The sequence below is a fragment of the Salvelinus alpinus genome, chromosome 26, assembly GCF_045679555.1.
Source record: "Salvelinus alpinus chromosome 26, SLU_Salpinus.1, whole genome shotgun sequence".
NCBI lineage: Eukaryota > Metazoa > Chordata > Actinopteri > Salmoniformes > Salmonidae > Salvelinus > Salvelinus alpinus.
Genome location: NC_092111.1, coordinates 29,849,977 through 29,912,283, shown reverse-complemented (window position 1 = coordinate 29,912,283; position 62,307 = coordinate 29,849,977). Strand labels below are relative to the sequence as shown.

The following is a 62,307-nucleotide window of genomic DNA, read 5'->3' as shown; positions in this document are numbered from 1 at the left end:
TTTCTACATTTGCACACACTGTACATAGATTGTTCTATTGTGTTATTGACTGTATGTTTGTTTGTGTAACTCTGTTGTTTTTGTCGCACTTCTTTGCTTTATCTTAGCCAGGTCGCAGTTGTAAATGAGAACTTGTTATCATCTGGCCTACCTGGTTAAAAAAAAAAATATATATATATATATATATATATAATTTGGGTTCCAGTCAACTTGCCATTGTCTTGGGTGAAGTTGCTGCTGAACGCTGATCTTGGGTCAGTTTTGCATTTCCAAACCAATCCTTAAACCCTTCAATCAAACTTATTGATTCTCTAGCACAGATCTAACAGCATGTGCTTCATCCTAATTCTCCACCCTTCTCCCAAAAGTGTGCACTTGCACACTTACTATAGCAATGTTGGACTGTATAAGGAGGGTTTGACTGGTTCAGTGTTCAAAGTGCCACCATGGCACATCGATAAGAAAGCAGATGAAATTAGATGAAGCGGAAATCCAAATAGTGGGGTTTTATTGCGAACGCAGCAGTACATGGGGAAAGGTTGCAGGATAATGTTATGGTTTACTAGGGAAATATAAGCGGGATATACAGTGCCGTTGGAAAGTATTCAGACCCCTTTTCCACATTTTGTTAGGTTACAGTCTTATTCTAAAATTGACGAGGGGGAAAAAATTATTTAATCAATCTACACACAATAATCCACAACGACAAAGCAAAAAGAGTTTTTTACAAATTTTTGCTAATTTATGAATTTTCTATTTTTTGAAATATCACATTTACATAAGTATTCAGACCTTTCACTCCGTACTTTGTTGAAGCACGTTTGGCAGTGATTACAGCCTCAAGTCTTCTTGGGTATGACGCTACAAGCTTGGCACAACTATTTGGGGAGTTTCTCTGCAGATCCTCTCAAGCTCTGCCAGGTTGGATGGGGAGCGTTGCTGCACAGCTATTTTCAGGTCTTTCCAGAGATGTTCGATCGGGTTCAAGTATGGGCTCTGACTGAGCCACTCAAAGACATTCAGAGACTTGTCCCAAAGCCACACCTGCGTTGTCTTGGCTGTGTGCTTAGGGTCACTGTCCTGTTGGAAGGTGAACCGCCGCCCCAGTCTGAGGTCCTGAGCGCTCTGGAGCAGATTTTCATCAAGGATCCCGCTGCTCCGTTCATCTTTGCCTCGATCCTAACTAGTCTCCCAGTCCCTGCCACTGAAAAACATCCCCACAGCATGATGCTGCCACCACCATGCTTCACCATAGGGATGGTGCCAGGTTTCCTCCAGACATGATGCTTGGCATTCAGGCCAAAGAGTTCAATCTTGGTTTCATCTGACCAGAGAATCTTGTTTCTTTAGGTGCCTTTCGGGCAAACTGCAAGCGGGCTGTGAGTTTGAAGAGTGGCTTCCGTCTGGCCACACTACCATAAAGGCCTGATTGGTGGAGTGCTGCAGAGATGGGTGTCCTTCTGGAAGGTTCCCCTATCTCCACAGAGGAGCTCTAGTGCTCTGTCAGAGTGACCATCAGGTTCTTGGTCACCTCCCTGACCAAGACCCTTCTCCCCCAATTGCTCAGTTTGAGTCTTGGTGGTTCCAAATTTCTTCCATTTAAGAAAGATGGAGGCCACTGTGTTATTGGGGACGTTCAATGTTGCAGAAATGTTTGTGTACCCTTCCCCAGATCTGTGCCTCGACACAATCCTGTCTCAGAGCTCTAACGACAATTCCTTCGACCTCATGACTTGTTTTTTTGCTCTCTCATGCACGGTCAACTGTGGTACCTTTATATAGACAGGTTTGTGCCTTTCCAAATCATTTGCAATCAATTTAATTTACCACAGGTGAACTCCAATCAAGTTGTAGAAACATCTCAAGGATGGTCAATGGACACAGGATGCACCGGAGCTCAATTTTGAGTCTCATAGCAAAGGGTCTGAATACTTATCGTGCCTTGCAAAAGTATTCACCCCCTTGGCATTTTTCCTATTTCGTTGCATTACAACCTGTAATTTAAATCGATTTTTATTTGGATTTCATGTAATGGACATACACAAAATAGTCCAGATTGGTGAAGTGAAAAAAATAACTTGTTACAAAATTATTATTTTTTTAAGCGGAAAAGTGGTGCGTGCATACAGTGGGGAGAACAAGTATTTGATACACTGCCGATTTCGCAGGTTTTCCTACTTACAAAGCATGTAGAGGTCTGTAATTTTTTATCATAGGTACACTTCAACTGTGAGAGACGGAATCTAAAACAAAAATCCAGAAAATCACATTGTATGATTTTTAAGTAATTAATTTGCATTTTATTGCATGACATAAGTATTTGATACATCAGAAAAGCAGAACTTAATATTTGGTACAGAAACCTTTGTTTGCAATTACAGAGATCACACGTTTCCTGTAGTTCTTGACCAGGTTTGCACACACTGCAGCAGGGATTTTGACCCACTCCTCCATACAGACCTTCTCCAGATCCTTCAGGTTTCGGGGCTGTCGTTGGGCAATACAGACTTTCAGCTCCCTCCAAAGATTTTCTATTGGGTTCAGGTCTGGAGACTGGCCAGGCCACTCCAGGACCTTGAGATGCTTCTTACGGAGCCACTCAGTTGCCCTGGCTGTGTGTTTCGGGTCGTTGTCATGCTGGAAGACCCAGCCACGACCCATCTTCAATGCTCTTACTGAGGGAAGGAGGTTGTTGGCCAAGATCTCGCGATACATGGCCCCATCCATCCTCCCCTCAATACGGTGCAGTCGTCCTGTCCCCTTTGCAGAAAAGCATCCCCAAAGAATGATGTTTCCACCTCCATGCTTCACGGTTGGGATGGTGTCCTTGGGGTTGTACTCATCCTTCTTCTTCCTCCAAACACGGCAAGTGGAGTTTAGACCAAATTGCGCCAACCAATTGCGCCAACAGTTGTTGCCTTCTCACCAAGCTGCTTGCCTATTGTCCTGTAGCCCATCCCAGCCTCGTGCAGGTCTACAATTTTAGCCCTGATGTCCTTACACAGCTCTCTGGTCTTGGCCATTGTGGAGAGGTTGGAGTCTGTTTGATTGAGTGTGTGGACAGGTGTCTTTTATACAGGTAACGAGTTCAAACAGGTGCAGTTAATACAGGTAATGAGTGGAGAACAGGAGGGCTTCTTAAAGAAAAACTAACAGGTCTGTGAGAGCCGGAATTCTTACTGGTTGGTAGGTGATCAAATACTTATGTCATGCAATAAAATGCAAATGAATTACTTAAAAATCATACAATGTGATTTTCTGGATTTTTGTTTTAGATTCCGTCTCTCACAGTTGAAGTGTACCTATGATAAAAATTACAGACCTCTACATGCTTTGTAAGTAGGAAAACCTGCAAAATCAGCAGTGTATCAAATACTTCTTCTCCCCACTGTATGTATTCACCCCCTTTGCTATGAAGCCCCTAAATAAGATCCGGTGCAACCACTTACCTTCAGAAGTCACATAATTAGTTAAATAAAGTCCACCTGTGTGCAATCTAAGTGTCACATGATCTCAGTATATATACACACCTGTTCTGAAAGGCCCCTGAGTCTGCAACACCACTGAGCAAGGGGCACCACCAAGCAGCACCATGAAGACCAAGAAGCTCTCCAAACAGGTCAGGGACAAAGTTGTGGAGAAGTACAGATCAGGGTTGGGTTATAAAAAAATATCAGAAACTTTGAACATCCCACGGAGCACAATTAAATACATTATTAAAAAATTGAAAGAATATGGCAACACAACAAACCTTCCAAGAGAGGGCCGTCCACCAAAACTCACAGACCAGGCAAAGAAGGCATTAATCAGAGGCAACAAAGAGACCAAAGATAACAATGAAGGAGCTGCAAAGCTCCACAGCGGAGATTGGAGTATCTGTCCATAGGACCACTTTAAGCAGTACACTCCACAGAGCTTTACGGAAGAGTGGCCAGAAAAAAGCCATTGCTTAAGAAAAAAATAAGCAAACACGTTTGTGTTCGCCAAAAGGCATGTGGGAGATTCCCTAAACATATGGAAGAAGATACTCTGGTTAGATAAGACTAAAATGTAGCTTTTTGGCCATCAAGGAATATGCTATGTCTGGCCCAAACCCAACACCTCTCATCGCCCCAAGAACACCATCCTCACAGTGAAGCATGCTGTGGGTATGTTTTTCATCGGCAGGGACTAGGAAACTGGTTAGAATTGAAGGAATGATAGATGCCGCTAAATACAGGGAAATTCTTGAGGGAAACTTGTTTCAATCTTAAAGAGATTTGAGACCGGGACAGAGGTTCACCTTCCAGCAGGACAATGACCCTAAGCATACTGCTAAAGCAACACTTGAGTGGTTTAAGAGGACACATTTAAATGTCTTGGAATGGCCTAGTCAAAGCCCAGACCTCAATCCAATTGAGACTCTGTGGTATGACTTAAAGATTGCTGTACACCAGTGGAACCCATCCAATTTGAAGGAGTTGGAGCAGTTTTGCCTTGAAGAATGGGAAAAATCCCAGTGGCTAGATGTGCCAAGCTTGTCGAGACATACCCCAAGAGACTTGCAGCTGGAATTGCTGCAAAAGGTGGCTCTACAAAGTATTTACTTTGGGGGGGTGAAAAGCTATGCACACTCAAGTTATTTTTTGTGTGTCTTATTTCTTGTTTGTTTCACAATAAAAAATATTTTGCATCTTCAAAGTGGTAGGCAGGTTGTGTAAATCAAATGATTGGCATTTTTCCTAAGGGGGTGAATACTTTCGCAAGCCACTGTATGTAAATAAGGTATCTATTTTGTATGTGTGTAGATTGCTAAGGATTTAAAAAATATATATATTTTAGAATAAGGCTGTAATGTAACAAAATGTGGAAAAGTCAAGGGGTCTGAATACTTTCTGAAGGCACTGTACAAACATGTTAACATACAAGCATGACTGGGCTAAATAACTGAAATGCATCTCACATGCTGGACTGACAGGAAATTGCCAGTCATTTGGATGCAGCAAACTAACTTTAAAATCAACTAAAAGGGATCTTAAAACTAACATTTATACACAATGGAAAGTACTCACAATAATGGAAGTCAGTCACACACAACATGGAAAGGATAACATAAATTGGCCACCCCATGCATTCACCAACAGGAATAAGCAAGACTGGAGGGAGAAACTGCTGCTTAAATATTCAAGGGTGCGAGTGAGCAGAGTTGAGAAACTTGATGTGAGTGGCAAGGGAGGGCCGTGGCCAGAGGTTATGGGTGAGGACATGAGCCTTAACACTTAACAATTTAAATCTTGAATCCTTAGTTGCTACATCCATTTTGGGACTTATAAATTAATGATATATAGCCATTGATTCTTGAATAATATAACTTATAAATTACGCATGAGTTTAGGTCAACTGTCGTACCCTATCAGAACCCATAATATTAGCTTGTTTTACTCCAATGTTTGAAAACAATGTACATGTAAACAAACATGTATAGCCTCAAAACATGGTTCGGACTATACTTTTGATATCATGGATGGTCAGTCCTTGCATCCATACCTCGGTCTATGAATTTGAGAGTTGTTACATTTCGCCAGGCCCATCCTTCAGCGCTGTTACCAAAACAGGAGCAGAGACGGCTTGTTGTTTCAATTAAGGATTCTAGGTTTAACAATGGTGGAAACACCCTCCAGCCAATGCTTAAACCAATCAAATGCTTTTGAATGCATGCTGGTACGGGTAGGCAACAACACATCTGCCACGCTGATCCTCAACACGGGGGCCCCTCAGGGGTGTGTGCTTAGTCCCCTCCTGTACTCCGTATTCACCCACTACTGCGTTGACACGCACGACTCCAACATCATCATTAAGTTTGATGGACGACACAACAGTGGTATGCCTGATCACCAATGATGAGACAGCCTACAGGGAGGAGGTCAGAGACCTGGTAGTCTGGTGCTAGGACAACCTCTTCCTCACCGTGAGCAAGACAAAAGAGCTGATCGTGGACCACAGGAAAATGGGCGCCGAGAACGCCCCCATTCACATCAACGGGGTTGTAATGGAGCGGGTTGCGAGCTTCAAGTTCCTTGGCGTCCACATCACTAAGAAACTATCATGGTCCAAACACACCAAGACAGTCGTGAAGAGGGCACGACAATGTCTATTCCCCCTCAGGAGACTGAAAAGATTTGGCATGGGTCCTCAGATCCTCAAAAGGTTCTACAGCTGCACCATCGAGAACATCCTGACCGGTTGCATCACCACTTGGTATGGCAACTGCTCGGCGTCCGACCATAAGGTGCTACAGAGTGTATTGCGTATGGCCCAGTACATCACTGGGGCCAAGCTTCCTGCCATCCAGGACCTCTATACCAGGCGGTGTCAGAGGAAGGCCCTAAAAATTGTCAGACTCCAGCCACCCTAGTCATAGACTGTTCTCTCTGCTACCTACGGCAAGCAGTACAGGAGCACCAAGTCGCAGTCCATAAGGCTCCCTAACAGCTTCTAACCCCAAGCCATTAGACTGCTAAACAGTCCATCAAATGGCTAACCGGACTATTTGCATTGACCCCCTTTTTTATGCTGCTGCTACTCACTGTTTATTATCTATGCATAGTCACTTTACCCCTACCTACATGTACATTTTACCTCGACTAACCTGTACCCCCGCACATCCACTCGGTACCCCCTGTATATAGCCTCTTTATTGTTGTTGTGTTACTTTATTTTGTTTAAATATTTTCTTACTTAAAAAGATACATCAGCATTGTTGGTTAAGGGCTTGATAGTAAGCATTTCACAGTAAGGTCTATCAATACCTGTTGTATTCGGCGCATGTGACAAATAAACTTTGATTTGAAAGATCGTGTTTAAGTGCACATTTCTGTAAGGGTGGAGAATCAGGATGCAGCTAATGGTTTGTAGTAAAGGGGGTAAGGGTGTACCATAGACAGGCAGTCCCATAAGTTAAAAGTATAAACATTGGGTTAGCCCACTATTTTTAGGACAGCCCCCAACAATCGCTGTGTAATGTGAGCTCAGACTGATATGTGTAAGAAATAGACAAGCAACTTCATCAGAGGGCTAAACTGAGACAAAAAACAGGTTGTACATTGATTGGGATAGGAGTTTTTACTGGTCAGTCAGGAAAAAGTCCTGGCCCTAACCACTCGTATCTGCAAGGGGAATCAACAAGGACTAACAGTCCGAGTACTGACAAAGAGGATAGAGATGGAGTTGGAATTGATCAATTGTAACCACTTGGTAATCATCTGCTTATTGACAGTTACATTCAACTTGTTATACACCATCTAAAATCAAAGTAAAAATACATTTTTGAAGCCTTCAAGGAGAGTGCAAATAAAATTCTTTGGATTATCACTTTTATCCTTTAAAAAAGAAAGTCTACTGTACAACAGCTAAATAGTTTTTTATATCATATATATATAAAAAAGCTAAAAAGGGACTCTTCAAATCTACATATTAAGCACCAGGAGCTTCTGCAAACTCAACTACATCATTTCCAAAACTACCATGAGTGCATTGTTTAGTTCAGCAACTTCTGATATGGATGAGATTTAAAGAAGCAGTACAGAAAATTCATAGTCGGTCTCTCCAAGGGATAAAATATCGGGGTGGCTGTGCCATTCATATTCATCATCAGCTTTCTTGAAGACTCCACAGAGTACAGACATTTGTTCATTTCCTCTACTGTTGTTGATGCTTTGTTGCTGCCCACAGACATCCTCAGACACATCCGCAGTTTGTAGACCCTTTCATGAAAAAACAATTAGGGAATCTAAAACGTATGCCTAAGAGTCCATGACTGATAGTATTAAAAAAGATGCTCAAATGTCTATGTAAAAAAATGTCAATCAGCCAAGTAGTTATTGGAAAGGTACAGGCAGTCAGTCCTTTCTCAGGGTTAGGTTAGTTTTAAATGATCTAGAATACATCCTCACTCTTTTCTTCCTCCCATGAGCTAATCACTGATCTGTAAATGAATGGATAAGTGAAAGGAAAGTTACCACCTGACCATCCTTAATAGATCAGTGACTACCTAAAGAAGAAAAGATGCACTTTTTACTTGAACAGGGCCTCAATCACTACCCACACTACTATACCCCTGGGCGAGGTCTGTTGGGTGTGTGTGGAGGGAGGCGAGGCGTTTCCAGGCGGTGGTTGCCTGGCGTGTCCTGCTTGTGTAAGGCAACTGGAGCTGAGGCCAGGGAGCCTGGTGCAGGATGGGAGGAGTTAGTGGCTGAAGTGTTGGCGACCAGCTCCATCTTCCCCTCCAGCTTGACCAGGCGCGTCAGGATGTCGTCCAGCAACACTGCTATGGTCCTCTTCAGATCAGCTGTGTGTGTGTGAGAGAGAGAGCGAGAAAAAAAAAAAAATATCCATTTTTGTTCAAGTAGTAAATTAGCAGTTCCTTTCATTTCCAGAGCCATAACCAGAGAAAAGTGTAGCTTCAGGGTTTCTCTAAAACAGCCCTTACCATAACCGGCCATGGAGGGGCCCTGCGGTCCTCCCAGTGTGTTCTGGTTCTCCTCGTTGAGCACCTTGACATATCGCCGGCTCAGCTCCAGGATCTGTTGGCGTAACTCGCCACTGCTCTTGTGGCGCGGCTGCTGCACGGTGTAGCGCAGCAACATGAGCCCCCACGCCAGCCCCAAGATTATCAGCAGCCCACTCAGCTTCTGGGACATGTTTCTCCCCAGCATGGTACGGAGGCTGGACGTGGTCTGGAGATAGATGGTGGTGGGCCAGGAGAGAGGGGTAGGGGATAGAGAGTTGGGCTGGCGGATAGAGTGTGGGGCTGGGGGAACAGGGTTGGGAGTGGGGCTGGTGCTAGGTCTGGAAGTGGGTGATTTGAATGGGGAGGGGGCTGGTGTGAGGAAAGGAAGGAGAAGGATCTAGGGGCAAAGGGGCATGGGTTTGGAGCTGGGGCTAGGACTTAGACACGGGCTGGGGTTAGGACTGGGGGATATGGGGCTGGGGGATATGGGGCTGGAGGAGTACGGGGAATAAAAACACTACACACACCTGGCAGTCAACCATGGGGCCCAAACATATACATAGCTGCGTCACTCAGAGAAGGAGGATCTGAAGGAGAGAGACAGACACAGAGAGGCGAGTCATCCATGTCATATTTCACTCTGTGGGGAATCCATGACACAGACACAATTAATCAGGAACTTGGGCTGAGGTCAGACAGGCACAACAATGTTGTAGAACATACTTCTGTCTTCAGATAGAAAAGCATTGTGTAGAACTGACATTTCTCTCAAATGTAAAAATCATGAGTGAAGATGAATCATGTCAGCTCTATTCATGGCATTTCTATCTACAATGTGCAGTATTGCATCATTCAGAAGGCTGTTTAGAAAGAAAAGCATGGAGTAGAACTGAAATTATGCTCTGCTGTGCAGATTAAGAATTCATGAAAGCGGCTATATACATTATATTTAGCAAATATCCTATGTTTCTCTGCATTGCATAAATCCCTGGCATGGATTTGGCCTATGGATTATAAACAGGGCCAAATTGCCTATCCCAGTAGTAGGCCTATTTTCTATTTATAAAATAATATATTAAAAAAACATTTAATTTAACCTTTATTTAACTAGGCAAGTCAGTTAAGAATTTGTTCTTATTTACAATGACAGCCTACCCCAGCCAAACCCGGACGACACTGGGCCAATTGTGCGCTGGATGTGATCCAGCCTGGATTTGAACCAGGGACTGTAGTGACGGCTCTTGCTCTGAGATGCAGTGCCTTAGACCTCTGCGCCACTCAGGAGTAGTCAGTGCTATCCAGGATCCTTAGGACATCCCTACCCTAAACCATCATTTCAACTTCAATGGGGAAGTAGGGACGTCCCAAGGATTTCACAGACCATGTTCTAATACAGACAACAATATATAGGCTACCTTCATTTTTTAATCAAGACTGCGTAATACATGCAGGTAAAAAAACAGAAATCAAATGACCATATTTCGTTTTTCACAGCAGCTCTGTCAATGCTTTAATTCTTTCTCTGAGATCTCATGAGTGTGGGAGTGGCATACCCTATTGAGAGCAGATATGCATTGGAATAGCCATGTCATAGGCCTAGAAGCACAGAATGCTTGGAGACTAACTAGCATTTTGTGAATCTATGACATGGCTATTCGAATGCATGGCCATTCTTGACGACATTAGATAAGAGTGCAAAGGCTCTCATCTCTCTCTTACTGCTTTCATGGGAGGATGTAGTTTGCTGCATAAAAGCAGAAACTTGGTGTTTGACATCTAGGCCTAATTGTGTCATCATGAAAAGGTCTACTGAAGAAGTGAATGCAGAAACAAACACCTAGGCTATCCTACTTGCACAGGGCTGAGATGACAATGGAAAGGACCACTGTCCACCGGACTTTTGTGCTTATTCAGTGTATCATTGTTCTTTACAAAAGTACACTATCAACTTCGGACAATGACTTCCTGTTCTACGTATGTTCGTGTTCAAACAAAAAGGGCGTGTGCCGGGAATGATGTGATAAGATATGCTGTCCACTTCACCCAATCATCTGTCAAGCATTGTTATACACAGCACAAGTTGGGGCAACAAATCCATCAGTTAAACATTGACCTACACAGCTGCCATCTGGGGGTTTAGGTTTAAATGTATTTGCAAAAAAAGAAAATAAGTGATAAACAACAATACAGATCAAATACATACAATGGTGTGCAGGTATGGTTGGAAGCCCGAGGGTTAGTATAAAAAAAGCACCACAAGAAAACAATATAGAATACATAAGTACAAAAATAAAAAAGGGTAGTGTCATCACCTCAATCAACAACTAGGCAACGCAGCAAGGTTTGGCTCAGGTTTGTGGAAGGAAAAGTTAGCTAGCTAGTGCATGACAGAACAGTTAGTGGAAAAAACGAAGTAAGCTAGCCAAGAAGACATAACTAGCTTAGTTAGCAAATAAGTAATACTTTAATAGTTTCTTAAACACACATTTAAGCTTGATGGTAGCAGAGATGTTGCGAAACTGTTAGGTAGATTTCTAGAAAACTGGCTGACTATAGGCTCTTGCAGTGCTGAGTTTGCTAGCTAGCTGCTAGCCTAGCTTGTTGATAGCGTGCATGATGTAGAAATGCTAGCTAGTCTTTATAGCTTATTGAACATGATAACTTGGCCAGTCAGACATCCACAAAGTTGTCTCACACCTCGAACAGTACTTCATTGACTTTTATCAAACCCTTCTAAAAGTAAACTAACGTTATATTACCTGGATTTGTTCGTTTGAATCACTAAGCTGTTCGGAACATCAGTCTGCGATCCCATTCCAAGACGGAGAACACAGCACAAGGCAGAGACATAAATGTCACTGTCAGAAGATGCTTGATAGCTAGCTAGCTCACTGCTAACACGGAATCTAATAACTAAATAATATTAAGCATTACAACTGAAATAAATGGCCTGTTCTTAAATTAAGTAGCAATGCATAATTGTTCGCATGCCTAGGCGAAAGATTTGTTCATAATGCAATCGGTCTCGAGCACAGTCCGTTTCCTGAGCGACGAATAGCGTTCTTGTGTGTACTGCGTCACCGCTTTTTTTATGTATGGATTGAAGAGAAATTTATTGCGCATAAACACAGAATATCAGAGAGTAAAAGGAAGAGAGAGGACCAACTCGGCGGAAAATCTGTATCCCTCCAGTAGGTGGCGGGTTTTCGTTGTTTTGCACATGAAGCAAGGAGTTAGGGGATAAACAGAGGACAAACGGGTGGACAATCTCGAAGAAGAAATTCGTTTTTGTATGGAGGTCAGTGAGTGTCGAATTTGGTCAACGAAAAAAACATTCGCTACGTGAGATTTATATGATCGAATAGAAGTTTCACAAGGCTTAAGTTGTTACGAGTTACTGATATATGTAGGACACGTGACATCCCGGGCAACTTTTAGGGGGGAAAAAACACTTTATTTTGGAGTTAGTCTTGAGTTGGCTATGCATATTCATGTCATGAGGCCAGCATCTCTCTCCAATGATTACAGGCGGTTAACGTCAACAACCCTCATCGAATATTTACAATACAGAAGTTACCACCAATCCAAAGAAAGGATAGGCGGGTGCTAGACAGGCCGCCGTGCCGCTTTGTGAACAACGACTCCCTTGGGCGGAGAGACAGTTTATAATCTTTGATGAAATTGACCAGATACTATAGCGGCCGCTCTAACAATGAACATAATGTAAGACAGTTGGGAGGAGGCAAGATCAGGTGGGACCATTCTAGCCAATGAGAGGGCAGATACGCAGGACCACGACGGTTTCCACTAGTTACCACAGCCACAAAGTAGAAAAATGACTCGTTAAATTTCACGAAAACAAAAATGAGTTTTGTGGTCTTCTTATAAGGTTAGGGTCATGCATAACGTTAGCATTGTGTTTGAGGTTAGGTTTAAGATCACATTTTAAGAAAATAAATTGTAACAATAGGCGGGGATTATGATTTGTGTTTGTGGAAACTAGTGACGACCAGGCACAACTGCTTATATAGTGTTTTTTTCTCAGTTACCGGGATGTCGAGGTATGCTACCTATATCAGTACACTCGTAACAACCTAATCATTACGAAACTTATATTCGATCAACTACGCCACACGTATTAAATAAGCCATTACATGTTTTGTTAACCAAATTCGACAATCTCATTGACAAATTGATCTCCATGCAAACTGGACCTCCATGCAGTTATCCCTCACGTTTCGCCTCTTCCTATCTGGCATAAATAAACATGTGAGCGTGGAGGTCCAGTTTGCGAATTCATCCTCGTGGTAATATTGAAAAAAAAACAATAACTTACAAACATTATTTTTCTTTGCTGATTGTAATAATTTTGGAAAGGAATGAATGGATGGCATATGACCCACTGAAAGAATAAACCAAGGACATGGTTCCCGCCCACCAGCCTAAAGCAAGGGAGAGAGAAAGGAAAGGGGGAGAATGGTGCAGATCGCTTAGCAACGTGGACGCTTGGTGCTCAACCGGATACGAGCACAGGACTTCAGTCGAAGAGCTGAAGGATTTTACAACATCATCTAGCTAAAACAGTATCTCAAAACTTGAGCGATGGAGAGAATATGTCTTGACAAGACTGCATCTAAGGCAGTGGACGACTTTCTGGAGTACAGGAGGTTTGTCTTGCTTGCCAATGAAAATGTATTCTAGGATTATATTCAGTCTGGAGCACTGCTGAAATTTTCCTCTGTCACCTGACTGACTTTATAGGCCTATTTGCTTTGTTATGTTTGCCTTCAGACAATTTAGAAAGTGCACACATCCCTTGTATGTAGAATGTCACCAATGGCATTTTTTTGGAGTCCGTTTATTTTACACTAGCCTTCCTTTCCTTTCTCAGCAGATCAATCTAATGGGACTACATAGGTGGAACTGTAATGAAGTTGAAAGTATAAGCTTTGGAGCGTGAATGTCTAGTTCACCATACTACTTGTGTATCAGTGTTATATTTGAGGAGGAAATGGGAAATTAATAATTTGCAGAATCAGGCTACTCTATGATCAGAACTACTAATCATGAACACCGTTAACTTGGAAAAGATTTGTTGTAACTGTCACTGTTGCTCTATTCTTGTCCCATGTCTTGCTTAAGCAATACTTCATTTCATATGTCTGGCAGCTGTGTTTTTGTGTTATTTTTTTTGTGTGTTCTTGTTTTGTACTAAATTGCAAAAGAAAATCCTTAAAAAAAGATATACTTCTGATCATACCCCTGTGCTGTTGTTGTGTGTCAGGATCGTGGGTGAAGACGATGGCGGCAGACTATTCTCCCCAGAGGAATATGAAGAGTACAAGAGAACAGTGTTTCCCCAGAGACTACACAACAGGCTGTATGTGAGCTTTGGAGTGCCAGGGGGAATAGACTGTAAACTTATCGGCCCAGAGACACCTTGCTTCTGCACACACAGGTACGCTTTAGCAACATCCTCCATCGCTAATACAACACTGTGATTAGTTCATTAATTGTGTGCCCCCAAAATGGAAGTGCACTATGACCTCTGCAAAGTGGTCTGAACCTTTATGGCTGAGGAGGAAGCATGGTTTCCCAGGAACTGCATGGTCACTGATTCAAGCATCACTCCAGCTATCCTTCTTAATCTCTACACTTGTCTTGGGTTGAATCCCTCCAGGTACAAACAGCATCAGACAGACTTTGAGGAGGTTCCTTCGGAGCGCCCGATAGCACTACCATGCCGGGTTCAAGGGTGTCGGTGTTTGGCCTTTCAGTACGTGCACCTGAATGGGTCGCAGCCTGTACGCTGCAGGTGCAAACACTCTGCCTACGACCACAGTGAGACCTCAGAACACCTCTGTGGGAAATGTGAGTCTCAGTTGTCCCCTCGCTGAAGCACTGAGGCATTGTTATAATACTCCTTCTATACTCCCTGACTTCCAATTTGTTGTGTTGAAAGTAGTGTCAGTGTTGTATAGGGTGTGGTTGAGGCCACATTGACCTACCTCTCCTCTTCTCTCTCTGTCCTCAGGCTCATCCTGCTCTGGGTTCCGGAGCCCCTACAGCTGTGGGTGTGGCCAGCCTAGCTCCGCCCACCAGACGCGGGTGGAGACGAAGGCAGAACGGGAGGCCCGCGGTCGTCCGGTGGGCAGAGACGTTCCATACGCAGCCATGGGGGGTCTGACAGGGTTCAGCTCCCTGGCTGACGGGTACCTGAGACTGGACGATAGCGGGGCAGGTGAGACCTCCAGGCTCCATCACAGACTCATCACAGACTCACTGACAAGAGACAGCCACAAGATGAATTACAGCAAAGGCATCCCAGTCATTCTAATGAGTCTAATTTCAGCCTTAGATATGAGATATCTAATTGTTACCCGTGACCTTGTGCATGCGTGTGCCTGCGTAGGTGCCCCTCACCTGTCTGTTCTGTCGTCTCAACAACCAAGAGCTTTCCAGGAGCATGTGTTTGAGAAAGCCTCAGGACCAGCAGCAGCCTCAGGACAAGCAGCAGCCTCAGGACCTACAGGTCAGAACCCAACCAAGCTATAGGAGGCTTTGGGGGACATAATTATGACTGTGCTTTGAAATGTCTAGCCTGGGAAGCACATGCTTGTCACATACAATCTTTGGAAGGGTGGCCAGAAGAGACTATGAAATGCCTAATCTGAGTGTAACTGAGGATGCAAATTATCCTGTAGGTCAGCATTTCCCAAACTCGGTCCTGCCGAGTTTGGGAGTTGGCTATTTTAATCAGCTGTGTAGTGCTAGGGAAAAAACCTGGGGGAGGGGGGCAGGACCGAGTTAGGGAAACCCTGCTATGGCTCATATAGAAATCCTAAACAGAGATGATATTTGTCTCATAATAGATGTATTGCGTTAATTTAATAGTTTCCCTCTGATATGTAGAGGAGAGTTCAGTGACGTCCGTGACCAGGGCTCTGTCTGACATCAGCACCAGAGAGGAAGAAGACATGGCGTACTTGGAGAGACGCTACCAGGAGAGGGTGAGGAGGACAGTTCTCTAATGAAACACTGGAGGCCAGCAAAGAGCGGTAGAAACAGAATTGTACAGATGAAAAATAAGTGAGATCAAGGAAGCAGATCGACACATACTGTGCCTTCAGAAAGTATTCATACATCTTGACTTATTCCACATTTCGTTGTGTTACAGCTTGAATTCAAAATGGATTAAATAAAATAAACAATTCTGACCCATCTACAAACAATAGCCACGTAATGACAAAGTGAAAACATGTTTTTAGAAACTGTTGCAAATTTATTGAAAATGAAATACAGAAATACAGAAGTATTTTGTATTTATTAAGGATCCCCATTTAGTTGCTGCCAAGGCAGCAGCTACTCTTCATGGGGTCCAGCAACATTAAGACAGTTATATCCAATTTAAAATATTACATGACATTACATTTCATAACACTTTTCACAACACATTAAGTATGTTCCCTCAGGCCACTACTCTACTACCACATATCTACAATACAAAATCCATGTGTACGTGCAGGGGCGGACTGAAACAATAATTCAGGCTGGGAATTTGACTCCATCCCAGGCCACCCTGTTCACGCAAACCACCAGACCGCTAATTTTGTAGGCTAACCCTATTTGTTGATGTAACGGGTACCAAACGAGTTATACATTTGGCCACTACGTTCATCTGGGAAGAAAGTTATCCACATTACAAAATACAAACATTTGGGACTGACCAACAAGTAGCCTATCTGAACACAGAGTTTTCAAGGTATGCTATGGCTATGGGTGCACCCTCAAAAACTCACTAGAAATACACCAATCATAGCACATACAAATGTACAAGGCTAGACACACAAAACAATTAGCCTACACTTTTTAAAAAGAGAATGAGATATACAGTTAGCTCAAATGTTCAAATTATTATCTTTATATTCAAGCATCAAGCATATCAAACGTATCAAAAAACTTCACACATCCACTGAACTTGAACATAAGCTACAACAATGTAAGTAAGTATAATACAAAAGTCTAAAAAGCACTCCTAAAAAGCACTCAATTAATTTTGAGATTAATGTTCCCTCACTGGTGTCCATAAAGCAAACAGCACAAAAATAAAACACATCTATACACTGAGTCAATGAAAATGAAAATTGGCTACATAACTGTAAGTATAATACAAAAGTCCCAAAAATCTGCCTCTGTACAACAGCTTTAACTCACAGCACATTTTCTTTCACCCTTGTCAGCCTGTTAAGGAAGAGTCATAGCATAGTTACTTCAGAGTAACCTGTAAGTAATTACCACTAGTAAACCAGTAGGTGGCGAAATAACTCACTGCTCTCTGCCATCTTGTCAATGATGTCATCTTTGTCAAGTCCCATAAGAATCTCCTTCTCTGTTGCATTCAAAAGGAACGCTTCAAGGTTCTCTTGAGTGAGGGAGGTTCTTAGGCAGTTCTTCACCAATTTCAGGGTGGAGAAGGTCCTCTCACAAGCCACTTGAGTGATGGATAGGGTGAGGAGGGACTTGTAGCCCAAACCAATGATGTGATACGCATCCGTGAGCAGATTGTACTGAGACAGGAGAAGATAGCAGCATATCGGGCAGTTTTTACATGTGGAACAACTTCTGATCACCAACACCCACACTTTCATCAGGATCCTCAAAAGCTTCCCCTGATTCATCACTGGCGGCGTTGGCCGTTGTGTTGTACTCCTCCAATGCTGACTGTTTCAATATTTCCCACTGTTGTGCAAGGCTGGTCAGTTCAGCCTGCAATGCCTCAACAGTGACTCAATCAAATTCCAGTAAGCATTTGCTGAGCTCCTTCATAGCTGTCTTTGGAAGGCCCTTTTCTCTGATCTCAGGGAAATGACATCTGCACACAGCATTGCATTTGCGGCATAACGGCAGTGAATACTTTCAACAACAGTGTCCAGTACCACATTGTGGATCTTGATTTTGTAATCCATGTCTGCATTAGCAATGGGCTCATCTTCTGCCAACGCACCTGATTTTCTCTTCTTTTTTTTGTTGTTGTCTTCTCTGGGAGAGCAGTCTGAGCTTCGTTATCACAGTCCTGCTGCTCCTCCAGAATGCCATTGGCCCACTCAACAAAGTTGTCTGCTGCCCTCTTCACACCCTCAAAGTCTCGGGCACACTTTCTCAGGTTATCCTCCATTCCCGTCACCAAGTGCTGTGCTGTTACGATATCCATGCCACTTGTTTGCAAGTATTTAGAGCGAGGGGACGTCTTCTCAAAAATCCTGAGAAAAACCTCAGCTGTAAGTATGGTTTCATACTTTAGGAGAGCATCCTTGTACCCTTGGGCCTTGCTTCGGATGGTAGATTTTATGGTCACATCCTTTTCAATTCTTTCCATAGTGATGATGATGTAAAGTGCACGGTCAGGCTTTGCAAAGCTTCCAAATACTTTCCTCAAGGCCTCGTCTTTGGCCCACCAGCGTGTTTCACCAATTACATCAAGCCGTCTGTGTTTCCTGTCCTCACTGGTTTCCTCCCATAGCTTCATGCACTTGCATCTCGAACGAACACTGCAATGTCATTCAGTAGTGAGAAAAGGTATTCACTTGCCACAACAATCCCAGTGGTGTCAGTTAGCACAAGGTTGAGGACATCCAACTTCCGGGTTGGAGCGAGTGGTCGCATTTCGCACTTCGCTACGCAGGTAGTATTACTTTTCATTACATTTCATTATAGTACAACGGTTTGATTTGTCTGATCTTAGCAATTTCTTCTTAGCTAGCTACATAGCCGTCTTTGTATCAAAGATAATTGTGTAGTTTAGCGTAATTATCGTAATTCGTCGTCCTAACGTAGTCAACACTGCTATCTGGCCAGCAGCTAGCCAGCTAGCCAACGTCCACCGTCTACCGAATAGCAGCACTGTAGAAACTATTACATTCAACGGAACGACTTGATTAGTGTAGTGTTAGCTAGCTACATAGTTGTCCTTGCTGTCTTCGTATTCGTATCCAAGATAATTGTGTAGTTTAGATTGTCGAGGTTACCTAGCCAGTTACCGAGGCTACCTAGCCAGCTACACTTTCAAACTAAGTCAACAACGCAGCCACTGCTAGCTAGCCTACTTCAGCAGCACTGTATCATTTTAGTCAATAAGATTTCTTGCAACGTAAGTTTAACTTTCTGAACATTCGAGACGTGTAGTCCACTTGTCATTCCAATCTCCTTTGCATTAGCGTAGCCTCTTCTGTAGCCTGTCAACTATGTGTCTGTCTATCCCTCTTCTCTCCTCTCTGCACAGACCATACAAACGCTTCACACCGCGTGGCCGCTGCCTGGTGGTCCCAGCGCGCACGACCCACGTGGAGTTCCAGGTCTCCGGCAGCCTCTGGAACTGCCGATCTGCGGCCAACAAGGCAGAGTTCATCTCAGCCTATGCTTCCCTCCAGTCCCTCGACTTCTTGGCACTGACGGAAACATGGATTACCACAGATAACACTGCTACTCCTACTGCTCTCTCCTCGTCTGCCCACGTGTTCTCGCACACCCCGAGAGCTTCTGGTCAGCGGGGTGGTGGCACTGGGATCCTCATCTCTCCCAAGTGGACATTCTCTCTTTCTCCCCTGACCCATCTGTCTATCGCCTCCTTTGAATTCCATGCTGTCACAGTTACCAGCCCTTTCAAGCTTAACATCCTTATCATTTATCGCCCCCCAGGTTCCCTTGGAGAGTTCATCAATGAGCTTGACGCCTTGATAAGCTCCTTTCCTGAGGATGGCTCACCTCTCACAGTTCTGGGTGACTTTAACCTCCCCACGTCTACCTTTGACTCATTCCTCTCTGCCTCCTTCTTTCCACTCCTCTCCTCTTTTGACCTCACCCTCTCACCTTCCCCCCCTACTCACAAGGCAGGCAATACGCTTGACCTCATCTTTACTAGATGCTGTTCTTCCACTAATCTCATTGCAACTCCCCTCCAAGTCTCCGACCACTACCTTGTATCCTTTTCCCTCTCGCTCTCATCCAACACTTCCCACACTGCCCCTACTCGGATGGTATCGCACCGTCCCAACCTTCGCTCTCTCTCCCCCGCTACTCTCTCCTCTTCCATCCTATCATCTCTTCCCTCTGCTCAAACCTTCTCCAACCTATCTCCTGATTCTGCCTCCTCAACCCTCCTCTCCTCCCTTTCTGCATCCTTTGACTCTCTATGTCCCCTATCCTCCAGGCCGGCTCGGTCCTATCCCTCCTGCTCCGTGGCTCGACGACTCATTGCGAGCTCACAGAACAGGGCTCCGGGCAGCCGAGCGGAAATGGAGGAAAACTCGCCTCCCTGCGGACCTGGCATCCTTTCACTCCCTCCTCTCTACATTCTCCTCTTCTGTCTCTGCTGCTAAAGCCACTTTCTACCACTCTAAATTCCAAGCATCTGCCTCTAACCCTAGGAAGCTCTTTGCCACCTTCTCCTCCCTCCTGAATCCTCCTCCCCCCCCCCCCCCCCTCCCTCTCTGCGGATGACTTCGTCAACCATTTTGAAAAGAAGGTCGACGACATCCGATCCTCGTTTGCTAAGTCAAACGACACCGCTGGTTCTGCTCACACAGCCCTACCCTGTGCTTTGACCTCTTTCTCCTCTTTCTCCCCTCTCTCTCCAGATGAAATCTTGCGTCTTGTGACGGCCGGCCGCCCAACAACCTGCCCGCTTGACCCTATCCCCCTCCTCTCTTCTCCAGACCATTTCCGGAGACCTTCTCCCTTACCTCACCTCGCTCATCAACTCATCCTTGACCGCTGGCTACGTCCCTTCCGCCTTCAAGAGAGCGAGAGTTGCACCCCTTCTGAAAAAACCTACACTCGATCCCTCTGATGTCAACAACTACAGACCAGTATCCCTTCTTTCTTTTCTCTCCAAAACTCTTGAACGTGCCGTCCTTGGCCAGCTCTCCTGCTATCTCTCTCAGAATGACCTTCTTGATCCAAATCAGTCAGGTTTCAAGACTAGTCATTCAACTGAGACTGCTCTTCTCTGTGTCACGGAGGCGCTCCGCACTGCTAAAGCTAACTCTCTCTCCTCTGCTCTCATCCTTCTAGACCTATCGGCTGCCTTTGATACTGTGAACCATCAGATCCTTCTCTCCACCCTCTCCGAGTTGGGCATCTCCGGCGCGGCCCACGCTTGGATTGCGTCCTACCTGACAGGTCGCTCCTACCAGGTGGCGTGGCGAGAATCTGTCTCCGCACCACGTGCTCTCACCACTGGTGTCCCCCAGGGCTCTGTTCTAGGCCCTCTCCTATTCTCGCTATACACCAAGTCACTTGGCTCTGTCATATCCTCACATGGTCTCTCCTATCATTGCTATGCAGACGACACACAATTAATCTTCTCCTTTCCCCCTTCTAATAACCAGGTGGCGAATCGCATCTCTGCATGTCTGGCAGACATATCAGTGTGGATGACGGATCACCACCTCAAGCTGAACCTTGGCAAGACGGAGCTGCTCTTCCTCCCGGGGAAGGACTGCCCGTTCCATGATCTTGCCATCACGGTTGACAACTCCATTGTGTCCTCCTCCCAGAGCGCTAAGAACCTTGGCGTGATCCTGGACAACACCCTGTCGTTCTCAACCAACATCAAGGCGGTGACCCGTTCCTGTAGGTTCATGCTCTACAACATTCGCAGAGTACGACCCTGCCTCACACAGGAAGCGGCGCAGGTCCTAATCCAGGCACTTGTCATCTCCCGTCTGGATTACTGCAACTCGCTGTTGGCTGGGCTCCCTGCCTGTGCGATTAAACCCCTACAACTCATCCAGAACGCCGCAGCCCGTCTGGTGTTCAACCTTTCCTAAGTTCTCTCACGTCACCCCGCTCCTCCGCTCTCTCCACTGGCTTCCAGTTGAAGCTCGCATCCGCTACAAGACCATGGTGCTTGCCTACGGAGCTGTGAGGGGAACGGCACCTCCGTACCTTCAGGCTCTGATCAGGCCCTACACCCAAACAAGGGCACTGCGTTCATCCACCTCTGGCCTGCTCGCCTCCCTACCTCTGAGGAAGTACAGCTCCCGCTCAGCCCAGTCAAAACTGTTCGCTGCTCTGGCACCCCAATGGTGGAACAAACTCCCCCACGACGCCAGGTCAGCGGAATCAATCACCACCTTCCGGAGACACCTGAAACCCCACCTCTTTAAGGAATACCTAGGATAGGATAAAGTAATCCTTCTAACCCCCCCCCCCCCCCCCTTAGAGTTAGATGCACTATTGTAAAGTGGTTGTTCCACTGGACATCATAAGGTGAATGCACCAACTTGTAAGTCGCTCTGGATAAGAGCGTCTGCTAAATGACTTAAATGTAAATGTAAATGTGTACTTGGTTAGGAGACTCTCTTGTGAGATATGCAGAGAAGCCCCTGTATTGTCCCTGCATATTAGCTGCTCCGTCTTTTGCATTACCAACAAACACACTGTTTGATATCTATGTCCATCTTCTCAAGAGTCTGTTTCACAAGGTCCACAAAGTACTATCTAGTCGATGACTCACAGTCAATGACCTCAATGAGTCTCTGGTGGACAACATCAGTGACATATCGCAGAACTACTGCACACTGGTCTTTGATGTTAAATCCTGTGTTGTGTCCATTTGTATTGAGAACATCCCTACCTTTCTCACTTCAACAGCAATTGTCTGCTGAATCAACATTCTGATGACTTCAATTACTTTATTTGCTGTTGTTTTGGACGTCATAGTTACCAAGGACCCTCTTCCTTTACTTCCCATCTGCTTCTTGCTCTTCTCAATGCTCCACTAACATGCTCTTGTAGGCAGACATCATATTTGATTAGCAACAATATAAGCTCAAGAAACTTGCCATGATTGACAGCCATGTTTTCCAAGTTATATGCAGCTTTGTGTCTGTGTCCTCTGTAGCTCACATTTACCAATAACTTTAACTACATCAATCACACGTTCCATGACCTGCCTCCTCTTTCTGACCTGGTCTAGTTGAACTGACATTTGCTTATCACTCAGAAGGGTACAGATGTCTGTACTGAGCTTTGCTGGCTCTGAGGAAAAAGGCTTCTGCACTTTCTCTATTGGTCTTGCTTCTCTCATGTTCCTGTACTCTCTGATGGGCATGTTTCCAGGCCTGCATGCCTCCTTTGACAAATGCACTATCACTGGCTGAAGGTTTTGCGAATGCAAGACATACTGAGCAGAACAAGGAGTGAGTTACTTCATTGTATATCAGTCAATTTTCTGTTTGTGCCATCTTTGGAGTGGAATACATTGGGAATGACTCTTTGAGGGGTTTGTTTTGGGGTGGTACTGAAAAAATAAGTCAAAATCCTTGGACTGAGGACGGGCAAAATAATCAAATGGATTTTCAGTGCTTTCGCTGTCCCTTTCTATTTTCCCTGTACTGGGCTCTAAACCTTTCTCTCTCCACACATCTGGTTGCTCTGCAGAATGAGATTAACTTTGTAAATAACCTAAACTTAAATTTGTATTACTTGTGCAGTCATTGATTGTATGCCCCCGATTACAGTTCTACTAATAATCTCATAAATAAAGCACATATTAATCTAAAATCATAGCCTACATGTACGTTTAGGTTTGTGCTCTTAAGTTGTTCCTGCTCTGAGTCTGACTCTGAACTGACCACCATCTTCAGTTCTGAAGGAGCACCAGAAGCTCTAGTGCTGCTGCTGCTTCCTTCTCCACCTTTACAAAGAAAATACTCTATTATCATACTCACTATCATTAGTGTATCAGTAGGCTACATTAATACAGCTCTGGGAAAAATTAAGAGTGGTCTCTTAATTTGGAGTGGCCTCTTAATTTTTCTCAGAGCTGTATATTATTGTAGTAACTTGTAATGTTGGTACTAAGGGCGCTAATGAACTTTGCCATTGCCTGTGCTGTGTCACACAGGCTACTTACTGTGTTACGTCCATGGATGTATTATGGTTACGTTACTGTAGCCTGTTTCACTGTACAGTGTATGTGCACTTTCCCTAGTTTGTGGCATGAGTCATGACAGAATGCTGGCAAGTCCATAGTCTAGGTTTACAGTTTTTTACTAGTTGAAACATATTGCCTTCAATGTCATATTATGATCGCTATGCTGCAGTCATTACTATGATATTGTAATGAAACAGGCAGGGAGCAGGTCTCGAACCCTTGACCTTCTAGCCCGAAGTCCAGCGCGTTATCGACTGTGCCGCATGCTTGTGCGGCAGAGTCGATTTCCGCGCTTATAAACCCAGGGTCGTTACACTACTCCCTCCTTTCAAAGAGCGCGTCCTCGCGCTAGCTTGCGACTCTACGTCTTACAGTAACGCGCTCACCGGCCAAGCACACGCACTGTCGTGGATGCAAGGTCCTATCCCACGTTTGACACCAATGTAATGAAACAGGCAGGGAGCAGGTCTCGAACCCTTGACCTTCTAGCCCGAAGTCCAGCTCGTTATCGACTGTGCCGCAAAAGCATGCTCGTGCGGCAGAGTCGATTTCCGCGCTTATAAACCTATGGTCGTTACAATATAATTCCTCCACGAAGATGTAAAACGTGCAAACTGTTTAGCCTGCCGGCCGTTGTGTCACTATTATTAGCTAGGCTACTTAGCTAGCCATGCTGGGTGTCGTGTGTGTGTTTTAGCTAGTGTCGCTTATTTTGCAGCATTTAGCTGCGTCTGTGGCAAGGGCCTTTCTCTTTTTTATTCTCTCCCTCTCTGCTCCACATTTCCTTTTCAGACCGTCCATTTCGCCGTGCGACTTGCCTAAAATGTTTTCAGGAGAGAAGCAGGTAGACAGTTGCTATGTGCGTCGCGGAGAGACCTGGTGTCATTTTTGGTGCGAGAGGGGACACTGCAGCAAGAGACTGAGGGTCTGAGATTCTCAGTCAACTCATTCCTGCTTGCTATATTATCGCTGGTCAAGTTGACTATTCACGGCAGGAGTGAGTTACCTCAGGCCACCGGAAATGTCCCGGTACTCCCGACGGTCAGTCCGCCAATGTGTACGTGTATGTAGTGCTCGTGTCTTATCATGTGTATGTATAAGCGTGTCTGTACCTGTGTGTGTGTGTGTGTGTGTGTCTCTTCACAGTCCCCACTGTCACATAAGGTGTATTTGTATCTGTTTTTTAAAATCTGATGCTGCTGCTTGCATCAGTTACCTGATGTGGAATATAATTCCATGTAGTCATGACTCTATGTAGTACTGTGTGCCTCCCATAGTCTGTTCTTGACTTGGGGATTGTGAAGAGACCTCTGGTGGCATGTGTTGTGGTGTATATATGGGTTTCCGAGCTGTGTGCTAGTAGTTTAAACAGACACCTCCGTGCATTTAGCATGTCAATGTAACCAATGTGAAATGGCTAGCTAGTTAGCGGGGTCTGCACTAACAGCGTTTCAATTGGTGACGTCACTCGCTCTGAGACCTTGAAGTAGTTGTTCCCCTTGGATTTTGTGGAGCGATGGGTAACGATGCTTCGTGGGAGGCAGTTGTTGATGTGTGCCGAGGGTCCCTGGTTCGAGCCCAGGTAGGGGCGAGTAGAGGGACGGAAGCAAAACTGTTACATCAACACATCTTACAAAAACAAGTAGTGATGAAGTCAATCTCTCCTCTACTTTGAGCAATGGGAGATTTACATGCATATTATTAATGTTAGAGCTCCATGTACATATAAGGGCCTGCCGTGCTGCACTGTTCTGAGCCAATTGTCATTTTCAGAGGTCCCTTTTCATGGCACCTGATCACACGACTGAACAGTAGTCCAGGTGCAACAAACCTAGGGCCTGTAGAACCTGCTTTGTTGATAGTGTTGTTAAGAAGGCAGAGCAGTGCTTTATTATGGGCAGACTTCTACCCATCTTAGCTACTATTGTATCAACATGTTTTGACCATGACAGTTTACAATCCAGGGTTACTCCAAGCAGTTTAGTCACCTCAACATTCTCAATTTCATGCTAAATTGTTTTAATGCTTAACATGCTCAACATGCTCAATTTACTTAAAGCCAGTGGCATGTCATTAGTAAATATTTTTTTCAAGTAAGGGGCCTAGACAGCTGCCTTAAGGAATTCCTGATTCTACCTGGATTATGTTGGATAGGCTTACATTAAAGAACACCCTTTGTGTTCTGTTAGACAGGTAACTCTTTATCCACAATATAGTTTTATCCACAATATCCAGCAGCAGACTATGATCGATAATGTCAAAAGCCTCACTGAAGTCTAACAAAACAGCTCCCACAATCTTTGTATCATCAATTTCTCTCAGCCAATCATCAGTCATTTGTGTAAGTGCCGTGCTTTTTGAATGTCCTTCCCTATAAGTGTCCTGAAAGTCTGTTGTCAATTTGTTTACAGTAAAATAGCAATATAACATTTTTTCTGAAAGTTTACTAAGGGCAGGTAACAGGTTGATTGATTGGTCTGCTATTTGAGCCAGTAAAGGAGGCTTTACTATTCTTGGATGTGTAGTGTCAGCGTTTTGTTGCTGGCATGTCATGCTTAAATTTGCTAATCTTGTCAATGAAAAAACATTAAAGTAATTGGCAATATCAGTGGGTTTTGTGATGAATGAGCCATCTGATTCAATGAATGATGAAGCTGAGTTTGTCTTTTTCCCTAAAATGTCATTTAAAGTGCCCCAAAGCTTTTTACTATATTATTATTATTATTATTTATATAATTTATCTTTGTTTCATAGTATAGTTTGTACTACTTTTTACTCAGTCACCTGATTTCTTAATTTGCAGTACATTTTCAAAAATTGTGCAGCCAGACTTATTTGCAATTCTTTTTGCCTCATCCCTCTCAACCATACCATTTTTCAATTCCTCATCATCCATGAGGATTTAAGTTTTTACAGTCATTTTTTTAATGGGTGCATGCTTATTAGTAACTGGAATAAGCACTTTCATAAATGTGTCACGTGCAGTGTCTGGTTGCTTTACATCAACAACATAGGAATCACTACAAAACATATTGTATGACCTCTTATACACTATATAGGCCCAGCCTTTGGAACTTTGGTTTTCATATATATGGCTACTATATTGTGATCACTACATCCGATGGATTTGGATACTGCTTTAAAGGTAATTTCTGCTGCATTAGTAAAGATGTGATTAATACATGTTGATAATTTCATTCCTGTGCTGTTTGTAACTACCCTGGTAGGTTGACTGATAACCTGAACCAGGTTGCAGCCGCTGGTTACAGTTTGAAGCTTTTTCTTGAGTGGGCAGCTTGATGAAAGCAGGTCAATATTTAAATCACCCAGAAAATATAGCTCTCTGTTGATATCACATACATTATCAAGGATTTCACACGTTATCCAGATAGTGACTGTTAGCACTTGGTGGTTTATAGCAGTTTCCCACAAGAATGGGCTTTAGGTGAGGCAGATAAAGCTGTAGCCACATTACTTCAACAGTATTCAACTCTCTAAGCTTTACAGGAATGTGGTTCTGAATATAAACAGCAACACCTCCACCATTGGCATTTCTGTATTTTCTGTAGATGTTATAACCATGTATTGTTATCACTGTATCATAAAAAGTATTATCTAAGTGAGTTTGAGAGATTAGTCAGAATATGATTGTCATCTGTTACTAGCAAATTATTGATTTCATGAAATGTATTTATTAAGCTACATATGTTAATGTGGGCAATTTTTTTCTCGGATGCTTGATTGTTTTCATTGCTTTACTGGGAAGCTTAGCAGAAGATTAGATTATGATGCTGCCACCCCCGTGCTTCATGGTTGAGATGGTGTTCTTCAGCTTGCAAGCGTCCCCCTTTTCCCTCAAAACATAACTATGGTCATTATGGCCAAACAGTTCTATTTTTGTTTCATCAGACCAGAGGACTTTTCTCCAAAAAGTACGATCTTTGTCTCCATGTGCAGTTGCAAACCGTAGTCTGGCTTTTTTATGGCGGTTTTGGAGCAGTGGCTTCTTCCTTGCTGAGGGGCCTTTCAGGTTATGTCGATATAGAACTTGTTTTACTGTGGATAGAGATACTTTTGTACCTGTTTCCTCCAGCATCTTCACAAGGTCGTTTGCTGTTATCTGGGATTGATTTGCTCTTCTCGCACCAAAGTACGCTCATCTTTAGGAGACAGAACGCGTCTCATTCCTGAGCCGTATGATGGCTGCGTGGTCCCATGGTGTTTATACTTGCGTACTGTTGTTTGTACAAATGAACGTGGTACCTTCAGGCGTTTGGAAATTGCTCCCAAGGATGAACCAGACTTGTGGAGTTCTAAAAAATTTTTTTTTCCCATGATGTCAAGCAAAGAGGCACAGAGTTTGAAGGTAGGCCTTGAAATACATCCACAGATACACCTCCAATTGACTCAAATTATGTCAATTAGCCTATCAGAAGCTTCTAAAGCCATGACATCATTTTCTGGAATTTTCCAAGCTGTTTAAAGGCACAGTCAACTTAGTGTATGTAAACTTCTGACCCACTGGAATTGTGATACAGTGAATTATAAGTGAAATAATCTGTCTGTAAAGAATTGTTGGAACAATAAGTAGAAGTAGATGTCCTAACCGACTTGCCAAAACTATAGTTTGTTAACAAGAAATGTGTGGAGTGGTTGAAAAACTAGTTTTAATGACTCCAACCTAAGTGTATGTAAACTTCCGAGTTCAACTGTACATGTACAATTGAATGTCCTTAATCAGACTTTGCAAAGCAATGTCAGAGTTCAGTAGTACTGTGAAGAGTGCAAAGAGAGTAGTGAAACAAGGTCCCTGAGAGGCAGTACTAAGCGATGGGCTGGTGGATATGGCTTGTGCCGTGTCACAGAGTTCAGCAGGGTTATAGTAGCTGGAAAGAAACTGTTCTTGAGCCTGCTAGTGAGGGAACGTAGATACCTGTACCGCCTGCCTGATGGTAGGAGGGAAAACAGTTTGTAGCATGGATGTGAAGGGTCCCTGATGATGCCGCTCTCCCTACACAGACACAGCATGCGCTGGAGGTCTACGATGGCAGGGAGCTGGGCACCAGTGATGTACTAGGCTGTTTTCACCACCCGTTGCAGGGCCTTCCGGTCGGCCACGGAGTATCCACCAAACCACACTGTGGAGCAGTTATTCAGATAGCTCTCGACCGTACAGTGGTAAAAGTTCACCAGGATCTTGGGAGACAGGCGGGCCTTCTTCAGCCTCCTCAAAAAGTACAGGCGCTGCTGGGTTGAGGGTTGAGGTGTTGAGGGTTCAGGAGAGGTCCTCGGTCATGTAGACACCCAGGAATTTGAAGCTGGACACACGCTCCACCTCAGTGCTATCAATGAGAACTGGGGCGTGGCTGCAGCTTTTAGCTTCCTATAATCCACAATGAGCTCCTTGGTTTTCTTTGCATTGAGGGCCAGGTTGTTGTCAGTGCACCATGCAGCCAGGTGCTTGACCTCCTCCCTCTAGGCTGACTCCCTCTAGGAAGTCCAAAGTCCAGTTACAGAGAGAGGGGCTGATCCCTAGATAATGGAGTTTGGTGACCAGCCTAGAGGGAATGACTGTATTGAATGCTGAGCTAAAGTCTATGAACAGCATTCTCACATAGGTGTTGGTTTTGTACAGGTGGGTCAGGACAGTGTAAAGCTGTGGAGATGGCATCCTCTGTAGACATGTTCGGTCGGTAGTCAAACTGGTGGGGATACAGTGTTGGAGGGAGGCAGGACTCAAGGCCAAAACCATACTTTCAAAGCACTTCATGATCGTGGGGGTGAGTGCAACAGGTCGGAAGTCATTCAGGCTTGATGCGGTCGACTGCTTCGGCACTGGCACAATGGTTGTGGTCTTAAAGCACGTGGGGATAACCGCCTGGGCCAGTGACAGGTTGAAAATGTCATTGAAGACCTCGGCCAGCTGCCCAGCACATGCTCTGAGCACACGACCGGGGACGCCATCAGGACCAGCAGCCTTGAATGCATTCACCCTGCTCAGTGCAGACAACACATCTGCGATGGATAGTCTGAGGGGGAGGTCGTCTGGGGGAGCTCAGCTTTGATGGCTGGATCTTTGTTGTCCCTTTTGACGCGAGCATAGAACCTGTTTAACTCGTTGGCGATGGAGACATCGCTGGCTGTGGGGGTAAGGTTTTTTGGCCGGTAGTCTGTGATGGCTTGGATGCCCTGCCACATGTGTCGAGGGTTGGAGTTGTTGTTGAAGTGCTCCTCAATCCACAGTTTGTGGTCATGTTTAACCATCTTGATGCCCTTTTTCAGGTGGCTCTGGATGTGCTGTAGGCTTCCGCATCGCAGTGCTTTTAGCAGTAGTCGGACTTCTCAGTTCATCCAAGGCTTCTGGTTGGGGAAGGTCTTTATTAGTTTATGGGTGGTGACATTGTTGATGCAGATGTTGATGTAATCCAGAACGGAAGAAGCATATGTTTCAATGTCCGTATGGAAGTCAAGGGCGGCAATCTGTGTGTTGAAACTGGTGCTGTAGTAATGAGTCTGACCCCCCTGGCCACACTTACACTGTCCTCACTGATGGTTTCATGCGTTTAATGAGGGGTAAGTACTTGGGGAGTAAGAACAGTGAAAGGTGAGCAGACTGTCCCACGTGGGGGAGGGGAATGGCTTTGTAAGCCACCGAAATGTTTGTATACACGTGGTCTAGTGTATTGTGTCCTCTAGTGGGGCAGGAAACATTTTGGTGGAATTTGGTAAAAACAGTTTTCAGATTTGAGTGGTTAAAATCCCCTGCAACAATAAAAGCACCATCAGGATGTGCAGTTTGCTAATAGCAACCTGCAGTTCCTTCATTGCTAGTTTAGCATTAGCATCCGGAGGTATATAGGCTGCAATAACAACAATGGATGTAAGCTCCCGAGGCAAGTAGAAAGGGCTGCACCTAATCATCAGGTACTCCAGATTGGTTGAGCAGTGACTCCCGGTTATGTTACTATCTGTACACCATGCTTTGTTTCCATAAATGCACAGACCACCTCCTCTGGTCTTACCAGAGTCCTCTGCCGTACGATCAGCCCTGAAGACCCCGCACCCCTCTAGCCCCATAGCGTTATCAGATATGCTGTTGTTTAGCCACATTTCTGTGAAAATCATGACGCTGCAATCCATAATCCCGTTTTGTGAGATGATTCTTAGTCGTATTTCGTCCATTTTGTTCGCCAGTGACCGGATGTTAGCGAGGAAAAGACTAGGGAGTGAAAGCCGATATGGGGTTAGCTTTTTCCTAGCCCAGAGGCCACCCCGCTTCCCTCGCCTTTGTTTACGATCTCGACGCCGCCTCCGGGCACTTCTTCTCGCCGATGTTTCAGTCTCCCGGGGCATCTTCGCGATCTCCAGTGGAAGTTGTAAATTGTCAAAGACTCTCTTTGTGCATTGTGTTCCAATATCCAGGAGTTCTTGTCAGCTATATAGAGTGTACGTCATGCTGTATTGAGTGAATAAACTAAGAACTATTAAGTAGATTACTGCTAATTCGCAAAATCTGGAAAGACACAGATCCTCGCGTTGTACACTCGCCGCCATTAGACATGCTCATGTTATTTGTGTTAGTGCAGGGTAAGCTGCACACAGTGGACTTCCTACTAGGGAACACCGCCTCAGTGCTAACAGTATGGAAAGGGGGATACCTAGTCAGTTGTACAACTGAATGCCTTCAACTGAAATGTGTCTTCCGCATTTAACCCAACCCCTCTGAGTCAGAGAGGTGCCGGGGGCTGCCTTAATCGACATCCACATCTTCGGCGCCCGGGGAACAGTGGGTTAACTGCCTTGCTCAGGGGCAGAACGACATATTTTTACCTTGTCAGCTTGGGGATTTGATCCCAACGCTCTAATAACTCTGGTTCATAGGCACATGATTACTGCAAACAATAGCTGTAGAATCAGCAGAGGCATTCAGGGCAGTTAGAGGGACATCAATTAGGTTACTTACATTGTGTCTACCAACGCCCCTGGTAATGTACATTTGCTGAAGCATTATTACAACTCCGCAACATAATGGTAGGGATTAATTGAGCTGGGCTTGGGTCATTGATAAGTCATTGTCTCAACGCAGCCATATAGTGCTGTGAAAGGATCCGGGAAGCCCAATTATTCAGGTAGATCCCATCCTCCTTATAAAATGTGTTTTGTTTCCAAAAGGTATCGAAATTATCAACAAAAGTTACACCCTGCAATTATCATGTAGCCAGTTGTGAAGAGAAAGCATCCTGCTAAAGCGTTCAATGCCCTGATTCAGAGAGGGCACATGGCCAGATATGATGGGTATTTTATTAGTGTCCATCAGAGAATCAATCAGCCCCTTTGCTGTCATACTCCCCTTTGCTATGAGACTCCAAATTGAGCTCAGGTGCATCCAATTTCCTTTGATCATCGTTGAGATGTCACTCCAACTTGTAGGCCACAGGAGTCCACCTGTGGCCAATTCAATTGTTTGGACCTGATTTAGAAAGATACACACCTGTCTATATAAGGTCCCACAGTTGGCAGTGCATGTGAAGGAGGAGCTACGGAATGACCTTGGGAAAGGAAGATAGCGGAAGTGGTTGATGAGTTCGAATTAAGCAGCGTGTCGAGTAAATGTGGTGAAGACGAATATTCTGAATGGACAACAGTAATATTGAAAACTGGAACAAAAAAGGAAATTGTCTACAATTGGAGTGGAGGATACGTGTGTAAATGGTAATGAATCGCTTCTTTTTGGGATGCGGTTGTTGAGTAAGGATGGAGGTGTTGAAAATGGTAAAGTATGTGCTTGGAAAAGTGGAGTCTGTCAGAGTGACCAGAAGTGATCTTATTTTGATTCATTGTATTTCTGACGAGCTGACTGAAGATTGGAGTGAGCCTCAATAGAATCCGGACAACAGAAGTTTTGTGTTTCGAACTTCGGAGAAGAGCACCCGTCAAAGGTGTCATCTCATGGTGACGACGGATGTTCAGGTTGAATACCTGAAGAGAATTCCTGGTGTGGTTGGTGCCCGGCGTCTGACCCGCTGGGTGAATGGGGGGAAAAAAGAAAGTCTGTCGGTCCTGTTGTTTTTTTGATAAAGAGCAAATACTTACACATGTGAAGCTTGGTTATGTAAGATACGTGGTAAGAGCTTTCATCCCCAAACCACTGCAGTGTAAGAACTGTAAAGGATTTGGCCATGTTTCAAGTGTGTACAGACAGACAGAGTATACCGAAGAACGGTGTGTAGTAAAAGGATGACGGTGTTGCAATTGTGGTGGGGATCATGATCCTGAGTTCCTGGAGTGGCCAGTACAGGTGAAGGAAATTGAGCTGGCAAAAGTAAGAGCGGTCAATTGAATCTCCTATGGGGAGGCGATCAAAAGAATTGAGGAAACAAGTGATGCCAATGAAGAGATGGTAGTGGATACACCACAGACCGTAGTAAATGTTTGCTGCCAGACAAAAGATACCCTGTGTGTTAAAAAGGTGGATTTTGTTGTGTTCATTGCCACAGTTATAAACTGTACAGCACAAGTCTCAAAGAAGTCAAAGAAACTAGACTATATTGTGGCTGCAGCAGAAATGGTTTTTGGACTCAGAAGCCTTGCAGGTTCCCCTTGAGCCTGTGTAGGGATCAGATCTGTTTTATTTATTTTTAACAGAAATTGTTTGATATATATAAACACAGTTGAAGTCGAAAGTTTACATCCACTTAGGTTGGAGTCATTAAAACTAGTTTTTAACCACTCCACAAATTTCTTGTTAACAAACTATAGTTTGGCAAGTTGCTTAGGACTTTGTGTCATGCACAATCTACTTTGTGCATGACACAAGACATTTTTCCAACAATTGTTTACAGACCAGATTATTTCACTTATAATTCACTGCATCACAATTCCAGTGGGTCAGAAGTTTACCTACACTAAGTTGACGGTGCCTTTTAATTTTCAGGAATTTTCCAAGCTGTTTATGTCATGGCTTTAGAGTCAATTGGAGGTGTACCTGTGGATGTTTTTCACAGCCTACCTTCAAACTCAGTGCCTCTTTGCTTGACATCATGGGAAAATCAAAAGAAATCAGCCAAGACCTCAGAAAAAAAATTGTAGACCTCAACAAGTCTGATTCATCCTTGGGAGCAATTTCCAAACGCCTGAAGTTACCACATTCATCTGTACAAACAATAGTACGCAAGTATAAACACCATGGGACCACGCAGCCGCCATACCCCTCAGGAGGAGATGCATTCCATCTCCTAGAGATGAACGTACTTTGGTGCGAAAAGTGCAAATCAATCCCAGAACAACAGCAAAGGACCTTGTGAAGATGCTGAAGGAAACCGGTACAAAAGTATCTACAAGCTTGTGGAAGGCTATCCGAAACATTTGACCGAAGTTAAACAATTTAAAGGAGATGCTACCAAATACTAATTGAGCGTATGTAAACTTCTGACCCACTGGGAATGTGATGAAAGAAATAAAAGCTGAAATAAATAATTCTCTCTATTATTCTGACATTTCACATTCTTAAAATAAAGAGGTGATCCTAACTGACCTAAAACAGGGTATTTCTACTCAGATTAAATGTCAGGAATTGTGAAAAACTGAATTTAAATGTATTTGGCTAAGGTGTATGTAAACGTCCGACTTCAACTGTACATGTCTATCTCGGTAACCTCATTGCTGCTATTCCTGCATTTCAGTTGCATGCCTCCTTGCACTTTCAATTTGCCTTCACTGCACATTTACACTTGCCATTTGTACATACATTATACATACATTGTATTTAATTGTTTCACTTGTACATTTTTTTTTTAACCTTCCGACTTCAACTGTATATATACTATAAATATTGTGGCAGACCAGGGGGTTTGGTCAAAACGTTTACACAGATCAGACACGGACAGAGTAGGATTAGCTCAGTTTCAAAGGTGTTTATTAAAATAATAGTCTGAAAGAAAATAATAGGTCTCCCCCATGAGACCCTCTCCAGGATCCCGTCTTCTGGCCTCCGGGTCTTGCTGTATCCCGTGGGGGATCAAAACTGAACTCCCTCGTGTTACTGTCCCCAACTATATGGGAGTCCTTTCCTCCCCCAGTCTCTCCCCTGTGTGCTGCCCTTCTGGCAGCTTTATGGGACTTGTACAGCTGGTGAGCAATCAGCCCTTGATTACTCACCAATCCCCAATCAGCCCCAATTATTCCTGGCCGGAGATCCCGTCGAGACCTGGCACATCCAGCAGATGGAGCCATCGCCTCGTGATGTATACTCCGTCTGTCACCAGGCCTCGATGAGTCTCCCCCGGTGGCTGACCTGCTGTATGCCACAATATATCTATTTATTTTTTGATATTTCATTTTTTGGGTGGGAATCCTGTTTCCATCCTGCATAGTAGGTGGTGGGATGCACATTAAATTGTGTAAATGCCAATAAACTATAGAAGAAGTGCATGTTAGAGCAGAAACTATACCATGAAGTCCATGGAACTGTCTGAAAATCGCCAAGATAGAATTGTTATGAGGCATATATCTGGGGAAGTGTATAAAACAATTTCTAGAGTGTTGAAAGTTTCCAAGAGCACAGTAGTCTCCATCAATAGGAAATTGAAAGAAATATGGAACTACCCAGACTCTGCCTAGCTCTGTCCGTCAGAGTTCCTACAGAGTTCCTTAGCTGAGATGGAAGAACCTGCCAGAAGGACAACGGTCTCTACAGCACTTCACCAATCTGGGCTTTATGGGAGAGTGGCCAGATGGAAGCCACTCCTAAGGAAAGAGGCACATGACCGCACGACAGGAGTTTGTAAAAAGGCACGTGAAAGACAGAGCACAAGGAAAATATTATGTCGTCTGATAAGACAAAAATGTAACTATTTGGCCTGAATGCAAAGTGCTATGTCTGGAGAGAACCAGGCACAGCTCCTCACCCGTCTAACACCATCCCAACCGTGAAGCATGGTGGTGGCAGCATCATGCTATGGGGATGCTTTTCAGCGGCAGGGACTGGGAGACTGGTAAGGATAGAGGGAACAATGAATGGTGCCAAATACAAGCAAATCCTTAATGAGAACCTGCTTCAGAGTGCAAACAACCTTAGACTGGTGCAAAGATATTTTTTTTAAATATTTTTTTATATAGATATATAAAAAAAATATACGTTCCAAAATATACGTTCCAACAGGACAATGACCCCAAGCATACAGCCAAAGCAACACGAATGGCTTCAGAACAAGAATGTGAAAATCACTGAGTGGCCCAGCCAAAGCCCAGACATGAATACCATTGAAAAACTTGAAGATTGCTGTTCACCACCGCTCCCCATCTAACTTAAAAGAGCTTGACATAATCTGCAAGGAAGAATGAGAGAAAATTCCCAAATCCAGATGTGCAATGCTGATACATACCCAAGACAACTCATAGGTGTAATCGCCACCAAAGGTGCTTCTACAAAGTATTGACTCAGGGGTGTGAATAATTATGTAAATGAGATATTTCTGTATTTCATTTTCATTTTCAATACATTTGCTAAAATGTATAAACATGTTTTCACTTTGTGATTATGCGGTGTTGTGTGTAGATGGGTGAGAATATATATATATATTTTCTTCTATACATTCAGGCTGTAACACAATGTGGAATAAGTCAAGGGGTATGAATACTTTCTGAAGGCACTGTATGTAGTTTAATGTAGAGCAACCAGTGCAGCAAATAAGATAACAATTCATTGACAATATATTTACTGCAGACACCCCTTTTTTGTACAATGGATATCTTATGATGTTGAATTAATCAAGGTCTTATAATAAAATACACTAGACAGTATATACAAAAGTATGTGGACGCCCCTTCAAATTAGTGGATTCGGCTATTTCAGCCACACCCGTTGCTGACAGGTGTATAAAATCGAGCACACAGCCATGCAATCTCCGTAGACAAACATTGGCAGTAGAATGGCATTACTGAAGAGTTCAGTGACTTTCAACGTGGCACTGTCACAGGTCGGTAGGTCAAATTTCTGCCCTGATAGAGCTGCCCGGGGCAACTATAAGCACTGTTATTGTGAAGTGGAAACATCTAGGAGCACCAACGACTCAGCCACAAAGTGGTAGGCCACACAAGCTCATGGAACAGGGCCGCCAAGTGCTGAAGCGCGTAGCGCTAAAAATCTTCTGTCCCCGGTTACAGCACTCACTACAGAGTTTCAAACTTCTGGAAGCAAAGTCAGCACAAGAACTGTTCGTCGGGAGATTCATGAAATGGGTTTCCATGGCCGAGCAGCAGCACACAAGCCTAAGATCACCATGTGCAATGCAAAGCTTCGTCTGGAGTAGTGTAAAGCTTGCAACCTTTGGACTTTGGAGAAGTGGAAACGCCTTCTCCGGAGTGATGAATCAAGCTTCACCGTCTGGCAGTCTGACGGACGAATCTGGATTTGGCAGATGCCAGGAGAACACTACCTTTCCAATGCATAGTTCCAAATGTTTGGTGGAGGAGGAATAATGGTCAGGGGCTGTTATTCAGTTTGGGCTAGGCCCCTTAGTTCCAGTAAAGGGAAATCTTAATGCTACAGCATACAATGGCATTCTAGACGATTCTGTGCTTCCAACTTTGTGGCAACAGTTTGGGGAAGGCCCTTTCCTGTTTCAGCTTGACAATGCCCCTGTGCACAAAGCGAGGTCCATACAGAATGGTTTGTTGAGATCGTTGTGGAAGAACTTGACTGGCCTGCACAGAGCCCTGACCTCAACCCCATCGAACACCTTTGGGATGAATTGGAACGGTGACTGCGAGCCAGGCCTAATCGCCCAACATCAGTCCCCGACCACACTAATGCTTTAGTGGCTGAATGGACACAAGTCTCCGCAGCAATGTTCCAACATCTAGTGGAAAGTCTTCCCAGAAGAGTGGAGGCTGTTATAGCAGCAAAGGGGGGACCAACTCCATATTAATGCCCATGATTTTGGAATCAATGTTCGATGAGCAGGTGTCCACATACTTTGTAGTGTATATTTATGTGTGAATGTGGTACTCAAATGAGCACGTGACATGACATGTAAATGAATGACTGGAAACCTGAATCATAGTTTCTGTTTCAGATGAAGGCTGAGAAAATGGCAGTCAAACAGAAGGCATCATCATCAAGAGGAAGACCATCCACCAAACCAGCCAGCCTACCATCCACCAAACCAACCACCTCCCTATGCAGTAAGCAACCTACCAAACAGCCTACCAAATCATTTACCAAACTGGAGAAGATGACGAACAGTTAACTAACACACTTAGTTTAATGCGGTATTCCATTCCACACAGATAATGATATAATTGCACTATGGATAATAGATAATCAAACAGTCTCACCTGGGAAAATGATCATTAGATCATAAACACCAAGGCTTTTGTGATGTTTCCAAGATCAATTGACAATAAATGTTCAAATCCATGTTGATTCTTTAACTTACCATCTTCCACTCGGACCTCATTCTCAGGGTTTCTATTGTTTTAATTTGTTGATAGTTTCACCTTACTAAATAACACTGGTTCTACCTGCACTGTACCATTCAAAAACAGGATATAGAAAATGCATTCATTTTATTGATCAGGATGCCCTTACTGTAATCAACTACAGATAAAGACATGGAAAGCCAAGTGGCCAATCAGTGTCATGCTAGGAATTTAATTAACAAAAAGCCAAGGATGAACACACACACACACACACACACACACACACACACACACACACACACACACACACACACACACACACACACACACACACACACACACACACACACACACACACACACACACACACACACACACACACAGAGACTGGCAGGACTGAGGATGTGTCTATATAACAGTGCATCCTAGTACTCACTAAAAATCGACTAATGTGGTCAAGAAATCAACTAATTTCCTCATCAATTAACTGATCTATCCAATCAGTGCACTAGTTTGAGTGTGAACGTTTAGCACAGGGTCGGTCACAGTTATTAACAGTTTTGTTACAACCCAAATGGCACCCTATTCCCTATATAGTGCACTACTTTTGACCAGGGCCTATGGGATCCATAGGGGCCTATGGGCTCTGGTCAAAAGTAGTGCACTATATAGGGAATAGAGTGCCATTTGGGACGTAGGCCTTGGGATATTGATTTGCTCAGTCCTTTGGACTCTATTTAGAAATGTTTCTAAACTCAGCAAAAAAAGAAACGTCCTCTCACTGTCAACTGCGTTTATTTTCAGTAAACTTAACATGTGTAAATATTTGTATGAACATAAGAAGATTCAACAACTGAGACATAAACTGAACAAGTTCCACAGACATGTGACTAACAGAAATGTAATAATGTGTCCCTGAACAAAGGGGGGGTCAAAATCAAAAGTAACAGTCAGTATCTGGTGTGGCCACCAGCTGCATTAAGTACTGCAGTGCATCTCCTCCTCAAGGAAGAGTACCACATGAGGGAGGAGGATGTCTTCCCTGTAACGCACAGCGTTGCGATTGTCTGCAGTGACAACAAGCTCAATCTGATGATGCTGTGACACACCGCCCCAGACCATGACGGACCCTCCACCTCCAAATCGATCTCACTCCAGAGTACAGGCCTCGGTGTAACGCTCATTCCTTCGACGATAAACGCGAATCCGACCATCACCCCTGGTGAGACAAAACCGCGACTCGTCAGTGAAGATCACTTTTTGGCAGTCCTGTCTGGTCCAGAGACGATGGGTTTGTGCCCATAGGCGACGTTGTTGCCGGTGTTGTCTGGTGAGGACCTGCCTTACAACAGGCCTACAAGCCCTCAGTCCAGCCTCTCTCAGCCTATTGCGGACAGTCTGAGCAGTGATGGAGGGATTGTGCGTTCCTGGTGTAACCCGGGCAGTTGTTGTCGCCATCCTGTACCTGTCCCGCAGGTGTGATGTTCGGATGTACCGATCCTGTGCAAGTGTTGTTACACGTGGTCTGCCACTGCGAGGACGATCAGCTATCCGTCCTGTCTCCCTGTAGCGCTGTCTTAGGCCTCTCACAGTACCGACTGCAATTTATTTCCCTGGCCACATCTGCAGTCCTCATGCCTCCTTGCAGCATGCCTAAGGCATGTTCGCGCAGATGAGCAGGGACCCTGGGCATCTTTCTTTTGGTGTTTTTCAGAGTCGGTAGAAAGGCCAGTTTAGTGTCCTAAGTTTTCATAACTGTGACCTTAACTGCCTACCGTCTGTTAGCTGTTAGTGTCTTAACGACCGTTCCACAGGTGCATGTTCATTAATTGTTGATGGTTCATTGAACAAGCATGGGAAACAGTGTTTGAACCCTTTACAATGAAGATCTGTGAAGTTATCTAGATTTTTACGAATTCTCTTTGAAAGACAGGGTCCTGAAAAAGTTTCTTTTTTTGCTGAGTTTATGTAAAAAGGACTGTTTCTTTTTTTGCTGAGTTTATGTAGTTTGGAACTGTATGTAGATAAAGGATATGCATTCACATACGACATCTCATGCTGTTTCACTAAACTGAGATCACACAGCACATGTAAGGGGATGATGCATACAGAGCTATGGAAATATTTCAATGATTAAATGACACCCAAATGTGATACACAGAATAAAATTGAAAATGTATTTCAGAGGAGCTACCGTGCATATCAATATGCAGATAGATGTAAGGATTAATTAATCAAATTCTTCATGGCAGATCAGTGTTAATGAAAATGTGTTTAATCCAGAGTTTAAATGGAAAAATAAGCAATGCTCTTTCACAGGCAACCTTTAATGTTTTAGTAAAGATTCAGAACATACACGCCTACTCACATGTTCTCTACATGTCGGGCCTGGGTCCAAGTCACACTGGATCACTCTCTGATTGGTGTGGCTGCATCACTGAACATGGTCACATCACATGTGTCGTCATCCTGATAGTCACCTGTTGAGTTGTGCCTCGTGTGTGTGTGTTGAACAGGTGTTAGTGGAGGGTTGCTGGATGTTGGTGGGTTGAGGTGCGGTGTGGTGGGAGGATGGCACGGTTGCACCTGTGTCCTCCTGGTGTGGGACCGAAGAGGAAGCCAGTGGAAGAGATCCTGTCTGAAAGCTGACACTTTGATTTCATTTGTGTGATGTCAGGAATATCAGGCCACACACACACAGACACACAGACAGGACAGACAGACAGAGTTGGTCGCAAAGTAGAAATACAAGGAAATCACCAGGTAATTGTATGTGTAGCAGATGGGGATGTGTGAAACTTGCTCCTCAGCCTGAAGTGTCCCTACTTGTGCCAGTGAATAGCTAGCTTTTCGCGTGCCGCCGACTGTTAGGACGCTTCAGGAGAGCGGTCACTTGGCAGAGGTCCCGAGTTTGCTCCAGGTATGGGCCGAATCGGGAGTAAGTGGTACTCGCAAAGCAAGCAGTAATGACGTCCTTTACATATGCTTTTTTCTACATGTCAGCATTTCAAATAAAAGACAGAAGATCTGGGCCCGGTTTCCAAAATGCATCTTATGGTAGACTATCCTGTTTAGCATAATTGCCTCACCATAGCTACCCTGTTCATGGCTGAAAGTTAATTGGTTGGGATTGACTTTGGTCGTCAACTGAAGAGGAGCATGACTACTCTACTCCTCTATTGCCATGGGAACCACTCCTATCTTCACTGACTGGGCCCTTCACCTGGAATCAGACAGCAACAACAAGAGATTAAGAGGTCAATTACTTTGTTGGTTGTCACGTTCGTCGTAATGTGGAAGAGAGGAGGACCAAGGCGCAGCATGATTTGAATACATTCTTCTATATTTAATGAAACGAAGAATACTTGACAATCTAAACAAAAACAACAAAACGAACGTGACGCTATATAAAAACAGTGCAGACACAAGCAACTAACACATAGACAATAACCCACAACCCACAATACAAAACAGGCTACCTAAATATGGTTCCCAATCAGAGACAACGCAAAACACCTGTCTCTGATTGAGAACCATATCAGGCCAAACACATAGAAATAGACAAACCAGACATACAACATAGAATGCCCACTCAGATCACACCCTGACCAAACAAAACATAAAACATACAAAGCAAACTATGGTCAGGGCGTGACATTGGTAAACTCTCTATACAACAACATGACAGGTCGTAACTCACAGGTTTAATTGGAGCCGTTTTTATATGCCCACAGGAGGAGAGGAAGGAGAGGGAAAGAATTGTAACGTGCAGTTTGGATGGTTTGGAGAGTGTAACAGCGACTATAAGGACAATTAAGACTAGTTTGGCAGCATGAAGGAAAGCTTATCATACATGAAGCGTCCATCATCTCACTAATCAATGATCATCAACTCCAATGTTCCACTCTTACAGAATTAAAGAACCTCAATGAGGTGAGGTGACACAAATAATTAGGGAATATCTTCAACAATTCAGCCCATATCTCACATTTTAGTTAGGACCTGGTCCATTTTCTGGCTTCCTAACCTCTCTACTCTACTGAGGCAACAGACCAACATGTTCTATGGCTCTCCCTAAATTGTTGTGAAGACAGGATGATTTTACATTTTGCAATGCTTTCTCTTTCTAAGCAACATTGGTTAGTTTTTTTCTCTCCAAGATCTTTGTCAAACAAATGGAACGATTTGTCCTACCCCGTCATACAACAAAGGACCAGAATCCAATAACTTCAAAGCTTTGATTTTCTAATGGAGAAACTTGGAAATCGAAAATGCTGTGATTTCATGGGGGCTGTTTGTCTTTAGTGTTTCGATCACCGCCTCCGTTTTCAGGATCTTTGAAGGATATGAGGATGTATGATGGAAGGATGGAGGGACGGAGGAAAAGAGTGAAGGAATGAGGACTAAAATAATGTTTTTGTTTATTCACAAAGCGTTCTGGAGTCAAAGAGAATGCGACGTCGTGAAGCTGTGTAAAATCAATATCAATTCCTGACTAAAATGTGACTTCTATATCAAACCACACACACACACATAGTCCCCCCAACACCCCCACCCACCCACACTCCTAATCTGTATGTAGAAGCTATACCCAAAGTCTGAGTAAGACTGAAAGCAATTTCACACCCTTCAGTCCTACTCAGACAATTAAGGTAGCGTCTCAACCGGTGGAGAACAAGGACTAGGTAGAAACATTAAAGTAGCTGGAAGGAAGTCTCTGATTATGCATCAAATGGGAAGTATTTTACACACCTCTGATTGGAGGTGATACTCAAATGTGTAGGCACAAAATCAAGGGATGGGATGCTCTCTGACTTGAGTGAGAGGGCAAGAAAGACAGTAGAGGGAGAGGGCGGTAGAGAGAGGTAAAATGAAAAACAAAGAAGTGGGGGAAGAGATATAAATAAAAAGAGAGAGGGATGAGAGGGCCTGTGGTGTTTCTTTAGATTAGAAACTAGTTGATCCACTGCTATCTCTCCATTCTCTACCTCATCATCACATGGCACCCTGTTCCCTGTATGGTGCACTACTTTTGACCAGGGTCCCTAGGGGTTTGGTCAAGAGTAGTACACTACATAGAGAATAGGGTGCCATTTCAGATGTATCCTAAGCCATTTCACTATTTAAAACCCTCTCACTCACCCAGAATACACAGAATAAAGACGAAAGGAGAGTAACAAGAACAGGAAGAGATTTTGACAGGAAGAATTGAAAAGACAGACAGACAAAGGAAGAGAGGACGAGAATGAGTACAGGAAAATGTGAAAGAGATAAAGGTGTGAGTGGCTGTCTGTCTCTGTCTGCCTGTCTGTCACAAGCCTTCCGTTCTCACACAAGGAAGAGTTGGGCACCCACTGGAACTTCCATGTAGTAGTTAAACCTCATCTAACACCAGCCAAACACAATCACTTTCTTCCTTCCTCATGAAAGCATCACACCCTTGAGACTGACGATAACAAAGTGCTTTTTAATGCATTTGATGGACACTTAATTAGTCTGTAAAACCTTAAAATAAATGATATTCAGGTGTAATGTGACTGTCTGTGTTAATCAAGTGGTTGGCATGTACTTTACTGTCAAGACCAATAGTTAGTGTGATGAAATTCATTTACATCTATTCGACAGAGACATATACAGTTTCTTCAGAAAGTATTCACACCCCTTGACTTTTTCCACATTTTGTTGTGTTGCAAAGTGGGATTAAAATGGATTTAATTGTAATTGTTTGTTAACGATCTAAACAAAATACCATGTAATATCAAAGTGGAAGAAAAATTCTAACATTTTATTTAAAAAATTTAAATATCTTGATTAGATAAATATTCAACCCCCTAAGTCAATACATGTTAGAATCACTTTTGGCAGTGTTTACAACTGTGAGTCTTTCTGGGTTAGTCTCCTAGAGCTTTGCACACCTGGATTGTACAACATTTGCCTATTATTCTTTAAAGAATTCTTCAAGCTCTGTAAAGTTGGTTGTTGATCATTGCTAAACAGACATTTTCAAGTCTTGCCATAGATTTTCAAGACAGTTTATGTCAAAACTGTAATTAGGCCACTCAGGAGCATTCAATGTCGTCTTGATAAGCAACTCCAGTGTACACTGAACAAAAATATAAATGCAACATGCAACAATATAATTCTTTTTTTACAATTCATATAAGGAAATCAGTCGATTGAAATAAATTCATTAGGCCCTAATTTATGGATTTTACATGACTGGGAATACAGATATGCATCTGTTGGTCACAGATACCTTTGAAAAAAAGTAGGCGCGTGGATCAGAAAACCAGTCAGTATCTAGTGTGACCACCATTTGCCTCATGCAGCGCGACACATCGCCTTCGCATAGAGTTCATCAGGCTGTTGATTGTGGCCTGTGGAATGTTGTCCCAATCCTCTTCAATGGCTGTGCGAAAGTTGCTGGATATTGGTGGGAACTGGAACATGCTGTCGTACACGTCGATCCAGAGCATTCCACACATACTCAATGTCTGGTGAGTATGCAGGCCATGGAAGAGCTGGGACGTTTTCAGCTTCCAGGAATTGTGTACAGATCCTTGCACATTGGGCCATGTATTACCATGCTGAAACATGAAGTGATGGCGGCGGATAAATGGCACAACAATGGATCTCATCACATTATCTCTGTGCATTCAAATTTCCATAGTGCAATTGAGTTCATTGTCTGTAGCGTATGCCTGCCCATACCATAACCCCACCGCCACTATGGGGTACTCCTGTTCAAAACATTCACATCAACAAACCGCTCGCCCACACGATGCCATACGTACTGTGTGCAATCTGCCCAGTACAGTTGACACCGAGATTCATCCGCGAAAAGCACACTTTTTGTTCAGTATATATTTGCTGAAAGGCGATTTTTTTCCCCCTCTAGGATTTTGCCTGTGCTTAGCTTTATTACGTTTTTTTCATTATAAAAAACTCCCAAGTCACTGGCGATGACAAGCATACCCATAACATGATGCAGTAACCACCATGATCGAAAATATGAAGAGTGGTACTTAGTGATGTGATGTGTTGGATTTTCTCCCAAACATAACGGTTCGTAAACAGGACAAATAGTTAATTTCTTTGCCACATTCTTTGCAGTATTACTTTAGTGCCTTATTGCAAACAGGATGCATGTTTTGGAATATTTTTTATTCTGTACAGGCTTTTTTCTTTTCACTCTTTCATTTAGGTTAGTGTTGTGGAGTAAATAGAAAGTTGTTTCCTTCCCTGAGTGGTTTCCTTCCTCTCCGGCAACTAAGTTAGGAAGAGCGCCTTAGTCTTTGTAGTTACTTGGTGTATTGATACATCATCCAAACGCGATGTTCAACGGGATATTCAGTGTCTCCTTTTTTGTTTTTACCCAACTGCCAATAGGTGCCCTTTGCAAACCATTGGAAAACCTCACTGGTCTTTGTGGTTGAATCTGTGCTTGAAATTCAATGCTCGACTGAGGGACATTATGGATAACTGTATGTGTGGTGTGCAGAGATGGGGTAGTCATTTAAAAATCATGTTAACACTATTATTGCACACAGAGTGAGTCCATGAAACGTATTATGTGACTTGTTAAGCACATTATTACTCCTGAACTTATTTAGGCTTGACATAACAAAAGGCTTGAATAGTTATTGACGTTTCAGCTTTTCATTTTTTATTAATTTGTAAACATTTCTAAAAACATAATTCCATTTTGACATTATGGGGTATTGTGTGTAGATCAGTGACACAACATCTCAATGTAATACATTTTAAGGTCAGGCTGTAACACAACAAAATGTGGAAAAGGTCCAGGGTTGTGAATACTTTCTGAAGGCACTATAGGTGGGAATATTCATACACACACAATCCCCGCATACATCAACTTCCAAACCTCTCTTGACATTGTTTGTCTCGCTGGCAAGTATAGGTGTCAGATGCATGTCAACATTTTATTAGTCCTCTATGGTTGAATGATGTTCAATGGTTCAAGTGACTTTCATTAGATCGCTCGGTATCAGTGCTTCTGACAGCTATGACCCATGAGGTCACAGCTGTGCTGGTCACAGGTGTCGCATCATCGTCAGCATCCTCCATATTTGTCCTGATCTGTCAGTCAAAATGTTCTGTTTTGCAGGTTGTCATGATGGTACCTATTATTTGTAAGGTCCTCTTCCTGATATTATGAAAATGAACTGCTCTCAAAAACATTAACAGAGGACTTGCAAAGGTCAGATATACACTGCTCAAAAAAATAAAGGGAACACACAATGTAACTCCAAGTCAATCACACTTCTGTGAAATCAAACTGTCCACTTAGGAAGCAACACTGATTGACAATAAATTTCACATGCTGTTGTGCAAATGGAATAGACAAAAGGTGGAAATTATAGGCAATTAGCAAGACACCCCCAATAAAGGAGTGGTTCTGCAGGTGGTGACCACAGACCACTTCTCAGTTCCTATGCTTCCTGGCTGATGTTTTGGTCACTTTTGAATGCTGGCGGTGCTTTCACTCTAGTGGTAGCATGAGACGGAGTCTACAACCCACACAAGTGGCTCAGGTAGTGCAGCTCATCCAGGATGGCACATCAATGCGAGCTGTGGCAAGAAGGTTTGCTGTGTCTGTCAGCGTAGTGTCCAGAGCATGGAGGCGCTACCAGGAGACAGGCCAGTACATCAGGAGACGTGGAGGAGGCCGTAGGAGGGCAACAACCCAGCAGCAGGACCGCTACCTCCGCCTTTGTGCAAGGAGGAGCACTGCCAGAGCCCTGCAAAATGACCTCCAGCAGGCCACATTAGTACAGTTACAGTACGTTACACTGTAATTGCAGTTTTTCCTGGTAGTGTTCATAGACGTATAGGGGGCGGTTAAAGTAACAGCAGTAGCAGTAGTATTAGTAGTAAGAGGATACTGGGTTCTCTGTTCTCTCTCCCTAGCACACATGGATTACAAGCAGGAAGTGTACGCTGCCACTGCATCAGACACAAAGAGAGAAGAGATATTTTCCGCTGGCCTAAGTACTATTCCACTGAGGAAAATGCTGCAATTCACAAAACAGCAAAGATATTTCAAAGCCATTTCAGTTCAACAAAGAAACAGTTTTATCTGTAAACAATTATTCTAACACCTGACTACAATACATCTTGAAGTGATAGAGAAAATATTTTGGGAAGAAGGAGAAAAAGCAAGTAAACATAACATGCTACAGAAGGCTAATGCATTACAAACGTTTAAAGTTATCTCTCTTGCATTCGGTAAAAGACCACCTTTTGATAAACATTTATTTTAAGCCATCCTTTTCCCCAAGGATACACCCTTTCTTTCTTGTCTGTTGTAGGGTTGAATTGGTATGTCTGTCTCTCTCTCCTCCCACCCACCCTCTCTCCTCCTCCTCTCTCTTCATCTTTCTTCTTTCTGTTTCTCATAGTGTTGAAGGAGTGATGCTAGAGGGTCTAATGCCCACTGACCTGTCTCTCAGCCTGTAACCGTGCAGGTTTCTGATCCAGACCCTCCACTGACTCTGTGATGCAGGTCACATGCGCGCACACACACACACGCACGCACGCACGCACGCACGCACGCACGCACGCACGCACGCACGCACGCAGGCAGGCACGCACACACACACACACAAACACACACACACAAACACACACACACACACACACACACACACACACACACACACACACACACACACACACACACACACACACACACTCACACACACACACACACACACACACACACACACACACACACACACACACACACACACAGACACTCACACACTCACACACACACACACACACACACACACACACACACACACACACACACACACACACACACACACACACACACACACACACACACACACACACACACACGCACACACACACACACACACACACACACACACACACACACACACACTCACACACTAGCAGATTTCCTTTGGAACATGTTATTTACAGCTTCGGCCAAAGACCCCCTCAGGGAATCAGTTAAAACATGAGTGGAGTGTTCTGATTGTTCTACATTTGGTTCTGATTTTGCTTCCTCCTTTGAATAAGGAAGAGGAAAGTAAAAATATTAGTGAATGAATCATGTCAGTTGTGTATTTACTCCTTGGGTACAGATGTTTTGTTCCAGCACCAAGGGGACCACAAGTCCCTTTTTCAACAGAAATATGTCGATGTGCCCTTGAGCAAGGCACTTAACCCTAATTTGCTCCAGGGGCACCGTACTACTATGGCTGACCCTGTAAAACAACACATTTCCCTGCACCTATCCGGTGTATGTAAAAAATATATTCTTAGAGAATTCCCCTCATCATTGTAGCGTAGACGATGACATCTGCTGTGTTCGAGATATAGGGTCTGCAATGCTGACATGATCCACATGTAATAATGTTTGTAATATTATGTCCAACATGTAATATTATGTCCAACATGTAATAATGTTTGTAATATTATGTCCAACATGTAATAATGTTTGTAATATTATGTCCAACATGTAATAATGTGTCACTCTCCACCAACCCTGGACCAATAGATACAGATATGAGTTCAATATACAGGTCACAAACACACACGTACGCGCTCACACACACACACCGAACATGCACACACACAGACACACACCCATGAATGCTGTGATGTGAGTTTCATTGAACAGCAGCTTTTATAACCTTCACATTCCACCACATCAGACAGAGAGAAAAGAGAACAGCGTGACAACAAAATACCTTAACTCAAGTGTGATGTGATAGCTTGGCATGTCATCCACCCAGCTGACGCACTATCTACACAAATCTCTTACTGTAATAGCATTCAGGAGAAGTTCATCTACGATTTGAGAGCGTCATTCAATATCCACTCATAATTCCTTTAACTCCGTATCAGGCTCAATGGTATAGCTAGTCTATAGAATTATCTGGGATTCGGTGCTCGGAAGTGCTGCCCATCCTAAAGTTACAATCAGGAGGATGTGTTTTGTGCTGTCATGACGTGAGATATGTTGGAGGGCGTAGGATGGGGATGATGCTCAGGCTATGACCATATTCAGTTTTCACATCAGAATAATAATTATCTTCAGTTGAGGAGGCGATTAAGGATAGTGTTACAACACATTTCACTGAACCTATCCTGTGTATGTGACAATGAAATACAGTATATACTCAACAAAAATATAAACGCAACATGTTAAGTGTCGGTCCCATGTTTCATGAGCTGCAATAAAAGATCCTATACATTTTCCTTATGCACAAAAAGCTTATTTCTCTCAAATTTTTTGCACAGATTAGTTTACATCCCTGTTGGTGAGCATTTCTCCTTTGCCAAGATAATCTATTCACCTGACAGGTATGGCATAACGAGAAGCTGATTAAACAGCAGGATCATAACACAGGTGCACCTTGTGCTGGGGACAATAAAAGTACACTCTAAAATGTGCAGTTTTGTCACACAACACTGCGACAGATTTTTGAGGGAGTTTTGAGGGAGCGTGCAATTCGCATGCTAACTGCAGGAATGTTCAGCAGAGCTGTTGGCAGAGAATTTGATGTTGATTTCTCTATCATAAGCCGCCTCCAACGTTGTTTTAGAGAATTTTGCAGTACGTCCAACCAACCTCACAACCTCAGACCACGTGTAGCCACGCCAGCTCAGGACCTCCAAATCCGTCTTCTTCACCTGCGGAATCGTCTGAGACCAGCCACCCAGACAGCTGATAAAGCTGTGGGTTTGCACAAACAAATAATTCCTGCACAAACTGTCAGAAACCGTCTCCGGGAAGCTCATCTGCATGCTCGTCGTCCTCACCAGGGTCATGGCCTGACTGCAATTCGGCGTCGTAACTGACTTCAGTGGGCAAATGCTTACCTTCGATGGCCACTGGCACGCTGGTGAAGTGTGCTCTTCAAGGATGAATCCCCGTTTTAACTGTACCGGGCAGATGGCAGACAGAGTGTATGGCGTTTTGTGGGCGAGTGGTTTGCTGTTGTCAACGTTGTGAACAGAGTGCCCCAAGGTTGGCGGTGGGGTTATGGTATGGGCAGACATAAGCTATTCACAACAAACTCAATTGCATTTTATCGATGGCAATTTGAATGCACAGTAATACCGTGACGAGATCCTGAAGCCCATTGTCGTGCCATTCATCCGCCGCCATCACCTCATGTTTCAGCATGATAATGCATGGCCCCATGTCGCAAGAATCTGCACACAATTCCTGGAAGCTGAAAATGTCCCAGCTCTTCCAAGGCCTGCCTACCAGACATGTCACCCATTTAGTATGTTTGGGATGCTCTGGATCGACGTGTACGACAGTGGGTTCCAGTTACCCGACCAATATACAGCAACTTCACACAGCCATTGAAAAGGAATGGGACAACAATCCACAGACCACAGTCAACAGCCTGATCAACTCTATGCGAAGGAGATGTGTCGCGCTGCATGAGGCAAATGGTGGTCACACTAGATACTGACTGGTTTTCTGATCCACGCCCCTACTTTTTTTTTAAGGTATCAGTGACTAACAGATTCATATCTGTATTCCCAGTTGTGAAATCCATAGATTAAGGGTAATTCATTTATTTGAATTGACTGATTTAGTTATGAACTGTAACTCAGTAAAATCTTTGAAATTGTTGCTTTTATATTTTTGTTCAGTATGTGTATATATACAGTGCCTTTGGAAAGTATTCAGACCCGTAGATTTTTTCCACATTTTGTTACGTTACAGCTTTATTCTAAAATGTATTAAATAAAAAAAATCTCTGCAATTTACACACAAAACCCCATCATGACAAAGCGAAAACGGGTTGTTGGAAATTTTTGCAAATGTTTTCTAAACTAAAAACATAAATACTTTCTTTACGTAACTATTCAGACCCTTTGCTATGAGACCTGAAGTTTACCTCAGGTGCATCCTGTTTCCATTGATCAGCTTTGAGATGTTTCTACAACTTGATTGGAGTGCACCTGTGGTAAATTCAATTGATTGGACATGATTTGAAAAGGCACACACCTGTCTATATAAGGTCCCACTGTTGACAGTACACGTCAGAGCAAAAACCAAGCCATGAGGTCGAAGGAATTGTCCGTAGAGCTCCGAGACAGGATTGTGTCAAGGCACAGATCTGGGGAAAGGTACAAAAAAATGTCTGCAGCATTGAAGCTCCCCAAGAGCATAGTGGGCTCCATCATTCTTAAATGGAAGAAGTTTGGAACCACCAAGACTCTTCCTAGAGCTGGCTGCCCGGCCAAACTGAGCAATCGGGGAAGAAAGGCCTTGGTCAGGGAGGTGACCAAGAACCCGATGGTCACTGTGACAGAGCTCCAGAGTTCCTCTGTGGAGATGGGAGAACCTTCCAGAAGGACAACCTTTAGCTGCAGCACTCCACCAATCAGGCCTTTATGGTAGAATGGCCATACGGACGCCACTCTTCAGTAAAAGGCACGACAGCCCGCTTGGAGTTTGCCAAAAGTCACCTAAAGACTCTCAGACCATGTTTTTCAGCGGCAGGGACTGGGAAACTAGTCAGGATTGAGGGAAAGATGGAAGGAGCAAAGAAAAATCTAATCAAATTTTATTGTTCACATACACATGGTTAGCAGATGTTATTGCGAGTGTAGCGAAATGCTTGTACTTCTAGTTCCGACAGTGCTAAATTATAAGTAATATCAAACAATTCCACAACAAATACCTAATACACACAAATCTAAGTAAAGGAATGGAATAAGAATAATAAATATATCGATGAGCAATGTCAGAGCGGCATAGGCTAAGATGCAATAGATAGTATAGAATACAGTATATACATATGAGATGAGTAATGCAAGATATTGTGGCAGACCAGGGGGTTTGGTCAAAACGTTTACACAGATCAGACACGGACAGAGTAGGATTAGCTCGGTTTCAAGGGTGTTTATTTGAATAACAAACCAAAAGAAAAGAATAGGTCTCCCGCATGAGACCCTCTCCGGGATACCGTCTTCTGGGCTCCGGGTCTTGCTGTATCCTGTGGGGAACAAAAACTAAACTGAGCTCCCTCCTTTTATCTCTGGAACCGTTCCCAACAGCTTTATGGGACTCGTCCAGCTGGTGAGCAATCAGCCCCTAATTACTCACCAACCACAATCAGCCCCAATTAATCCTGGCCGGAGAGCCCGTCGAGGCCTGCATGTCCAGCAGAGGGAGCCATCGCCTCGTGATGTAGACTCCGTCTGTCACCAGGCCTCGACGAGTCTCCCCCTTGGTGGCAGATCTGCTGTACGCCACCCCCCTCCCCCCCCTTAGCTCTTTCGGGGAGGGGGCTGTCATCAGTGCGACGTATGTCTCCCTTCTCGATAGGGCATCCATGCTTCGCCCCTGACCTGTGCACAACAGAAAAAGAGAAGCGTTGAAGGGACAAGAACCACCTGGTGACCCGATCGTTTGTGTCCCTTCCCCTGGCCATCCAGACCAGGGGAGCATGGTCAGTGACCAGGGTGAAGTGGGTAACTAACAGGTAATACTTGAGAGTGTCTAGCGAGAGTGTCCCACTTCACCGCTAGACACTCTTTCTCAACAATAGAGTGCTTTCGGCTTATGTACATGATGGGGTGCTCCTTCCCACCGTGTATCAGGGACAGAACGGCCCCTAGTCCCGTGTCACATGCATCCGTCTGGACCAACATTGGCACCTGGAAATCGGGCTTTACGAGAATCAGATGGGAGTACAGCGCTTCCTTCAGGCGCCTGAAAGCCGCTTCTGTCTTGCCCGTCCATTTCACTGTTTTCGGGAGGCGGGCCCTGGTTAGATTGGTGAGGGGGGTGGCTATAGCCGCAAAGTTTGGGATAAATTGGCTATAGTATCCTGCCAGTCCCAGGAAGGACTTGACCTGTCTTGGTGCGTGGAACGGGCCAGTCACGTATCACATGAACCTTCCTATCCTGGGGCTTGACGTTCCCCCATCCGATCAAATACCCCAGATACTCCACCTCCTCGAATCCTAGTTTGCATTTCTTAGGGTTCGCTGTCAACCCGGCTTGCCTGAGCGCGTTCAGCACCGCCTGGATGCGCGTCAGGTGCTCTTCCCAACCTTGGCTGTGGATGATGATATCATCCAAATAGGCTGCTGCGTACTGCTGGTGGGGTCAAAGTACTTTGTCCATCAGGCGCTGGAATGTTGGCGGGGCTCTGTGGAGACTGAATGGGAGCACCCGGTACTGATATAATTCAAAAACGCCATCTTCTCCGGCTGCCAACGGTATCTGCCAATATCCTTTGGTCAGGTCAAGGGTGCTGATGTACCGGGCCTTTCCCAATCGGTCGATGAGCTCGTCCACCCTTGGCATGGGGTAGGCGTCGAAAAAGCTGATGTCGTTCACACCCCGGAAATCATTACAGAAGCGCAGGCTACCGTTCGGTTTGAGCACCAACACGATGGGGCTGCACCATGCACTGTGGGACTCTTCAACGACCCCCATCCTCAGCATAGCCTCCACTTCCTGCTTCATGGCCTTCCTTCGGGCCTCCGGAATCCGATATGGCCTCTTTTGTACCGTTTCCCCGGGCCGGGTACGGATGTGGTGTTCAATGAGGTTCGTGCGGCCCGGCTTCTCGGAGAACACCGCCGTGTTCCCAATCGACGAGCTCCCTGAGCGCTTGCTTCTGGGCCGGGTCGAGGTCCTCATTGCTCGGGACCACCACTGGTAGCATTGGCGTCCTGACCATAACACGGCCAAGGCTGTCCTCTCGTGCCATTTCTTCAACAGGTTCACGTGGTAAATCTGTTGGGGTTTCCGTATCCCCGGCTGCCGTACGTGGTAATTGACGGGTCCCAGCTTCTCTATCACCTCATATGGCCCGTGCCATGTTGCCAGGAACTTACTTTCAGCCGTGGGGATTAAGACCAACACCTTGTCTCCCACCTGGATTTCTCGGGGCTGGGTTCCCCGATTTGTAGACCTGGGCTTGGGCGCGTTGGGCCTTCTCCTTATGTTCCCTTACCACTGGCCATATGGTTGTCATCCGCTCCCTCATCGTCTCCACGTGCTCTACCACGCTGCGTAAGGGGGTCGTTGGGCTTCCCACACCTCCTTGGTGAAGTCCAGTAGGCCGCGTGGCCTCCTGCCGTAGAGGAGTTCGAAAGGGGAAAAACCAGTGGACTGAGGTACTTCTCTGATTGAGAACATTAGGTGGGGTAGTAGCTGGTCCCAGTTCTTCCCCTCCTGCTCGATGACCTTCCGCAGCATTTGTTTGAGCATTTTATTGAACTGCTCGACGAGCCCATCCGTCTGCGGGTGAAAGACGGAGGTCCGGACCTGCTTGATCTGCAGGAGAGCACACAAATCTTTCATTAGGCGGGACATAAACTCAGTACCTTGGTCTGTCAGGATCTCGTTCGGGATGTGCCCCCGGCTAAAGAGGTGGAACAGCTCCCGGCGATTCCCTTGGATACCGCCACCCGTAGGGTAATGGCGTCGGGATACTGGGTGGCATAATCTACTATTACCAGGATGTACTGGTGTCCTCGTGCTGTTTTTACCAGGAGTCCCACTATGTCCATGGCGATGCATTCAAAGGGCACCCCGATGATCGGTAGGGGGACCAATGGGTTTCGGAAGTGTGCTTTTGGGCAGTGATTTGACACTCAGCGATCCATTCCCGGGTCTTCTCCATTCCCAGGTGCACCCCCAACAGGTGGGTTTGAGCCAGCTGAAGAACGGTTCCCACGTAGCGTCAGGGCAGAAACAATACCTCTCGAAGCTCCCCCTGTTTGCGCGACACCTGATGCAAAAGGTTATTCTTGATTTGGAAATGGGGGTATCGCCAGTCACTCACCCCCGGAAGTAGCTGTCCATCGACCGCTATCACTTGGGCTGCGGCGGCTTTCAAGTTCGCATCCTCCCACTGGGAAGTCCCGAATTGTCCCCTCAGTTGGCCCCCAGCGGGTGTCTCAACTGGCCCCTCGAAATCGAGGAGGGGGAGGCTGGGCTCCTCCTCCAGTGGTTCCCCAGGGGGTTCGGGTTCCGGCGCCCCCTCTGACTCAGACTCCGGACCCGTAGATACTGGTTGGTCAACCGTTTGCTTCCGGGCCGCACAGGCGATGGCCTTTTTCCTCAGCTCATGCCTCCACAGGGCCGCAAACAGCGGACAATCTCGTCCCACTAGGAGAGGTACCGGCAACTCTGGTACGGCACCCACCATCATCTGGCAGTTCCCTTGTGGCGTAACGATGTTGGCCCATACGGTGGGATACCGCTTTGTGTCACAGTGAACACAGGAAATAGACATCTCCCTACCACGTTCGGTCCCCTGGTTCAGCAGGCTCGTGGTTACGAGCGTAACCATACTTCCGGAGTCTAATAGAGCTTCCGTGTCGTGTCTTCAACCTTCACCGGGACCATGGGTGCAGTTGATTCGTGGTGCGCCCAACCGGAGGTGATGTAGTTCACTGCGTGACCCACCTCGCCTCCGGAGCTTGCTGATGGCATCGACTCCTCTCGAGGCTGGCAATTCCAGGCAATGTGTCCCCAGGCGCCACACTCAAAACACCTCCTTTGGTCTCCATCTACCTGGGATCGTCAGCGGTGGGTCGGCCCTACCCCAGCCGTCTCTCCACGGGTTTCCGGTCCTTTGGCCCTGCCGACTGTCGGTTCGGGGTACACAGCAGGGGGGCTGTCCTTCGGTCCCCTCGAACGGGTCCCCGACTCGGGCCGGCTCCCACTCAGCAGGGCTGATTCTGATGTGTCTCCACTGCTTCCAGGAGGCTCTACAAGGTCTGGGGCGAGCATAGACTCGCTGCCCTCTTCATGTCGTGGGGTAGCGCCCGTAAGAAGCGATCCAGTACCACTTTGTCTAGGATGGAGAGGGTGGATACATCGGTTAGGAGCCATGCCCTGGTGACGCGCAGTGGGTCACTCATCTGGGCTCGGGGGGATGCGTCGGCTACGAACCTCCAGTTGTGGAACAGTTGAGCCCGATGGGCCAGGCTGTACCCATAGCAGCTGAGTATCTCCCGTTTGAGTCCAGTGTTCGTTCCTGAACCACCTGTTGTGCTTGTTGGGCCCGGACGAACTGAGCTATCAACTCGTCCATGCTGATGCTGCGTAAACGTCAACCCTGATCTGACCACGTTATCAGAATGCTCGCATTCTCCACCACTTGTTGCAGACCAGGGGGTTTGGTCAAAACGTTTACACAGATCAAACACGGACAGTGTAGTATTATCTCTGTTTCAAGGGTGTTTATTTGAATAACAAACCAAAAGAAAAGAATAGGTCTACCCCATGAGACCCTCTCCGGGATACCGTCTTCTGGGCTCCGGGTCTTGCTGTATCCTGTGGGGAACAAATACTGAGCTCCCTCCTTTTATCTCTGGAACCGCCCCCAACTATACGGGAGCAACCTTTCTTCCCCCAGTCCCTTCTCCCGATTGCTGCCCTTCTGGCAGCTTTAAGGGACTCGTCCAGCTGGTGAGCAATCAGCCCTTGATTACTCACCAACCACAATCAGCCCCAATTAGTCCTGGCTGGAGAGCCCGTCGAGACCTGGCATGTCCAGCAGAGGGAGCCATCGCCTCGTGATGTAGACTGTGTCTGTCACCAGGCCTCGACGAGTCTCCCCTTGGTGGCTGACCTGCTGTACACCACACTATGTAAACATTATTAAAGTGCCATTATTAAAGTGACTAGAGTTCCATTTATTAACTTCATTAGGGTAGGGAGCAGCATTCGGAATTTTGGATGAAAAGCGTGCCCAAATTAAACTGCCTGCTACTAAGGCCCAGAAGATAGGATATACATATAATTAGTGGATTTGGATAGAAAACACTCTAAAGTTTCCAAAACTGTTAAAATAATGTCTGTGAGTATAACAGAACTGATATGGCAGGCGAAAACCCGTGGAAAATCCAACCAGGAAGTACTATTATTTTGAAAGGCTGTTTTTCCATTGTAAGCCTATCCACCATACAGAGACTTAGGACCCAGTTCATGAACTCCGTGTTTTCCTCTACAAGTGGCCAGTCTTTAGGCATTGTTTCAGGCTTTTACTCTGAAGAATTAGGGAGATACAACACTGTCAATCAGTGGCCAGTGGAAATTTCCATTCATCAGCCATGCACCCTGATCGGGAACGCGCCTTTCTTGTTTCTCCTTTCCTATTGACGAAGCTTTTGTCCGGTTGAAATATTATTTATTATTTATGACAAAAACAACCGGAGGATTGATTTTAAACATCGTTTGGCATGTTTCTACTAACTTTTATTGTACTTTTTAAAAACTTTTCGCCTGGAATTAGTACACGCGCCTTTTATTACTGGATTACTGGACAAAACGCATGAACAAAAAGGAGGTATTTGGTCATAAAGAGGGACATTATCGAACAAAACAAACATTTATTGTTTAACATGGAGACCTGGGAGTGCCACCAGATGAAGATCATCAAAGGTAAGTGATTCATTTTAATGCTATTTCTGACTTTTGTGACACTCTCCTTGGCTGGAAAATGGCTGTATGGGTTTCTGTGGCTAGGTGCCACCTAACATAATCGCAAAGTGTGCTTTCGCCGTAAAGCGTTTTTGAAATCTGACACAGCGGTTGCATTAAGGAGAAGTTTATCTTTATTTCCATGAATAACACTTGTATTGTTTATCAATGTTTATGATGAGTATTTCTGTAATTTGATGTGGCTCTCTGCACCTTCACCGGATGTTTGTTTGAGACAATGCATTTCTGACCATAACGCGCCAATGTAAACTGAGATTTTTGGATATAAATATTCACTTTATCGAACAAAACATACATGTATTGTGTAACATGAAGTCCTATCAGTGCCATCTGATGAAGATCATCAAAGGTTAGTGATTCATTTTATCTCTTTCTGCTTTTTGTGACTACTATCTTTGGCTGGAAAAATGGCTGTATGGTTCTGTGACTAGGTGCTGACCTAACATAATCGCATGGTGTGCTTTCGCAGTAAAGCCTTTTTGAAATCGGACACTATGGTTGGATTTACAAGAAGTTTATCTTTAAAATGGTGGATAATACTTGTATGTTTGAGGAATTTTAATTATGGGATTTCTGTTGTTTTGAATGTGGCACCCTGCAATTTCACTGGCTGTTGTCGAGGTGGGACGCTACCATCCCACTTGTACCAGAGAGGTTAAAGTGGCTAATGATTTCAAGTCTGTATGTAGGCAGCAGCCTCTCTGTGCTAGTGATGGCTATTTAACAGTCTGATGGCCTTGAGATAGAAGCTGTTTTTCAGTCTCTCTGTCCCAGCTTTGATGCATCTGTACTGACCTCGCCTTCTGGATGGTAGCGGGGTGAACAGGCAGTGACTCGAGTGGTTGTTGTCGTTGATGATATTTTTGGCCATCCTGTGACATTGGGTGCTATAGGTGTCCTGGAGGGCAGGTAGTTTGCCCCCGGTGATACGTTGTGCAGACCGCACCACCCTCTGGAGAGCCCTGTGGTTGTGGGTGGTGCAGTTGCAGTTGGTGATACAGCCCGACAGGATGCTCTCAATTGTGCATCTGTAAACGTGTGTGAGGTTTTTATGTGACAAGCCAAATTTCTTAGCTGGAAAGCCCGTCGAGCAAATTTCTTCAGCCTCCGGAGGTTGTAAAGAGAGTTCCTTGATGAAAACCTTCTCCAGAGTGCTCAGGACCTCAGACTGGGGCGAAGGTTCACCTTCCAACAGGACAATGACCCAAAGCACAAAGCCAAGACTGTAGTGAGGTGCGTACTGGTGGCAGAGAAGTCAGGCGTAAGGAGAGCAAAAACTGATTTACAACGGTGTCGTTTAATATCCATAAACCACCGTCAACAGAACAATACAATAAATGGGTTAAACAAAACCCGGTAATACCAGCATACCGTGCACAAGCACTACAAGAAACAATTACGGACAAGGACATGGGGGGGAACAGAGGGTTAAATACACAACATGTAATTGATGGAATTGTAACCAGGTGTGCTGGAAGACAAGACAAAACCAATGGAAAATGAAAAGAGGCTCAGCGATGGCTAGAAGGTCGGTGACTTCGACCGCCGAACGCCGCCCGAACAAGGAGAGGGACCAACTTCGGCGGAAGTCGTGACAAAGACAATGCAAGAATGGCTTCGGGACAAGTCTCTGAATGTCCTTGAATGGCCCAGCCAGAGCCCGGACTTGAATCTGATCTAACATCTCTGGAGAGACGTGAAAATAGCTGTGCAGTGACGCTCCCCATCCAACCTGACCGAGCTTGAGAAAATCTGCAGAGAAGAATGGGAGAAACTCCCCAAATACAGGTGTGCCAAGCTTGTAGCGTCATACCCAAGAAGAATTGAGGCTGTAATCACTGCCAAAGGTGCATCAACAAAGAACTGAGTAAAGGGTCTGAATAATTCCAGTCAAAAGTTTGGACACACCTACTCATGGAAGGGTTTTCTTTATTTTTACTCTTTTCTACATTGTAGAATTATAGTGAAGACATCAAAACTATGAAATAACACATATAGAAGAATGTAGTAACCAAAATAGTGTTAAACAAATCAAAATATATTTTATATTTGAGATTCTTCAAAGCAGCCACCCTTTGCCTTGATGACAGCTTTGCACACTCTTGGCATTCTCTCAACCAGCTTCATGCATTTCAATTAACAGGTGTGCCTTGTTAAAAGTTAATTTGTGCTTCACAGAGTTCAAGTAACAGACACATCTCAACATCAACTGTTCAGAGGAATTACCGCAAAGAAACCACTACTAAAGGACACCAATAGGAAGAAAATAATTGCTTGGGCCAAGAACATGAGCAATGGACATTAGACTGGTGGAAATCTGTCCTTTGGACTTGTCACGTTCCTGACCTGTTTTCTGTTAGTTTTTGTATGTGTTAGTTGGTCAGGACGTGAGTTTGGGTGGGCAGTCTATGTTTTCTGTTTCTATGTTGGTTAATGGGTACCTAATATGGTTCTCAATTAGAGTCAGGTGGTTTTCATCTCCTCTGATTGAGAATCATATTAAGGTAGGTGTTGTCACATTGTTTGTCGTGGGTCGTGGGTCGTCCGTGTCTGTGTCTGCGCACCACACGGGACTGTAGCGTTTGTTCGTTCGTTTGTTATAGTCTGTACCTGTTCCTACGTTCTTCGTGTTATATGTAAGTTCTCATGGTTTAGGTCAGTCTACGTTCGTTTTTTGTTATTTTGTAATCCTTCCAAGTGTTTGTTTTCGTGTTTCGTCGTTTGCTTTAATAAATCATTATGTATTCACAACCCGCTGCATTTTGGTCCTCCGATCCTTCTCTCCTCTCCTCGTCCGAGGAGGAGGAAGATCTAGACACCCGTTACAGAACCACCCACCAATCCAGAACCAAGCAGCGTGAGTTCGAGCAGTGGACATGGGAGGACGTGTTAAATGGAAAAGGTTGCTACACATGGGAGGAGATCCGAGCTGGAAGAGATCGCCTTCCATGGGAACAGCTGGAGGCGATTAGGAGAGCGGAGGCAACGGGAGAGAGAGACCGGATTTATGAAGGTACACGGCTAGCACGGAAGCCCGTGAAGAAACCCCAAAAAATTATTGGGGGGGGGCTAAGAGGTAGTGGGCCAAGGGCAGGTAGGAGACCTGCGCCCATTTCTCAGGCTAACCGTGGAGAGCGGGAGTACGGGCAGACACCGTGTTACGCAGTAGAGCGCACGGTGTCTCCTGTACGTGTGCATAGTCCGGTGCGGGTTATTCCACCTCCCCGCACTGGTAGGGCTAGATTGAGCATTGAGCCAAGTGCCATGAAGCCGGCTCTACATATCTGGCCACCAGTGCGTCTCCTTGGGCCGGCTTATATGGCACCAGCCTTACGCATGGTGTCCCCGGTTCGCCTACATAGCCCGGTGCGGGTTATTCCACCTCCCCGCACTGGGCGGGCGACGGGGAGCATTCAACCAGGTAAGGTTGGGCAGGCTCAATGCTCAAGGGAGCCAGTACGCCTGCACGGTCCGGTATTTCCGGCGCTACCTCCTCGCCCCAGCCTAGTACCACCAGTGCCTACACCACGCACCAGGCTTCCAGTGCGTTTTCAGAGCCCTGTTCCTCCTCCACGCACTCTTCCTATGGTGCGTGTCTCCAGCCCAGTGCCTCCAGTTCCGGCACCACGCACTAAGCCACCTGTGCGTCTCCAGAGCCCTGTACACACTGTTCCTTCTCCCCGTACTCGTCCTGATGTGCGTGCCCTCAGCCCGGTGCCACCAGTGCTGGTACCACGCACCAGGCAAATAGTACGCTTTGAGAGTCCAGTGTGCCCTGTCCCTGCTCCCCGCACTAGCATGAAGGTGCGTGTCCTTAGCCCGGTGCCTCCAGTTCCGGCACCACGCACCAGGTCTACAGTGCGCCTTATCCGGCCAGAGCCATCCGTCTCCCCAGCGCCATCTGAGCCATCCGTCTCCCCAGCGCCATCTGAGCCATCCGTCTCCCCAGCGCCATCTGAGCCATCCGTCTCCCCAGCGCCATCTGAGCCATCCGTCTCCCCAGCGCCATCTGAGCCATCCGTCTGTCCCGAGCCATTAGAGCCGCCCGTCTGTCCCGAGCCGTCAGAGCCGATAGTCAGTCAGGAGCCGCTAGAGCCATTCGTCAGACAGGATCTGCCAGAGCCGCCAACCAGACAGGATCTGCCAGAGCCGCCAACCAGACAGGATCTGCCAGAGCCGCCAACCAGACAGGATCTGCCAGAGCCGCCAACCAGACAGGATCTGCCAGAGCCGCCAACCAGACTGGATCTGCTAGAGCCGCCAGTGAGCCATGAGCGTCCAGAGCCGTCAGCCAGCCATGAGCGTCTAGAGCCGTCAGCGAGCCATGAGCGTCCAGAGCCGTCAGCCAGCCATGAGCGTCTAGAGCCGTCAGCCAGCCATGAGCAGCCAGAGCCGTCAGCGAGCCATGAGCGTCCAGAGCCGTCAGCGAGCCATGAGCGTCCAGAGCCGTCAGCCAGCCATGAGCGTCCAGAGCCGTCAGCTAGCCATGAGCGTCCAGAGCCGGCAGCTAGCCATGAGCGTCCAGAGCCGTCAGCCAACCATGAGCTGTCCCTCAGCCCAGAGCTGCCATGTATCCAGAACTGCCCCTCAGTCCAGAGCTGTCTCTCTGTCCGGAGCTGCCCTTCAGTCCGGAGTTGCCCCTCTATCCTGAGCTACCTCTCTATCCCGAGCTACCTCTCTATCCTGAGCTACCTCTCTATCCTGACCTACCTATCTGTCCTGAGCTACCTTGTCCCGGAGCTGTCCCTTATTTTGATGTTACCCGGTATATTAGGTGGGTGGAGTAAGAGGGTGGTCATTCTGAGGGAGAGACGTAAGCTGGGATTGACTATGGTGGGGTGGGGACCTCGCCCAGAGCCTGAGCCACCACCGTGGTCAGATGCCCACCCTGACCCTCCCCTAGACTTTGTGCTGGTGCGCCCGGAGTTCGCACCTTAAGGGGGGGGGGGTTATGTCACGTTC

The 62,307-nt window shown here is 45.2% G+C and overlaps 2 protein-coding genes across 3 annotated transcripts; one reads left to right on the top strand and one right to left on the bottom strand.

Annotated features, from left to right (window-relative positions):
- Positions 1-7,086: 7,086 nt before the first annotated feature.
- On the bottom strand, positions 7,087-11,562 carry ccdc126 (coiled-coil domain containing 126). Of its 2 annotated transcripts, XM_071368635.1 has the most exons (4): positions 11,248-11,562; positions 8,468-9,075; positions 8,094-8,326; positions 7,087-7,963 (listed from the first exon to the last, which is right to left on the bottom strand). In XM_071368635.1, the coding sequence occupies exons 2-4, from the start codon at positions 8,691-8,693 to the stop codon at positions 7,952-7,954; spliced, it is 471 nt and encodes a 156-aa protein (XP_071224736.1). In that variant the 5' UTR covers positions 8,694-9,075; positions 11,248-11,562; the 3' UTR covers positions 7,087-7,951. The 2 variants fall into 2 exon arrangements, with proteins under 2 accessions (XP_071224736.1, XP_071224737.1); XM_071368636.1 differs by having other exon boundaries at positions 7,087-8,326; positions 11,248-11,553.
- A 174-nt stretch (positions 11,563-11,736) lies between these two features.
- Positions 11,737-37,845, top strand: fam221a (family with sequence similarity 221 member A). The gene is made up of 7 exons (XM_071368634.1): positions 11,737-13,155; positions 13,773-13,946; positions 14,169-14,359; positions 14,523-14,729; positions 14,901-15,020; positions 15,401-15,498; positions 37,502-37,845. The coding sequence occupies exons 1-7, from the start codon at positions 13,091-13,093 to the stop codon at positions 37,673-37,675; spliced, it is 1,029 nt and encodes a 342-aa protein (XP_071224735.1). The 5' UTR covers positions 11,737-13,090; the 3' UTR covers positions 37,676-37,845.
- Positions 37,846-62,307: the final 24,462 nt, after the last annotated feature.

Bases quoted from the DNA above. Each gene is read 5' to 3' on its own strand.
- fam221a (XM_071368634.1), top strand. From the start codon at position 13,091: ATGGAGAGAATATGTCTTGACAAGACTGCATCTAAGGCAGTGGACGAC. The intron at 13,156-13,772 runs GTTTGTCTTGCT...GTTGTGTGTCAG, and splicing joins GACTTTCTGGAGTACAGGAG to GATCGTGGGTGAAGACGATG. The intron at 13,947-14,168 runs GTACGCTTTAGC...GAATCCCTCCAG, and splicing joins CCTTGCTTCTGCACACACAG to GTACAAACAGCATCAGACAG.
- ccdc126 (XM_071368635.1), bottom strand. From the start codon at position 8,693: ATGCTGGGGAGAAACATGTCCCAGAAGCTGAGTGGGCTGCTGATAATC. The intron at 8,327-8,467 runs GTAAGGGCTGTT...ACACACACACAG, and splicing joins CCCCTCCATGGCCGGTTATG to CTGATCTGAAGAGGACCATA.